The sequence below is a fragment of the Cinclus cinclus genome, chromosome 14 (assembly GCF_963662255.1).
Source record: "Cinclus cinclus chromosome 14, bCinCin1.1, whole genome shotgun sequence".
Classification (NCBI taxonomy): Eukaryota; Metazoa; Chordata; class Aves; order Passeriformes; family Cinclidae; genus Cinclus; species Cinclus cinclus.
The window spans coordinates 1,500,674-1,565,488 of record NC_085059.1 but is presented as its reverse complement, the minus strand read 5'-3'; the positions used below and the strand labels follow the sequence as shown (position 1 = coordinate 1,565,488).

Below are 64,815 nucleotides of genomic sequence, written 5' to 3'. Positions count from 1 at the left end.
GAGCCCCAGGAGAGGCTGAGGGAACTGGAAAGGGGCTCAGCCTGGAGAAGAGGAGGCTCAGGGGGGACCTTGTGGCTCTGCACATCTCCCTGACAGGAGGGGACAGCCAGGGGGGATTTGGGATCTGCTCCAGGGAACAGGGACAGGAGGAGAGGGAAGGGCCTCAGGCTGGGCCAGGGGAGCTCAGGGTGGACAGCAGCAGGAATTTCTCCATGGAAAGGGTGCTCAGGGATTGGAACTGCCCAGGGAGGTTTGGGGTGCCCATCCCTGGGGGTGTCCCAGGAACTCCTGGAGGTGGCACTGAGTGCTCTGGGCTGGGGACAGGGTGGGGATCAGGCACAGCTGGGACTCCATGGGCTGGGATGGCTTTTCCAACCTCAGTGATTCAATAATTCTGTGATTCTGTGTTTCTTCAGCACACTCGGTTTCTCTTTGAAGCTGGAGCTTCAAACTGTGACTTCAGAAGGGAGAAGTCCAAGAAAGAGTCCGAAGGCCAGAGGCAGGTGTGCTGAGGGTGTTACCTGGGGTATCTGAATCCGAGGCAGAGCACAGACAGCCTGCAGCAGCAGCACCCTGCCCTTAACATCCCTGTCCCAGAACCCCAGGGTGGTTTTTTAGGGAGTTTTTTAAGAAGTGTTTTTCAGCTCTGTCTCTTGGGGCCAGGCCAACCCAGACAGAAGTGTCCTCGCTCTGTGGGCCTGCCCTGATCTCTCTGGCTTCTCCTGTGGCAACCGAGGAGTGTCCATGGCTGGCCAGGGAGCACCTGCCTCCAACCCCAGCTGGGCAGGCAATTTGTGAAGGACATCATTAGTTACCAGGGTTTTTTAAAGGATGTTTTAAAACCCCTCAGCAGGTGTTGCTTGGCTGAGACTCTCTGAGCCTCCACCTTCCACTGGAACAGCAGGATCTGGGTGTGAGGCTCTTGGCCTCTTGCTGTCACACTTGGGCTTGTGGAGTTATTCCTGGCTGAGATTTCCACCTTTGTGGTCTGCCTCACACAATCTCTGATCTCAGCTGTGGCAGCCCCTCCATTCTCTGCATTCCCAAATTTTGGATATGGTGGGGGGGGGGGGTTTCTACTGGAGGAGGCATTAAAGTGATGCACAAATCTCACAGTCTGTGACCCAGGTACACAAAAGTGATATTGTTTAGCTCGTGGTGTAGGTAAAGGCATCAAGCTGAGCTCAGCACTAAATTAAAAATATCCAAATAATCTCTTCAGTCGGTGCAGTCAGGGGAGGCTGCTGCCTGCAGAGTACTGCTCCTGCAGTCTCCCCACTAGGTGCAGCCAGGCACGTGGGTGTGTATTGTTTAATAAAATCCCAAATATTTCTCAGCTGACCCTTTACTGGCATCACCAAGCCTGGTTTCTGTGCATTCCAAAAGGAAGCAGGAGCAGCGAGGCCTGGCTGCTGTCGGGGGATGCTCAGAGCTCTCCTCCACTGTCACAGCCCTGCCTGGGAGCTGCTCTTTCCTTTCTCTGCTCTTTCCTTCCTCATGGAGCTTGGCTGGTTCCTGGCCCTTCCCCTGCACGTGTCAGTGAGAATACAGCTGGTCTGGGTGGCTGCGTGTGCTGAGTGCCCCTGGCACCTGGAACTCTCCCAGCAGCATCCATGGAAGGATGAGGCCCCTGGAGAGGGATGTGGGGCAACTTTTCTTCCTTTCAGCTGCCAGGATCAGGTCCCTGGATCCCTTTCACCCTTCAGAAAGCAGCTCTGCTTTTGTTCCCAGTGCACTCAGGTTGCTCTGTATCCAAAAGTGCCTTTTTTCACACCAAATATTGCAGAGCATCAGGTGTGTTTTCCCTGCCCTCTAAAGGTGGGCATCACCTGGCAGGTTCCCATCCAGGAGCCTTCAGCACATGGGACTGCTGCTGGGATTGGGAAGGCAGTTCGATGGGCCCACAGTTGGGGACTTCCAGCAGGTTTGGGGTTGGAAGCTGGGCAGGATGGCTGCCTTTCTGCTGGGGAATAACTGTTTCCCCAGAAGGGATCCAATCTCGATGACCTGGAACTGAGAGAAAAGAGTCACTTCCAGGATGTCACACGGAGCTGTTCCTGTGTGTGCTGGAGAGGCTCAGAGTCCCCATCCCTGTGTGCACCCGGGTTTGGGTGTGGGGCTGGAGGCTCCTTGTGGTGGATCATCAGCTCCTTCTGGCTGCCTGGAGGGGCTTTTCCCTTGTGTCAAAGGCTTCAGCTCTTCTGAAAGCACCAGCTGTGCGTACCTCCCCCCTCAGGAATACCTGAAATTTGGGGTGAGGCCACCCCTCTCCCCCAGCATTCCCTGCTCGGTTTCCAGCTGGCACTGCGTGTTCAGATATTCTGATAATGCTCTTCTGAAACCTCCTTTTTGTCTGGCTGTAATTAAAGCCAGAATTTGCCCTTTCTGAGTTGTTATTTCTGGAGCTGGAGCTCGGCCTGTGCTGTTGTCACTCGTGGGTTACAAATGCCATTGTCCCGGGCAGCAGCGCTGGAGGCAGCTCTGGAATTTCACTGAGCTATTTTTAGTCCATGGTGAAAAATTGCACTTCCAACACTTTTGAGTCGCTGTCAGTGCTTAAATAAATCAAAGGGCAGATCCTGGCTGCTGCAAGGAGCAGGATGAGGAGGTGACCTGGAGCTGCTGCAGGGCTGAGCTGGGAATGGGTGAGGTGGGAGAGCCCTGGCCAGGCTGGGGAGGGGCTGTGGGTGTCAGATATTGCTGGTGTGCCACTGCCCTGTCACTGCCCTGTCACTGCCCTGCCACTACTGTGCCACTGCCCTGTCACTGTCCTGCCACTGCTGTGTCCTGTCACTGCCCTGCCACTGCCCTGTCACTGCCCTGCCACAGCCCCTGTCTGTCCCCTCTGTGCAGGTGTCCCATAATCACTGCTATGTGGGGTGGCTCTGGGCTCCTTGCTCATCTCACTGCCCCCTCTGGGGTCAGTTCTCCCCCATTCTCTCTGTGTCCCAGGTGTCCCCACTGGCTCTGCCATAGCTGCAGCCCCGTGGCCATGCCCTGTGTGCAGCCCCAGAGCCACCACAGGGCCCACTCTGGTGGGAGCTCTTGGACAGCTGGGATGGAGGCAGGAGCTGCTGAAGGACCTCTGTAAGTCCAGGTGAGTGAATGTCCCTTGTGTGGGGCTCTCCTGTTCCACCCCAGCCACCCCCAGAGCTGGGAGCCAAAAGCTGTTGCTCACCCACAGTTTCTCCTTTTCAATGTCAGGACAGCAATTGCCTGAGAAACTTCTTCACCTGTTTGGCCACCAGATTCCCACACTGGCACAAACCCCTCCTCCCTGGCGAAGGGATCCTAACAGCTGAGTTTCCCTGCCTGGCTGTTCTCTGCCACGAGAGGCCCAGGTGGCTGCTTTGCTGCTCTGCTGCTTTGCTTCCCTGTGCTCAGTCTTCAGGACTTGCTTGAGTGGGGAACCTTCAAACCTGCTTGGCTGAGGCTCCCATGATCTCCAGTTCCGCCTGACCTGCTCTGCTCCCACAGCCTGTGGAGCTACGAGGGGCAGTGGCTCTGGAAGGCCCCTGGTGACACTGGGCTTGTCTGGGCTGTGCTTGGGGAAACTTGGCCATCTCCAGGACAGCCCAGTGTGAGGGGATGTGAGGAGAAACAGTTCAGCTCATTATTCAGAAAAGATGCAGTAAGACAAAATCAAATGGTGCCACCCCCAAAATCCTGCCCCAGGTGTGCTGTGGTGGTACCAGGGCTATGTGGGATTAGAGGTGGGGAGGAACAGGGAACAAAACCTTCTCTGGGACAATGCATGGACAGAAAACATGGGCTGAAGTGATGAGTTCAGTGGTCAGCCCAGGGGGATGGGGTTTCCCAGGGATTTTCTAGGCACAGGATTACTTTTGCTTGGCTACAGAAAAGCTGAGGTGACCCTCAGGGAATCCCTGTCCTGGTGCACAGCACAGAGATATCTCCAGGTCGGTGGGACTTTCCCTTCCACTTCCCCCTCATCCTCTCAGGAAAACCGGCAGAGCAAGTTCCCTTGGACAGGAGCTGCCCCACCAGGGCCTTATTAGCACTAATTAGCAGCTGTGTCCCTTCCTGGCTGCTGTGCAGATGTGTGACACAGATCTGTCAAACAGCCGGGGAGGAGCCACAGGCACAGCCGTGTCTGAGCAGGGCACACCCAGAGACTGCTCCTCAAATTCCTGCAGCCAGGTAGGCTCGGGAATACTGTCCTTCAATCATGGAATCATTTAGGGGGGAAAGCCCTCCAAGATCCAGTCCCAGCTGTGTCCCATCCCCATCTTGTCCCCAGCCCAAAGCACTCAGTGCCACCTCCAGGAGTTCCTGGGACACCTCCAGGGATGGGCACCCCAAACCTCCCTGGGCAGTTCCAATCCCTGAGCACCCTTTCCATGGAGAAATTCCTGCTGCTGTCCACCCTGAGCTCCCCTGGCCCAGCCTGAGGCCCTTCCCTCTGCTCCTGTCCCTGTTCCCTGGAGCAGATCCCAAATCCCCCCTGGCTGTCCCCTCCTTTAGGTGGGTGTAGGAGGGGCTGTGCTCTGCCCTGATCCTCCTTTTCCCCAGGCTGAGTCCTTTTCCCAGCTCCCACAGCCTCTCTCCTAGGACTGACCCTTTCTCAGTGAGTTTCTGTCTCAGAATAAATTTACTAGAACCTGTTTTTTCATCTTTATATGCATTGGACATGTTGCTCAGTCCTCGTGAGGTCTTATGAGTTGGTCAGAAGCAATTTTCATTTACAGGTACAGGCACTGACATCCCCACTCTTGCTTTCCTTAATGTTCCACACTAAAGGCAAAACATTTGATGTTTTTATAATGCCTTCCTTAATTAATTTCTATGTTTCTCTTCCTCTCACATCATAGGAATTGCTTTTACCACACCATTAAGGGCAGATTACTGAACTCCAATTCCATCTCACTCCTGCCTGAGACCCATCCTGATGTGCAACATCCATGGCTGTGGTGCAGGAACCCCTGGAAGTACTGGGATGGCAACACTGATTTACCCTTTGCCCAAATTAATGGAAGATTTTTTCCCCTCTTTTTTCTCTTTTTATTTGTCTCCTCATTTCCTCTTCCAATGCTCAGTACACCAGGCTGTGCTGTGGAAAGCTCCAGGAGCATTGTGCTGTGATCAAATCCCTGCCCTGGCTATATTTAGACTGAGACATGCTGATTTTTTACTTTGGTGTCCCAAACAAATCTCTGCTGCCTTGGTTGATGTCCAGAGGCAAAGGCTGATCCCAGGGACAGCAGAACAGAGCTGGATTTTGTCCCACCCTCCTCAGTGACAGCTCTGTGAGGGGGTGTCACATAATGGGTACAGTTCTTCCTTCCTTAGGGGCTGTGATGGGGAGCTGGGGAGGATCCAGCTCAGCTTCCAGTTTTGGCAGGAAAAGGATGGATTTTCCATGGCAATGGGGTGTCAGGGTGAGGGGCAGTGCTGGTGCAGACACCCCTGTGTGGGTTTGGGTTTGTGGCCCCACTTGGAGGGATTTTAGGGCAGTGGCATCTTTGGGTTTGGCTTTGTCCCCACAGATGGAAATGGGGCAGCTTTTGGGGCACATCAAATTGTCACCCCCAGGCTGTGAGCAGCAGCAGGGGTTTGATGGGGAGGGACACTTCCAGCTCTCACTTTACCTTTTAAATGCTCTGAAAAGGGTCCAGACCTCATGGCAAGTACTGTTCCAAATGATTTTGAGTGGGTGAAGGACATTTCTGCTGCCACCAAGGTCCTGTGAGGCAAGTGAGCTGTCAGTAAGAAAGGAATTTGCACCATTTCCATTTGTTCATCCTCCATCTCTTCACCATTTGGGAGAGATTTGAATGGGTAACAGAAAAAAATGCTTAGCAGGAAACTCCAGGTCCATTTGCAGGGTGAGCCCAGTGCTGTGCTGTCACACCAGGCTGCCGCTCAGGGCAGTTTTGCTCCCAGTTCCCAGAGCCCACGGCTGCAGCTGGTCCCTCCTGCATGGTCAGAGGGCAGCCCAAGTGTCCTTGGTCCCCAAAGCAACCGAGCTCTGGATGGCACCTGGATGCTCTGTGGCTCCTGTTCCAGTGGCACAGTTTGCCAGCAGCATCCAGACCCTAAAGGCTGAAAAAGCTGCTCATGCCCAGGGGTTGAGGTCAGCTACATGGAAATGCCCAATGGTGCCAGCAAGACTAGGCCTATGGCACCGATTAGGACTTATTAAATAGAAGCATTTATTAAGTAAATATGTATCACAGAATCCCAGACTGGTTTGGGCTGGAAGGGACATTAAAAGCCCACCCAGTGCCATCCCTGCCACAGCAGGACCACCTTCCAACACCTTCCACTGTTCCAGGCTGCTCCAAGCCCCAATGGACACAGCCCCAGCTGCTCTGGGCACCCTGTGCCAGGCCACGGAGGGAGCGGATGGGGAACCCTCAAAGGCGTTTTCCAAACTTTCGATTCCCCGGTGTCCAGCACCAAACCCGCCCTCGGCCTGGGCCCTTCCCACACGGAGGCTCCGGGCGCTTCCGCTCCCCCTCCGAGGCCCTCCTGTCACACCGCATCCCGTTCCTAGCCTGGCTCCCGTTCCCGGTCCCATTTTCCATTCTCCACCCTCCATTCTCCATTCCCGTTCCCGGTCCCGATCCCATTCTTCATCTCCGTTCCCGGTCCCGGTCCCATTCTCCGTTCCCGTTCCCTCACGCCGCTCCCGGCACCCCCCGCGCGCCGCCCGCGCCCAATGGGCAGCGCGGGGCTCCCGTGGGGGCGGGGTCGGGCGCGCGGGAGTCCCCGCCCCTTTCCGCGCGCGCCGTGACGTCGCGGCGGGCGTAGCGCGCGTGCGTGTGCGCGTGCGCGTGGCGGGGGCGGGCGGGCCGCGGCGGGGCCTGGCGGGCGCGGGGCGGCGGCGGGGCCGAGCCTGAACCGGGCCGGGTCGGGCGGGCAGAGCGGAGCAGAGCGGCCGCCGCGATGGAGCCCGACTCGGTCATCGAGGACAAGACCATCGAGCTCATGGTGAGTCAGCCCCGGCCCCCGCGCACACCGACCCGCCCCTCTCGGCCCCCCCCCCCCCCCCCCCCCCGCCCCCCCGGCTCAGGCCCCGCCGGCGCGCCCGGCCCGCGGGATCCGGAGCTGCCGCCGCCGCGGAGGCCGAGCCGAGCCCGCGCTGCTCCCTGCCCGGCCGCGCTGCCCCCGCGGGGCCATCCGCTCGCTCCCGCCTCCGCCGCGGCCCGCCCGGGGCGCCACGAGCGCCTTCGTTTCATTTAAAATAAATAAATAACAACAATGAAGTCCCGCAGGAACTGAACCGAAAGCGAAGTGCCTCGGGCGGCGGGGTCCGGCTCTAGTCTCTCCCCGGCCCGGCCGGATCCCCCCGCGGCCCCGGAGGCAGATCGAGCCCCGCTCGGGGTTCCGGGCCGGGGCAGCAGCGGTGCTGCAGCTCCGCTCCCGCACACACGGAATTACCTAACGAGACCTTAATTGGTGTATTGGTTATACCCCTAATTAACGCTTACGCCGCTAAATTCACGTTAGTGCAGAGGCAGCCAGGTGGGAGCAGTAGAAAGAGGTGTTGCTGTTTCATTTTTTTTAATATAAGAAAATCAGATATCAGAGGCCCCTCGTTTTACTGCCTTTAGGCAAGAATAAAATTAAGTTCGGAGCTGAGAGAGATTAGTAATCGGTAAATATCTTCTAATTTATTTGTTATAAGCATAACTGCTTTTTCTCCTAAGACTAATTTGCTCTCACATAGAAAATTTCATTCAGTTCTCTAGAACTGAGGGGCAAAATGCAAATAATTTCCCTTTAAGGCACTCTGAAGGTGAGCTGGGTTCAGTGGAGACATAAATGGGTTTTTTAGGCAGTGGAATTGTTGTGAAACTACCTGATCCAGAAAATACGAACTTTCTTTAAATGTACCATCTGGTCTCAAAAAGCAGAAATGGAATGAAAAAGAAAAACGGGAAAGCTACGAAGCCTTTGTGTATCTTTCATTAATTTTACTCCTCACTGAGAGCAGGGGCTTAAAAGCCTCTCCTGGGGTTCCTCCTGCCCTGGGCTGTGACCTCGCACTTGCCCTGGGGGACGTCAGAGCCATCAGTGGCCTCAGCATGGGGACAAGGCTGGGCCAGCACCATGGGGATCCGGCTCAGCTACCCAGAGATGCCTCCTCAATTCCCGAGGTGTGAAGTGTGCTCTGGTGGGTTCTTCCCTCCATGGAACAGTCACCAGCACTCCTCAGCTTTAGGTTCTGTGAGCTGCTCAAATAGCGCTTAGAGCTGGAAGCTTTGGCTCGCTGAAGTTTCAAAAACCCCCAGTTTTTTGGGTTTTTGAAAGTGCTCTTCCATTTTAGTGTCTCCTCTTTGCAGCTAGGTTGTATCAGGAGGAAGCAAATGGGACTGCTGCTGGTGAGTGTTGTATCCTCCACTTGCTGGGGCTGGGAAATGTGCTAATCCATGCAAATATCAGTGGGGTTAGTAGGAGTTTTAGTATGTAGTAGGAGGTTTTAGAAATACACTGTTCTCTCTTTCACAAGAAATGGATAAATATAAAAATTGAATAAGATGAGCAATTAATTCTGTTAAGTTCCAAGAGAAAATGGTGCTCTGTACAATGTAGTTGAATTTAATGTTAACCTTAGTGGAGGCTTGCACAGGATCACTTGTTTGAGTGGAGCTGTTTCCCTGAAATCATTTAAAATCATTCCTGAATGCAGACATGGAGGTTTTGCCTTCTGGTGTGATGCAGAAGGGAAGATTCCAGGAGATTTGTTCAAATCCACAGAGCAGAAGCTGTTTGGGCTGAGCTCCCTACTGGGGATTTCTGTGTCACCTGGGAACGTGGGAGTCAGTGCTGTGGGAAAGATCCCAACCCCAGGATCATCCCTGCCTGGCACTCTTAGGGGATGCTGCTCTGTGCAAGAGTGTTCCACATTCCTAGAAGCAGACGTTTTATCTTGGATCAGGGAGATGGAGTTTGGTGCACTTTTGCTCAGTCACTTCGCTCCAGTGCCAGGGATGAATTTGTAGTAAATCCAAGAGCAGATGTGTGATGTGAAAGTTCTGAGGAGCAAATACACCGTAATTGTGAGGGGCTGATAAATAAGAGGAAACCTGTTAACATATTCATTACATGTAGGTTTCAGATCTGTGCCTTCCATTGATAGATGCATTTATTTAAAGGAAAATCACTCATGGAAATAATACTGCTCTATTTTTAAGGCTGGAATCTCAGAGAAACACTTTAAGGTTTCAGAGTGACAAACTTTGGTTTGCTGTGTGACGTTTCAGTGAGTGTTCCCAAGCTGCTGTGTTCCTCAGGACAGCTGAAGGCTTCCTATGCCCTGTGCTGCTCTGTGGATGCTGCACTGGTCATTCCCAGGGGATGAGCCTTGGATGGTGCCCAGCTGCAGGGGTGAGATACTCTGGGACTCGCTGGGATGCCCAGGCTGAGGCTCCTGGCTCAGGGAAAGTCTGGCTGTGAGCATGGGGACTGGAGAGGTATTCCAGAACAGATGGAGGGCCAGCCTCAGTCACTGAAAGGGCTCTTTCTGCCCCTGGTTTTGGTTTTCTCCATGAAATTAGATAACTGTGACCTTTTTCCTCTTTTAAAGAACCAACAGCAATGCTTTGTGATAGAAGTTTTGTTACCTGCAAATCTCAGTTGTGTATAAAATATGTGTTCATTTGCATCAGCCCTGTGATTTGTTTTTACCTTCAACACCTGCTAAAAGCGTCGTGTTCTTCATTTCCCCAGGAAGTTTCCCATAATTGTTATTTAGTGTTGCCAGCAGCTTTCACAGTTGGGGGGGGGGGGTTAGCTGCTCAGGTTGTACTGGGGTGGTTGTTATAGAATACATGAGTGTGGTAAGTAGTTTAGGGGGCTTTTGTACATTTATGGGGTGACCTGTGTGCAGCATGAGATGTGGATGGCATAACAAAATAAATCTGCTGCTCCCAGGCTCCTGTAGCCACCAGCCACCCATGGGAGATGTCTCCTGAGCAGGAATCCAGCTGTGTGGGAATTCTCCCCCTCACTGAGCTTTATGACCCTCATGTTTCACTGTGGCCTTGCTGCCCAAATTGCTCTGTGGTAGGAGCATGAAAAGGTTTGGGAGAGGCAATGCCTGGGAATAAAATGGGCAAACACTTGTTCACACTGCTATCATTTGTATCTTGAGGTTACGTATATGGGAATAATCTTCCTAACACATGGCCTTCAGTGTCTAGAATGCCTCTCTCTGGCTCTCATAAAAGTGTTCAGTGTTTAAGTACCTCCATAAGTAATAAATGAAGAATTATAATTTAATATCTTGCCAAAAGTCTATCTGTTTCTCCTGGCAGGGTTTTGATGTAAGGTGGAGGTGTTCAATTCAGAGATGCCAGTGTGAGAAGGAGGTGTTTCACACAGGCCTCCCTGAGCAGCAGCAGCTCCTGCTGTGAATCACTCCAGGGCTACCTGAAGTTGCTTGGGCTACTGCAGCTGGACATGGTTGTGCCCCCAAACTGTTTAAAGCTTAAAGTGCAAAATAAATCCCAACATTCTGCTTGGAAGCTAAAATAGAGCTGCTGTGCTTGCGTGCGTGTGTGTGTGTGTGTGTGTGTGTGTATATATATATGTCTCAGTAGAGCTATAGTGCTCTGGCTTTTTTCTTCCCTTAGTCATTGCAAGCCAAGCAGGCAGTTGGATTTGTGGGTTCTTTTTCCCCCACGTATTCTTAGAGGAATCCTTCAAAGAGTTGACTTTTGTAGCGACATAGAAGCAGGCAATTATCATCTTTGCAGCTGAAACAAAGGAGGTACTGTTCTGGCTGAAATGTTACTGCTTCTTAATTGAAGCTTGGGAGTAGATGGAGTGTTAGTAAGGCATTTGTAAACCTAAGTGTAACCTAGATGTGCTTTCTTCAGCAGGATAACGATCTGTTTGCTTTGCTGATGTCGTTTTGTAATCCTCAGTAGCTAAATGAGCAGAGTTGAGAGCTGCAGGTTGGACAGTAAAGTGTGCAGGGTTTCACACACGGGGAGAAGGCAGTGGCTGGAGCAGACAGCTGAAGAGGTGGTGGTGGGATGGATGTGAGGAAGGCACAGCCTTGGGGTGAATCTTGGGGCAGGGGATGTGAGGTGTGTGCTGAATGACAGTCCCAGTTCAGAGAGTGCCTCGCAGGGAAAGGATGCACATCTGAAGAGATTGCTGTGACTTTGGCAGTGGTGCAGAAAATGGGAAGGAAGAGCTGAAGAACATGAATTAGAGCAAGGCAACTGCACTCAGAGCCAGAGGAGTAGTGGAAGGAGGGAAGTGGACAAGGAGTGTGGAAAGCTTTACCTTTTGGGAAGGGCTAGCTGAAGCAATGGCCTGATGGGGGAAATGAGACGACAGAGGGAAGGAGGCTATAAAGATACAGAAGTGTGTAAAGGAAAGTTATCTGAGATTTGGAGTGATGGTGGCAGCAGCCATCAGTGTATTCAGGTGAAGGAAAGCTGCACATGTGCCAGTTGTGGGGGAACTTCTGAAACTAAATTGCTTTTGGTTCTTAATAAAAGGAAGTTGCCAATTCTTGGGGAGACTTAGCCCTGGTTTTTTGTACCAGAGACTTTTTAAGTCTCATTTAAGGCTCAGAGATTTCTCACCTCACGATGCAGTTACATTTTCTAACACGACAAAATTCTCCAAGCTCTGCCCTGTGCTGAGTTGGTGAGGTGCAGCAGAGGGAGTTCCTGCAGCCTGGAACACGTGCAGGGCTCCTGGGTGAGTGTGACCAGGCAGCTTTGGGCTCCACGGGCTCTGCCTTGGAGTAAATCCCTGTGCAGGTGTCCTGTGGAACGAGGCTCTGTCTCTGCAGGCAGCTCTGGGTGCCGCTGCCCTCTCTGAGTGCTCTGGGGTTGCTGCTTTGAAGAGCCCGTGTGCCTTTGCTGCGTGTCCCTCAGGATCGAGCTGTGAGCACTGCAAAGATGTGGGTCATTCAGGAGGGTTGTGAGCAGCATGGCAACAAAACAACCTGCCTCGTTACAAGCTGTACCCTCAGACAAACATGGGAGTGCTCTTTGAAGGATGGATGTACCTTTTCATTTCACATCATGTTTTGTGAGACACCTCTGCTGTTGTTAGATCATCTTGCCATGTGTCTCTGTGTGTGCTGGTTTCATTGCTGTGCAGTTTGGAGGTTGCTGGTGCTTTGGCATTTCCCATTGCCTGTCCCTGGGCAGCCCAGGGTGCCTGTGCAGCAGCATGCTCTGCTCAGGGGGATTGCTGATGGCTTTCAGATGAAATGGATGTTGCAGCAAATGTGCCAATGCGAGAGGAATGATGTGTGGGAGACAACAAGACACTGTGTTTCTGTGAGGGCTGCTCCGTGACAAGGAATTTTTTTTTGTTGCAGGGCAGAAAATGAATTGAAGGGAAATGAGAATATTGACTGAGTTTAAATTAATGCTGATGGGTAACAATCCTTTCTTTCCAGTGTTTTCCTTGGGCGACGTCTTCTTCATCCGAATGCCACTGTTTATGTTGTTACATAATGTGATTTCGTGGTTTGATTTTTATGGCATCATCATTCACAGAAAATCCACTTTTTCTTTCTCTGGAAAATCCCTTCCTTCCCCAGTTTATTGATGTATTTATGAGCTCAGTGGTGTGACATCTGACAGCCTACTCCATTCTCCTGTACCACTTCCACACATTTCCCAATGTGAGCAATGCATGACCCAGAGCAGATAATGCAAAAATAACACAATGCCATAGGTGTTTTAACAACGAAAAGCACTGATTCTTTCTGAAAACTTAATTTGCTTCTCATGCAGGCTAAATTAACAATGGGAACGTTTGAAGGCATGTGTTTCTTTGGTGCTTTGTTAATCCACATCCCCGCAGGACTTGCATCCTTGTACTTCCACCCCAGGAAATGAACAGTTTTGTTTGGGATCAAAGAGTAGTTCCCAGCTTCCTGGGCCCATTTGTAGGATGAATACAGATGGAAGTTTGTAAGGTGTAGGTAGGGACCTACTTGCTAGGAACAGGGAGTGATGTGTTTTCTGGGTAAAATGGCAGAAAGCTTTTTGGGTCAACTTCAATCTGTTGGCAACACTACAGAATTCTGGTTTGCTCATTGACTTAAAGGAGAAGAGGACAATCACTATATATATATATATACACACACATAAATATATATATATTTCATTGTTGAAAGTTTGCTCTGAGTTTCATTCCACTGAGGAGTTCTTGAATGTGGAGTTTTGGTACAAAAGCTGTGCCAGTGTGCACTGTTGGCCTTTTTGAGAGGTGTGAGGTTGTATTTCAGCATGGTTTGCATGATGAGGCTGTTTTCAAGTCTTCCAACTTTTGCAGTAAAGCCAGTTTTTTGTTTTCAGACAAAAATGCCTAAACTCTTTGAAAATCTATACTCAGAATTTGCGAAACTTAGTAAGTTGCGGCTTGGACTTTATAGAGAATCTCGTTGGCAGTTCTCTTAGGGCAGGGGAGGACTAGGCAGGGAAACTTGTTACTCAGGCAGTCTCCAGCACACCAGTCCTTCCGGAGACAAAAATCAGACCTGTGCTGTTACACTTGCAAATGATGTTAAGGTTTGGCTTGGTGGAGAACCATTCTCCTTCCAGCACCCTGCTGGCTCTGCAGTGACTTAGCAAATCGTTACATTTATATAATTTGATAGCTGGCTTCTTGCTGAGCTGTATTGTACTCTGAAAATTCTGAGTCATATGTCTTGACGTCCTAGCACTTTCCTTGGCAGCCTTGAAAATCATGGATTGGACATGGTACTGGGCCTGGGGCACAGCTTTGTCCTTGAGACGCTGCCCTGGGGCTGACTGCCTGTGCCAGTGGCTGGCAAACAGGAAAACCCCCACCACGAAGATGCTCCTTTTTTTGGGTGGAGCTGTGGGCAGTCAGGGACAGTCCTGCCCTCTTGGCACGCCTGGGACAGTTTCTCCCCCCTTGTGTGAGCTGCTGGAGCTTGAGACGTGGGGACAGACATGGAGGCTGAGGTTCAGCTCTCTGGAGGGGCTGCAGAGCAGAGAGGGTGAGAGATAGTGGTGATGTTCCTCTGTGGATGTTCTGTTCTCACTGCTGCTAGGGGAAGCTCTGGAAGCCACGGCCCAAAGTTTTTTGAAGCTCTTGCTGGAAGTTACACAGTTTGGTCTCTGTAAGCTGAGCTCTGTTGCACGTGGGGTGTGAGTTTTCTGCAGAAGACCTCATCTTCTCTGAGGTGTCACTGTTCCAGCTGCTTTAAAGTAGTCCCTGTGCTCCTGGCAGGACTGGCTGAGGCCGTTTATTTCCCTGCTTAGCAAGAAGTGACTGCTCCTTGTCCCAGGAGTAGTGTACATTGCCTTACTCTCTTCTGGTTCGAGATTATTTTCCAGAGGCTCAGCAGTACTGTAAATGTACTGAATCCAGTGCTGTTGTTCAGATCAGGAGTGTCTTGACAATTCCATCTTTGTGCTGCAGACATGTAAGGCAAATGAGGTCATTTTGAGCCTGGAAACGGGGAAATAATAGTTGCAGTGAAGTGCTTTAGAGGATGTTTATGGCAGACCAGGAGAACTGCATTGAGCTGTTGTGCAGACCTGTGTTCCTGGAGCAGGCCTGCCAGGTGTGAGCTGGTGGTTGAAGCTTTAGGCCTTGCTTTGTTATTTGCTTTGTAGCTTCTTCTCATCTTCCTTAATCTTAGCAAAGTGAGCTGTACCCCAAAACACTTGTTTGGATGACCCAGGGTAAGGGAAGGAGCAAGTTCTTGTCTGTGAATGCGTTTCTCTGTCTTAGATCCACCAATCCGACGACCCCACTAACGTAGTCGGTCCGGGCTGGGCAGGTGCCTGGGCTGCCTTGTCTCTAACAGCATTAGCAGTAATTGGGATTTCGTTCAAGAAAGAAGTAGATACACCAAGCTGAAGATGATTGGCTGCTCTCTTTTAACAGACAAGTCTGAGAAGGAAAACCCATTCGAATCCCCTTTCATTCTGGATTGGTGGATCTGAAGCCCAGAAACAAAGTTTCAGGTAAGAAGTCACCCTGTACTATATCTTGCTGCTTCTGCTTAGATGAGTTTGTCCGCACATTGAGTCTCTTGCTTGAACTGCTTCCTGTCCCCCCAAGTGTCAGGGCACAGGGAATCAGCTGCTGAGCTCCCAGTCAGACAGGGCATGGCCAGGAAATGCAGCAGCAGTTCTGGAGGGAATTGCCAGTCTGCTGTGGAACACAGGCCTGGGAACATGAGGTGAACTTGTGTGTGTGCAGAACGGGCACGGAGCCATTGGCTGCCACTCCTGCTGCTGGAAGGGGAGAGCAGCCTTGCCAGTGACTGCCTTGGGGTCCCCCTGGAGTTCAGGGAGGTCCCAGCTCTGGGTTCTGTCCTCTGCTGGGCCCATCAGAACTGGAGAGAACTTCTCTGGTTATTCCTAGAACAGTTTCCCGTAGCTTTTCCTGCTAAAATACCATTTGAGATTCTGTTGTGGGCAGCACTTGGATGGGTGTCCCAAACACTTCCTGAGCTGTCAGTGTGAAGCTCTGGCTCCAGCTGCTTTGGGACAAGTGTAGGGCAGGGGTGGCAGGAGTGACAGTGGCTGTAGGGTTTATTTCAGAGTAAGGGAGAGTGATTGTACCTGGAGTCACATTCGTCTGAGATTTGGGATGCCTGCAAAAGGATACAGCAGGTTTCTTTGGGGATGGTGCCTCAGGAAGGCAAGCTGGGTTCCTGGCTGGCAGGAAAGTAAAGCTCTGTAAGTTCACTATCATACTGGTGTGAGTGGGAGAGCTGCAGGTCCCAGTGCCCAGCTTTACTGTAAGTTGGTGCTTTGATGGACTTGGCAGCTTATTTCTGAAGTCACTGTGGAACAGTGTACCTGGATTGCTGTAACAGCAGTGATGCTCAGCCTCTGTGTGTTCTCCTTTGTGGGCAGTTACTGCACTCAGTGGTGAGGCCTCAGTATTTCAGCTCCTGTAGCAGAAACTCCTGTAGGTGCTGTTGATCTCATGCACGGTTTTTGTTCTGCGTTTGTTTTGCTGGTGTGGTATTTTGTGCCAAAGTTATATTTGAATTTAATTGATGAGTACATTTACAATTAATTACTTGTGCAAAAGGTTCTGTTGTTTCCTGGTTTGATTTTTCGAGTAGTTAAGTTTTATTTGGTTAGGGTGGAGAAGTCTTAGTGTGACTCTTTAAAATAAACCAGAGGGAGAATCTAAGGGAAATACTTACTAACCTTAGACTGACACATCTCTTGCATTCTCATCTAGTATCAAATTGAATTTGTTCCACACAGCCATCAGACTGACTTTGGAGTTAAAACTGTAAAATAACATCTTTCTGTGGAATATTTGCTGTTCAGGGTGTGCCTTTTCTAAAATGAGAGAACAGAGAGGCAGAAGTGAACTTGGCATCTTTAGTGATGAAAACTGAAAAGAGGAAATAATTTAAAATACACTGAGCAGGGGAAAAAAAGAGGAAGCATAAATGAGTGGTGCTGCTGATCAAGATCCTCAATGTTGTTTAATATTGCTTAACTTTTGGAAACATCAGCCAGCCCTAGGAAGGCAGCAGTAGAGCTGAGCAGGTTGGAGGCTTTGCTCTTGCCAGTGTTTTGAATTACATTTCAGAAAGTGCAGTGTGAGGCAGCTCTGAGAGCTGTGTCAGTGTTCCTGTGCAGCCCTGCCTGGGAATCCTGGGCTTGTTCCTGGCAGCCCTGGCTCCACAGGCATCAGAACTTGGGAGTGCTCTACCCTGCCTTGGCTGTTGTAGGATTTATTGGTAGCTCTGTGAGGCCTCAGCCTTGAAAACCTCATACTGAAGGGTCTGAGACAGCTTTTAACATGTTAGACAAGTTTCAGCCACGTTTTTCTCTGTGTTTGACTCCCTGCAAGTTTCTCCTGTGTGATTGGCAGTGTTGGGTCTGTGTTCCTCACTCAGGAATTGCCCTGAGCTGCTGGCTGGGGATGAGATAAATCCCTGTTCTGCTGGAAGAGAGCAGGAGAAAGTGTTTTGCTTTAGAAAAGGCCTTTTAGTGTAACACAGGGGATGTTAGTGCAGAAAGGAGCATCACACAGCTGTGGGGGTTGGGGTGTTTGTACACAAAGGAAGCAAGGGCTAATCTAAATGCTGTGGGTTTTGGAAAAATTGAGATTATTTCCGTTAATGTTCAGAGTGACTTACACAAACATTTTAGGATTTTCTTCCCAGTCCTTTGTATCTTCTTGAAAATGAGCTGCTGCATCTCATGAATGTTATCCTGATGAATAAATTATAACGGAGTAAGATGGTTATTCTATTCAAAGAAAGCATTTAATCTTCTCTCCACTGAACCCATATTCCTTTTGTAGCATTGACTGTGTGTAGCAAACACACCTTTGATCTTCAGGAGCAGAGTGGGACAGCGTTATCCATCAGCCTCCTGGGAATTCAGTGTCCTATCTAGAGCATCGCTGTGGTAATGAGGAGAATTTCTCTGATCAATTCTTTTCCCGTGTCTTGCTTTAAATTTCCTGATCCTTCACTTAGTGCTCTCCCCCAAATGCAGGAGCTTTTGTGCGGATCTCGAATGGCTGTTGGAGGCTTGTTCCACTGAGCAGTTTTTATTGTGAATGGCAGTTATTTGCCTAAATTGATTTTCTGAATGTTGCTGTGACTCAGCTGTTGGTTACCTGTTTTTTTTTTAGAATGATGTGATAGCAGTAAAAGAATTTCAAAAATTTTCACAAGTTAAAATAAGTTTCCCACTCTGTGGGTATTTCTTTTTGAAAAATTCACTTTTGCATTTGTAACTCATGGAAGGACAGAAATAAATGCAAAAGTGAACTAGAGCTAAAACAACTTTGTTGACCTGGGAGTCCAGTTCTGCTGAAATTGAGGTAGATGGGCTGAAATGTGCATGTAAACCTCCCTGGAGTGTGGAATTGTGGTGTGGGGATGGTACTCCACCAGCCATCCGAGTCCCAGCGAGATCACACCTGGCCCTGGGAAAGGCAGTGGTGTGGTGGCACCAATTGCAGCATGGGGACATCTCCCTGGGCACAGCCTGGCTGTGCAGGGGCAGCAGGGGTGTCCAGGGTGCTGCTGTTGGTCAGGCAGCCGTGTCTGTGCCCCCAGAGATGAGCAGTGCTGTACAAGGTGCAGGGACTGTCCCCTGCCAGCCTGGCTGTCCCTGCAGCCGTGTCACTGCTCCCTGCATGTTCCACAGTGTTCACACAGACCCTTGGATGTTCTGTCCCACCTGTGCACACTCATTCCCAGCCCAGGGCTGCAGCACTGCTCTGCCTGGCTCTGTTTGGGAAAAGCACCAGGTAAGATCTGGAGGAAATCCCAGCCTGCAGACTGGGCGGGTGTTGGAGTTGGCTGCTGTCCCTGCCAGAGTAAAACAGTACTGAAAGCCTTGGAACAGTGTTACTGCTCGTATTTTTTATGTCTTCGTGTGGTTAATGCTGATTTTTGAGGAGATCTGAGCTTGCCATGAAGTTGCAGGTGGGAGCATAAGGCTTTGCCAGACTGTCAGACTGCCCTCACATCTGAGCTGGCTTTTCAGAGCACCCCTTGGGCTGCATTAAACAGAGCCCCCAGCCATGGACAGGGGTTTAGGTAGCACCACTTACCAATCAAATTATCAATATTAAGTGTTGATGGAAATAAAGAAATACCAATTGTGTTGGTCCAGGCCTAAATTGGGAAATCACAAGTACTGAGTAGCATGCTAGTTTCTTATAGCTAAAAATCTGAAAAAAAATCACAGCGAAGGTTGACATTATTTGGTTGTATCTTTTTTGCATTATTTTTGCCTTAAGACCAGAATTTCCCAAGCTGTAAATACACCAATGAATTTGGATTCCCTAAAGTATCTAGTATAAATAAAGTGAATGCAGTGAAAAATTCCGAGGTTATAGTTTTAATATTTTATAAAAACTTGCAGCTTAAGTCTGGGTTATGTAAATGCTGTCATTCTTGATTATGACACCGCAATATTGCCATGCCTGGGTTGCAAAGGTGTTCTAATTCTATCAGGAATACAGGCTATAGGCATTTCTTGAGCAATTTACAGGCCTTAGAGGATAAACGAGTGAGGTTTTTTTAAGGGATGCAAAAGTATGAGAATTTCAGTATCAGATGCAGTGAGAGAAATGATTTCTGGGCATTTTGCACTGTTTTAACCAGGCTGTGCTGTAACCTGGGAGAATTCCAGAGTGAAGGAAATCTTTGGATAGTTCAGGGCCTGAGAGGGTGTTTTTTATACCTCCATCCCAAAAACGCCTGGCAACAAAATTGGTTCATTGGATGCACACTACTGTGTGCTTTGCTGTTAATATGAGACGTTCTTTAACATTTGAATCTTAAAGACATTGAAGCATCTTCCCTTTTTACTGAGGATTTACAGGTTTCACTGGGAATGCAGCATTTTGTATAGGCTGCTTAAATTTCAGATTTAAGCTCGAAACATAAAGCTTGAAATGTAATTCCTGGGGCTAGACCACCAAAGCAGTTCTTTGTGTATGGAATTAACATCAGTCATCTAATAATAAAATCAGAGTGGGAATCTTTGCAAGCACAGAGCCCTGAAGAGATGAGAATGAGGGTTTGTGTCTGTTCCCTCTTGCCCTGGAGCTCAAAGCCCCTCTGAGCTCTGCAGACAGGACCTGCAGCTGGTGCACAGCCTCACTAGGAGAGGCACTTAAAGCTCTGCCTTGCTAATTACCTTATTCCTTAAAATCTCAGTTTCAGTTGGCCTTACCTCAACCTGTGCACTTCTGTTCTCTGTGTTCTCATTTAATTCTGTGCCCGTTGGCCACTGGTGCTTTTCCCTGGCCAGACTTTATTAAATTGTGCTGCACCTCCCTGGGCTCCTGGCAAAAGAAAGGCCAGTGCAAAGTGGAGCCTTTGGAGCATTGTTAAGCTTTTCTTCATGACAGGGTCAAGCATTAACATGTCAGGGAAGCACACAAATATTTGCACGTTCCTGTTTGGGTGTGAAGTAGGACACAATATTGAATTTGTGGCATTGTGCAACAGCAGTGCTGTAGCTGAGTGTCCAGGGAGCTTTTGTGAAACCTTTCAAGCAGGGTTTCATAATGCTATGAAAAGGTTTTTGTTTGCCTTTACCTTGGCATGGAATTGGCCTCGTGTCTAATGTGTTTTGAATTAAATTTTTAAAAATGTTCTCAAGTTATCATTTTTTCTCTTAAGCACTTCAAATTTAGTTTATTTAGCTAGCGTAGTTCCTAAAACCCCCACATAATAACCTCGAAACCAGTGTTTTTTAGCTTATAATTTGTGGACACATACAGGTGAAGGTTCATTGTTATAGTCAGCTTTGTAGACCTGATCTGAACCTCTCAGGAGAGGAGTTTGCTGTTCAGTTTGCTGGTTTTTTTTTGGTTGTGTTTTTTTTTTTTTTTTTTTTTTTTTTTTTTTTTTTTTTTTTTTTTACCAGGCCTGTATGTTTAAAAGTGCTTTTGGGCACTAATCAACTCCTGCAGCAATTTTGCTGGTTCAATGTTGCAGGACCACCATGAAGATACTGTCTTAAATAGGAGCAAAGAACGAAACAGATTGGAAAGGGAGTTTCTTTAATTATACACCCTCTCATTTTGAAAAAACAAACCTATAAAAAGTGTGTACCTTCAATAAGTGGGTTTTAACACTACATCCCATCATTTCTGAAAATATGAAAACCTCTTTCTTTTTTTGTTGGGTGTCTCATTGAAGTTAAGGTAGTTTTCCTGTTGTCACTGTTTGACTGTCTTAGAAGTGTCCTGGGAATTAAATTTCCAGTGTTAGTGTGAGGACATGTCAAAGCTAAGTACTGCAAAGTAATTACAGGTATACTGGAGTAATTATTTTATAGCTAATTCCTCTTTTTCTAAACATGAAATAAACTTTTAAAACTAAGTAATTGAAAGCTGTGGGTTTGTTTTGCTGTTAGCAAGAGAATAATAGAATAAAACATAAATATGACTATTTTTACCCCTATCCATAGGAGATATGCTCCCTCTTGCCATGCCAAGTGCCCAGCACAGGACATCCCTGTGGAATCAGCACCTTCCTGCTGGATAAGAGGGGCAGTTCCAATGTGTTTTGGTGCTGCTAGGGACATTCTTGTGCTGGCTTTGCTGTAATTTCTCTCCTTAGCAGGGAGATAAAAAGATTAATCTTTTGTTTTATTCATAAGATATGAAACCAAAAAAAAAAAAAAAAGAGGTTTTAACCCTTCAGGTGCTCTGGGCTCTCTCCCCCTCTTTGATCCTGGGGCAAGCTGCTTTCCATGAGGCTTCACCTCCAGTTATTCCACTTCCAGCTTTGACCTGTGTGGGACTTTTCTTTTAAAGTTTTGGTGTTTGTTGTAACCAAATGGGAAGCCTGTGTGGAAAATAGTGAAAGCTCAGTCTGTGCCAGATATTGGAGCTGGGTTTGTGCCCTGCTTGATGCTGAGGAATGAAATCCTTTTCCCTGACTTTATCAGGTGTATGTAATGCTCTGTCCTTAAAAGGAACTGAGAAGTAATGTTGGGGGGGCTACAAAAGTTTTGGGGAGTTCACATTAAATTTATTCAGCTTCAGAAAAGAAACAAAAGGGATATCCAAACTTTTCCCAGCTTTTTGGGTCAGCAGTGGGGAATTTGGTATTTAAGCTCAGTGGCAGGATGAGCCGTAAATGTAGGGGATAATTTGTCTTTAAGATATCTTCAACTATAATCCCAGCATTTTCCCCCAGTTCTTTAGGATTGCTTGACTAAGCAGAACTTGGTCATGCAAACTGAACTTAGCTAAGTGTGGTTCCTCTCTAAAATGTGCTCCCGTTGTCAGGTTGTGTGTCCCAGTGCAGAATAAAGAGCCACAGTTTGTTTGAGACACTGAGGAGTACCAAACCTTAATTCCCAAAGCTCCTCCAGCTGGCTTCTAAAGCCTTGCCACCCCAATGGCACCTCCTGTCCCCAGGGGGACTGTGCAGGGCACAGCTGGGCAGGGATTTGGGTGAGGCCTCTGCCCCAGAAGCTCTGCTGTGAATTAAAACTCTCCTGCTGCTGGCAGTCAGCTAAAACCTTCAGCTGGGCACTAAAGCCGCGAGGTTACAGAGGGGGAAAAGGAGCTCAGGCCAGAGGGATGGCTTGTCCTGGGTATTCCAGGGGGATGGCTCGTCCTGGGCAGGGCAAAAAGGGATGGCTTGTCTTTGATTTCTGCCCTAGTCTCCAGTGGTTGTTTTGCCCTTGGCCCTAACTGTGATCAATGTAGAAATAACACAGATAAGTACCCACGTTAACATACTAATGAGTTGCCTGCCTTGAGTGATTTGTTGTGGCATCTAACTGCTTCTTCTCTTCCTTCCTTTTTGTCACCCTGCAGTGTTCTGTGCCAAGGTCTTTGTGGCTAGGCTGCTCCAACCTGGTAGAGAGCATGTGCGCACTGAGATGCCTGCAGAGCATGCCCAGTGTCAGATGTCTCCAGGTGCCTTTCTTCTTTCTTGTTGTAAATGTTATGCTGTTGAACTTGTGTTAAACTCTCAGGACTCTGTTTAATCAAATTGTTAAGTCTGCTAAATGTTTTTTTGTGCATCCTTTTCTGAAATCTTCTACTTAACTGCATTGTAGGAGTGACTCTTTAAGGGCTGTGTGTGCAGCAGGGCTGGGGAGATGAGCTGTTGTGTTTTATTGCCTGTTTTACTCCACTTGTGATATCAGTAGCATAGTTCTGCATGTTGCCTGCTACCTTTTGCTTTCTCGTTTTACTTAAAAGTAACATAATGAGCTTTGCCATTTCTCTTAAATTGCAATGAACTGACCAGCCCTGTGATATTTGTGTGATTTAACTTAGCAAGGATAAGCTTTTTGTTTACTCCTAAGCGTGGTCCTGGGTGTAGCCTTAGCTTAGCCTTTGCACGTGTTTGAATGCAGAATAGTGAGCATGGAGTCCTGGGATCTTTGGGTTGCCCTGTTAATTCAGTTTTTTAACTTTTAAGAAGTGAAGAACAAGGGATGGGAGGGGTGGGGGTTGGTCTGCATAGAAAACCACTAAATCCTAAGTTCTCTGTTGTTTTTCTTCTAGTAAGCTGCATAATTTATAGGTGGGAAATTGCTGCTTCATTGGTTTGGGAGGGATTGAAAATGATAAAAAGGGACCAGTTAACAATTTTGAACTCCCAGGGTATTTACTTTGGAAGGAAATTGCTGAACACATGTAGTAACTGTGTGGCACTTCTCAGAGTGTTTCTGAATGTGACATTTTTTAGCAGAACACCAGGATTATTTAACATTATTCTGTTTGGTGATACAAGAGCATTATTCGGTGGTTCAGTCTTTCATGTGTATAAAATGAGTACTTGAAAAAATTGCTTTTTGTGAGTGAAAATGAACAGTTGAGTTTTGTGTGTCACTCCATTTGAGGTCAGCCACTGAAGGACATCAGTGTCTTACCTTAGAGAGTAACCAGTTATTTCAAAACCTCTCACCTGCAAAATGTGGCCACTTGAAATTCAGCAAATCTGAATTTCAGAACCAGAAATTCCTTCAAAATTTTTGTTAAAATACAAATTTTTTTTCCATTTGAATGGTTTATGTTTCCAATTTTGAAATATTATTCAAAGTAAGGACAAAAATTCATGTCCGAGACAAACTAAGAGGTAGATAATTCAGTTTTAAGTAATAAACAGTGTCATGGCCAAATAATGCTTATAGACGAGTGCCTACAGTCATGCCAGGGCAGAGTCCCAGAGGTTTGATGTCTTTCTTGGCAATATTTGCAAGCTACTTCTAATTCTGACAGGGTGGGATTGCTGGGGTGTCTGCAGGGCCAGGGGTTGGACTTTGATGATCCTTGTGGTCCCTTCCAGCTCAGGATGTTCCATGGTTCAATGAAATACCATGCCAAAATAAAGGCTTTTTGCTTTTTATTAAGGTTTGATTGTTTTTGTAGAGCTGCAACCAGTGGAGGCTTTGAGACCTTTGGAAGTGTCTGTGAAGGATTATTTAAAAAAAAAAAAGTTCTCCTTTTGGGTGTGTGACTCAGTAATGCCTGAAGGGGAACTTGGAAGCAAAAGTGGCGCCAGCTGCTTTCCCCATTTATTATTTTTGGCACTGTGACTTGCCCTTGGTTGTTTCCTGAGCTCTAAGTCCACATAGAAATCAGGTGGGGCACAGGTAGCAGGAGCTCCTGGTTCTGTAGCACACATTCATTTAGGGTGAAATGATTAATAGGAGGTGCTGGAAGGGAGATACAGCAGCTCTTGATTCACAGAAGTGTCCTGGGACTGTGTCTGTTGTGTGTGGTATGTGTAACCAGTGAGCAGGACAGAGAAGGGCAGGAACATCTTCACTCTTAGAGAATAGAATCTCTTCAGGAACAGATGACTCAGTCCTGGGGCTTTTTCAAACCTTTATGCTCCAGAAGTCACCTGCCATCCACCTAAAGGAAGAAAGCAGGGGTTGGGCTTGCTCTGCTTTCCTGTGGTGTTGTTCACCATCATCAAACCTAACAAGGCTGTTACAAATCAAGCTGTAGCATTTCAGCAAATCCCTTCTGCCCATGAACTGGGAGAGGTGTTCCAGTTCTCAGTCTGGGTGTGTATTCTGGGCTTTTCCTCGTGCAGTAAAATACCTTCAGTGTGCCTGCAGTTTGCTGGAGAAATACTTGCTTTCTGCATTTTGTGATCTGTTAGTGAATGCAGAAGAGAAACAGGTAATTTATTAAAGTATTTATTCCTATTTGTGGTACTTGAGGTTTGCTCTCATCTACTCTGGCTTTTGGTTTAATTGATACTATTAGGAAATAAAGTCCCTGACTTTTAACACTTGTTTCTGTTGCATGGTGAAGTACATATTAAGTTCCAGTTCATAATACTTGAAACTGCTACAAGGCCTTAGTTTTAACTGCTTCATTACCTTTAATGATGTTTGTTTACAGGAACAGACTGGTGTCCAATAGCTCCTGTTTTCATTTGCTTTGATATGGATTTCTCTGCAAGATTAAAACCACAACCCTTGTTTAGGTCTTTAGAGAAACTGGTTCTGTTAGCAGGTGTGTGATGCAACCCTGCCCCTTCCATGGCTCCATCCTGGGAGCACAGCAGGGTTCTGAGTGTGTTTTGTGGTGCTGATTTGGGAAGTGGCTCCAGCAGGGCTGCCAGGCAGGGCTCTGGGCTCTGAGTAAACATCTCTAGTGTGAAGGCAGAGCAGTGATAATGTGCACTGCTCATTAGGCAGTGCAAGATAAGAGCCCAGGCATCACTTTGAATTATTGTGTAATGTAGGAGGTGATGAAATAAGTCTTGGGAAATGAATTATTAGAGAGATATAATGAAATTAACCCAGTAACCAAATAATGCCCCACCAGGTTTCTTCACTGTCTGCAGTTCCACTTTTCTTCCACTTCTATTTTTTAAAAAATGAACTTAGCTCTCTTCTAAAACTCTGCTTAGGTTTTGCAGTGCTTATTTACAGCCTCCCAAAGGTCTTTGGAGTTCTTAGAAAAGGTTCTTTTCTATACCTTTCCATGTATTCTTGAAGTTTTCAGCTTTATTGCAGGTAGTGCCCTGCTCCTCTTTCCCCCTGTGTTCACACATGGGCTGTGTGGCCTGGAAGCTTTCACAGACTCATTCCCTTCAGGAACAAGAAATGTCTCACTTGCCCAGCTGCCATGGGAGCGGAGATGTCAGCTCCTTCCTCCACAGGTCTTAACATTCCTGCAGTGGCTTTTGCAGACATGAGTCCCCTTGGTTCTGCCTAGGGATGTCCAGCTCCATAGGCATTCCCGGATCTGCATTTTCCTTTTCATGGAGTCCTCATCCCGGAGGTGGCACTCAGTGCTCTGGGCTGGGTGTCTTAACATAGATTTCCCTTCTTTTAGTTTAAACACAGAAGCTTCCAGAAGGAAGTTTATCTTTCTATTTATTGATGTTGCAATTTAGCATTAACTTGCTTAATCTTTTGTTTGTTTTTTTTAACTAATTTTGAGCTTCTGTTGATAATTTCTATTCTGATACCAGAGTCAAGCACAACAACAGAAAGTGTAGTTGGAAAAACTTATAGTTGAAAGCAAAAAATTGAACATGGAAACTTCTTCATCCTCTTTTCCCAGTGTGAATTCAGGCACAGATATGATGCAGTTTTCTTAAAATGACAGTGAGTGCCAGAGATGGGCTCTGCTCAGACCTTCTCCTCCAGAGCATGAAATCACAAATGGGAAATGATGAGTGGCCTGTCTCTCTGGAGCCTGCATCCCTTTGGAAATGTTATTCTCTGCAGCTGTTGAAATGAGTTGTCATAACCAGAAAACTGCTTTGCTGCTTCTGTTAGGTCTGAAGTCATTTACAAATACCTCTTTGACATATTTTCTGGTATTTTGCCTCAAAACAGTGGAACTGTTACCATTTCTTTTTGGAAACAATCCAGCAGATCCATTTAAAAGAAATACATACTTGATTCCTTTTGTTTAAAGGAACAGAATGTTCTCTCCAAAATGTGAAATATTTGTGCTTGTCCCTGTGTTCAAGCAGACTTTTCAGTGGCACAGAGCTTTCAAGCCAAGGCCAGCAGGGTAGAAACAATTAAAGCTACCCGTGGTGGGTCTGGGGGCAGGGCATGGCCTGGATTCCCCAGTCCCTAATTTTGAGGTAAAAATGCCCAGTTTTCTCTCTGGTAATCAGCACTGGTGCTTTCCAGTGTTGTTCCTTCTGGCTGGAGTCTCCTCTCAGTGTAAAGTAACACCACTTTGGGGTTTGTTTTCAGCAGTTTCTTGTAATAACTTTTTTTTTTTTTTTTTTAGTTCTCAGTGTGGGTGTTACAGATTTTGAGGACTGATCTGACAGCTCAGTTTGGTGGCAGTTGCACAGACTGCAGGTATTTTGCAAAGGGTAACATTTTATTCCCCCTGTGCTTCAGTGCTTGGCCATCCTGGTTGTCTCCACCGTATCCCAGCCTCTTTCCTTTGGAGTACCTGAAATGGGATGAGCACTCTAGAATCACTCTGGGCATCTCTTCCAGTCCCAGCAACTTCTTGTGTGCTTCTGGTGGTGTGGCCAGCCATGGCTTGGAGCTGGATCCAGACACCTCTCCCAGGAGGGTGGGGAAATGGGAAATGCAGGGATTACTTTTTCCAGGCATGATTTATTATCCAAAGGGAAGGGTTCTGATAAGCACTTCCGTGTTCTTTGTGTTTCTGAGTGCTTTGGACTTTATGACTTCAGTTTTTAACTGAGCCTGTTCATTCTTAGGGGCAGGAAGGGTCCACCTCTGTCTTTGGGTCAGTTCCTAGTCTTTTTTGGAAGTGGAAGTGAGTGGTTACTCACTGGAGTAAATCCCAGAACTGAGCGCTGAGCCAGAGCTCTCTGGTCTTTGCTTTCCTCATCTGAGGAGTAAAAATGTGTGAGAACCAGCAAAATGGAATGAATATCTGTGAGTTGTGGTTCCTGATTTGCCTGGGACATGACATATACCTGTCACTTGGAGCTGGCTGTGGCTCCTGCTGAGGATTCCAGCTGTATTCCAGCTGTGGTGAGGATTCCAGCTGTATTCCAGCTGTGGTGAGGATTCCAGCTGTATTCCAGCTGTGGTGAGGATTCCAGCTGTATTCCAGCTGTGGTGAGGATTCCAGCTGTATTCCAGCTGTATTCCCTGTGGTGAGAAGGGGGTGAGGATTCCACCTGTATTCTCTGTAGGAAGCAGAAGGAGGTGAGGATTCCAGCTGTATTCCCTGTGGTCAGCAGAAGGGGGTGAGGATTCCAGCTGTATTCCCTGTGGTCAGCAGAAGGGGGTGAGGATTCCAGCTGTATTCCCTGTGGTCAGCAGAAGGGGGTGAGGATTCCAGCGGTATTCCCTGTGGTCAGCAGAAGGGGGTGAGGATTCCAGCGGTATTCCCTGTGGTCAGCAGAAGGGGGTGAGGATTCTAGCTGTATTCCCTGTGGTCAGCAGAAGGGGGTGAGGATTCCAGCTGTATTCCCTGTGGTCAGCAGAAGGGGGTGAGGATTCCAGCTGTATTCCCTGTGGTCAGCAGAAGGGGGTGAGGATTCCAGCTGTATTCCCTGTGGTCAGCAGAAGGGGGTGAGGATTCCAGCTGTATTCCCTGTGGTCAGTAGAAGGGGGTGAGGATTCCAGCTGTATTCCCTGTGGTCAGTAGAAGGGGGTGAGGATTCCAGCTGTATTCCCTGTGGGGAGCAGCCAGTGAAACCACGTGGCAAGTTGGGGTCACCTGTGGTGGCCTCCCCTGGCTGGCACCACTTGGGTGTGCCAAGCACTGACCTTTCTGCTTGTGGGGAAAATATAACAACCTGATACACACGAGTGCTTTTTTGGGACTTTGTTGTTTTCAGTGGTTTTTGGAGAGCACTAAAGGTCGCACCCTTCATCCCCAGGCTGCCAAGTGTCCTTGAACAGAAGAGTGACCCCTTTCAGGGGTGTTCTGTACTCCTCTTGGTGTATAGTTCTCTCATCGTGGTCTTCTCTCCAGAAGTTGGCAATATTCAGAAATCAGTAATTAACTTAAGCACTGATCTTTATGAGCCAGATGAGGCAGAAGTGGTGACATGAATCGCACTGAGATGTGTCACTAAGCTGCTGCTGCTGCAGGAGGGACTTCTGAGCACAGCAAAAAGTTGTGACAGTTTAGAGATCCAGTCCTTGCTTCTTTGACTGACTTGCTGGCTGCCTGCTGTTCCATTCAGAGATCCCAGCCTGTACTCTCCACTCCACTCTGGCAGGATATGTCCCAGTGCAGCAGGTTCTCCATGGAGAATTCATGGATCACAAGGCATTGGACCTTGCCTGGACTAATCCAGTGCCTGTTGCTCAGAGCTGCAGGAGTGGGTGCAATGTCACACATGAACTGGGTCCCTCAGAAAGAGCAGCACAGTCCCACTAAGCCTCAGAGATTTCACACGTGGTGGGCAGGAGCTGTTGTTGCTGATGGCTCTGCAGAAGGGATGCTGTTAGCCACAGCCTCGTGGTGATGCTTTGTCAGCCTCCTGTTGAAGAGAGGATTTTTTTCTCTCTCTGATCCTGTTACGGTGGAAAGAAATGTGTTAGGAAACGTGCCTTGCTCCCTGGCTGCCTTCTGGCAGTGCCATGCTTGTGCTGGGTGGGATGGGGGAGGGAAATCTGCCCGAGGAGAGGAGGAGATGCAAGGCAATCTGTTCTGGGTGTGTGACAGTCCTCTTCCTTGCAGGTGTTGTCTCTTTCCCACAGAGGAATTTTCTAGGAAACAGAAATATATAATCAGATATTTCCCACCGGGGTTGAAACTACATTTGTGCAGTGTCTTTGCACTGCAGACTGCTCATCAGACCCCCTGGCAGGAGGGTGGGATCCTTGCTCAGGGGAATTCAGCAGCTCTGTGGGTGCCAGTGTGGATGGTTTTGTTGATACTGGTGGTGCCACTCTGAGTCACCATCAGAAGGATACTTACCCTTCCCATGTGACAGACTCCTGGTGCTTAGCAGGCTGCCCATTCCCAGCTTTCCCTAAACCCCTGTGATTTGCATCTCATGGGTTGCCTTGTGGGCCTTCAAGACTGACATTTAAGTCTTCCCCTAGGTGGAGACACAACCAGGTGCTGATTGGTTTCTTGTGATCCTTTGAAATGCTGGGAGAATCCAAGTGCACCAAGGGAGGCATCACAGTCAAGGGTAGCATAGCTGGCTACAGACACAGCAGGGATTGAGCAAATTGTGCCAGTCCCCATCTGGCAGGGCTGGAGGAAGTGCTACAGCACAGAAAGAACGAACTATAAATGGAACTTTTTACTCCTCTGGGTAATACTTCTGTGGCAAAATAGTCCCGTTGGCAAAGCCTCACTGTGGAAAGGCTTGGCTTTGTGTGCAGGAGGTCTCCCACTGCTCCCAAGTGGGTTTGGGATTCCTGGGAAGTTTGAGGTGACTGATACCTGTGTTGTGCTGCTATATGTATGAAACTCTATTTCAGCCTTGCTGACTCCAGAGTTACCCTTCCCAAAGCCCCTTCAGGCTGTGGGGTCAGGCCCCAGGAAGCAGGGCTGGGACTCTGGGGCTGTCCCTGTGTTCAGAAGGGAGGGCCAGCAGGGCTCCCTCCCTCAGTGCCATCCTGCCCTGGGATGGAGGCTGCTGCTGGCACTGCCACAGGCACAGCACCAGGGTGGGGTGCACAGGGTGGCAGCTGGTCCTGGCTTTGGTCTGCCCTGTGCCACAGCTCTGCCACCTTCCTCTCACACGGGAAGCTGTGCTGTGACATCAGGCACTGGTGTGCTGTGGATTGAAAATAATCTTCCAAAGCCAGGAAGCTGAGATGTGGGGCAGCTGTTCCTGCTGTTCTCAAATCCTGTTCTCTAGAGTCTTACAGTGAGGTGCTTTTGTATTCATCAACTGCATCTTGAAGTTGTCGAGGGAGAAGTGGTGCTGACCTTCCAGGTCAGGAACATTTACCATCCATTATATAAATCATGTGAAATCTAAATTATGCAATTGCACATGGCTTTGAATAGCCAGATAAAATCAGCACTCGAGTACTGAGTGTCTGCCTAACCCCAGGCAAAGCTGGGTGGATATTAAAAAAAATTACGTGAGTATTTTTTTACATCTTGTATTACTGAAGGCTTTTTCCTCTAGCTGCAGCCTTTGTGGAGATAAGATTTTCTCCAGGTTCTGGATTGCTTGGATATCAGCAGTTCCAAAGCCACACTGAACTTGTGCATAAACAAAAGCTTGTGTTTCTGACAATTAGTGAGTGATTAGAATTTCCTGAGGAGTTGTGAAGATTGATACACTTTCATGAGCTGCCAAGTCTGGAATGCACTGCCATGCATCTCCGGAGGAAACAACTGAACTTCAAACAGGACAGGATTCCTCCCTGGAGTAGCTCACGGGTTCTAGGCTGCAGTTTTACTGAATTTTCAATGGGGGCTGCTTTTTCTGTATTACTTTTGCATGCAAATGCCTTGTTTTGCAAAAGATGAATAATTGAGGGTAGCTGCAGGTTTAGTATTTCAGACTGTTCAGTAGCTTTGAGTAACCTTTGTATAGTTTTTACTGTACAAATTTGTATAGAAGCCTGTTCAAAACCTGCTTTAAAACCTGCAGTGTCTAAGGCCCCTGAATGTCCCCTCCCTGTCCCAGCTTTTCAGACTCGTTGTGCTGAGGGTTGTGCTTTGGGCTGGCAATTTGAGGTAACTCCCTTTGGTTTGATGTGGAAGCAGCAGGAGAGATCTGAACCTAAATTCCCTCTGGGAAAGCAGAAATAACCTTTGAAGTATTTTAACTTTGCACCAGGCAGCCAAGTTGCAAAAGTGTAGTTAATCTTAACAGAGGCTAATTTATTTTTTATGAATTTGAGCTGATCTAATTACTAGCTTAGCCTGAAGTTTGCTTCCCAGATGTTACTTATCCTACCTTTAATCTGGAATGCTGTTAACATTTATTAATTATGTGGGGCGGAGTGCTGTCTTCTGCCTTGTTTCCCCATGAATGTGGTGCAGAGAAAAAACCTTCAACTTTTGGAGCTTTGGGAATTTGATTTTGCCTTGCCTGGGTCTGGGGGTGCCCCCACAGCCCCTGGGGTTTTGGGAAGGATGCTCCATGGGAATGGCAGAACCTGTAGGAGGGGATGGGGCAGGTTCTGGGCTGTGGAGCAGGGATGCATCATCTGCCTCTGGAGTGCCTTGGCTGCTCCTGGAGCCCTGGAATTCAGCTGCTGTTCTGTGCTAATCTGAGCAGTCAGCACTGAAATGCAACTTTAAATAGTTTGTTTTCCTTTTACAAGTCCTATAAAGGATGAGATGAGTGGATCTGAAGAGGTCTCTGCATCTGCTCTAAGAGGAAGAAAAGCGATCAGAATCTCGAGCCACTATTTTCCCTTCAGGTTTTCTTTTTTGGATGCTTTTTTAATACAGGAATTAAGAGCTAAAGGGGCTCTTTACTAGACGTTGAGACAGTTTCTTAGGTACTAAATATGACTTTTCTTTATAACAAAAAAAAAAAAAATCCCAAAATCTTGACATACCTAATCCTCCTAACAAAATCCAGTTATTGAGAGTAAATTTTGATAGTTAGAGGTGCAGATGTTCTGAACAAGTGTGTAACTTGGTGTAGTCAAAGCTTTAAAAACTTCTGCTCTGCTTTGCCTTCAGAACTTTCAGTGAGTTCACTGTGTAAGTAACATGGTTTGAAGTTTGCCCTGAGTCTTAAAAGTACAGAGGAAAAACTGTTCTGCTTTGGGATGGATTAAGATTAAAAGTGCAGATAATCTCTGCCTAAATGAGTTTATGTGGAAAACAGATGAACCATTAGTGCAAAGCTACTGCTAATAATTGTAGCTAAGAATTTGTGCTGACTTATCTTAATTAAAAAAAAATAAATTGAAAAAGCAAACCACTACCTTGCTCTGACATCTGTGCACCTACAACCAGTTTATCAGGGCCATGTTTCTGGTTTAAATAATTTACTGTATTGAGGTCCTGCTGCTCTGCCAGGAGTGTGGGTTGGGATTCTCTCCTGGTTTGAAAGACAGGTGTTTGCCAAGGAAAGCAGAAGCTTCCCCTTGGACTGGAAAAAAAAAATGTGATTCTTCCGATTATTATAATTTTGGAATTAAGAGAGCTCTCAGGCAAAGATATGGGGGTAGGAATAACAGTTCTTTACTAGTAGTATATCTAACAAGACAAACAAGAACAACAGCTATGAAATTACCCACAAACAGAACAGTAACTCAGTCCCAGTGTTTTTTGGCTGCAGGCACCTTTTCCCTGAGCTGCAGTTCCCGGTGCTGGGGGCGGGCAGGTCCCGCAGAGCTGCAGGAGGGCTGGGGGTGATGGCAGAGCTGTCCCAGGGGGAGAGAGAGAGAGATGGAGAGAGAGCCCTCCGCTCACGGTGTGGGTCCTGGTGCTCAGCAGAGTGCTGGATGGTGGCAGGTTACAGTGAGAAGGCAGCAGGGCAGGGTCCGATGATGGTTTCCCGACGCTGGGATGGCAGAGATGGAGGAGAGGCAGCGATCGTCCTTCTCGTCCGAACTCCGCGGGGGAAATGGGCTGAGCCAGAGCCTTCCGCTTCCTCTTCTGGATGTTTGAATCTCGCGGGGTTCCCTCTTCCCTCCCCTCCCGTCCCCTCCCCCTTGTCACCAGGGCCCAGTCAACAGGTATCTTAGCATGGCAATGGGGAAAATTCCACAGAGGGAAAAAAAAAGGAGAGAACTAACCCTCAACAGATTCCTGCACACATCTGTCAGGGAAGGCTGAGTGACTGGACAGTGAGAGGCATGAGCTGAGACACCTGGAAAGCTGAAAGTGGAATTAAAGCTCCTGTTGTGGTGGGAAAATGAATCCAGTTTTCATCTGGGTGAGGCTTTGCAGGGAGCTTTGCTGGCTGCTCTTGCACAAGCTGGGAGATTATTGTTGTTGTTATTAATTATTATTATTACTATTTTGAGTGAAAATGTCCCCGTGGCAGCACAAGCTGGGCCTGTGGGCACCTCGAGACAGCCCCCAGTCCTGGCCTGGCTGCAGTGCCAGCTGCTTTTGCCATTCCTGCTGCTCCTGCATCCCTGGGGCTCTGGCTGGACATCCCTGGGACAGGCAGAGGCTGCTCTGTGTGTTTGGGCTCTGGGTTTCCATTCAGCTTTGCACAATGTGCCAGTTTTGCTTTTGGTGCTGGAGTGGTGCAGGGATGAGTCATCAAATTGCTACAATTACACAATTCCCTGCTCGTTGTCCTTGTAAATACAGTGTTTTTATAGGGTGGATACTGGCAGGTTTGGGCTACTGACTCTTTGCTCCAGACACTAAATGAGAATTTGAGGTGTCTCTGACAGTTGTGTTGTTAATGTGATCCTACAGTACCTGTTGAGGTAAGGCTGCCCTTAAGAACTAACCAGTTACTGCATATTTAAAACCCAACAAAATCAAACCAAGCCCCCACTCCATGTCTCTTGGGATTGCAGTAATTACATTGTTTTTCTGGTGACATCAGCTTGCTGTGTGGAAATGGAGGCATGGTGCAAACAGCTCTGAACTTGGAAAGAAGTGCAATTGTTTTGTTTTTTATGACAACCTAAATTGAACTAACAGTCAGTCAGTGAATATTTTTGATGCAAATCTTTCTGAGAAGGTGCAGTACATTATTTCAGAAGTTTCAAAGCCCCAGAGTGATGTTGCTGTGAGGGTTCTCCATCAGTTGTGGTCCTTCACAGGCTGGGGTAAGGATGAAATTGCTGCCCTGGCTGCACTTGGGGCACACAGCTGCCTGGTAAAAGGATATGCCATCACCAAAGGCTCACTGGTACAGCTGGAGTCCTGGCTTAGGACTGGAACTGAATCAGAAAAGCAGTCCTGAGCTACTGAGCATTTTCATGTGTAATTTCAGTTTGAAAACAAGTAACGTGGTGTGGCTCTGGGCACTGCCCACACTGAGCTGACTTCTGAGGGCCACCAGGGTGATCAGAGGGATGGAGCACTTATCCCATGAGCAAAGGAGAAGGGAAGGCTCCAGCGAGATCTACTTCTGCCCTTCCAGGAGCTGAAGGGAGAACTGGCAAAAAATATGGAGAGGGATTAATTATGGGATTTTATTACTTCCATGTGAAGTCAGACATAGTGAATACTCAGAGATACACAGTTTTATGTGTATATATACACACAAGATCAGTTAATTTGTAATGACTTTAAGGTGAGGATTGGTATTCTCAAAACAAAGTTAAAATAGTGGTTAGTAATAATTGCCAGTCATCAAAGCATGGTGATTAAGCAGAGTGATCTGCTTAGTGACTGCTTGTAGTCTTTGGAACCTGCAGATACAATTCCTCTGGAACATTTAGGTGAGGAATGGCTTGGGATTTTCCTTCTCTGAGCAGAGACAAGAGCAAGCAATTCTAGTTTTGGGCAATTCTCCTGCAAAACAAACCCTTGCAAGGTGTCAAACTGGGGTATGGAAGAGCATCAGGTATCTTTTGAAAACTTGCCATCTGTAACTTGTGATCAAACTTTAGAATTTTTAGCAGCTTGAAACACAAACTGGGGATCTGTGGTGCTGAATTCAGCACGTCTTCCTTTAAACTTTTTGGTGGTTAGTCAGAAGCCAAATAAAAATCGATGCCCTATTTTCAGTTATGAGGGTTTTTTTTCTAATTTTGCCTTCAGCTGTTGGCTCTTGGTAGACTCTTTAAGTATTTTAAGTATATTTTTGTTTGAACTTCCAGCAATAGCTGCACTAAAATAAAACCTGGCAACTGGGAGAGCAGCGAGCTAGGTAAGAATTGAAGCATGTTCAGCCTAATTCATGCAGATCCCCAGTGCTTACATAAATAGTTCAGTTTAAGCTGAAACAAGCAGTTACTAATGCATACATCAAATATAGCCATGGCCATGGTCAGCAGAGTGAACCTTTATGCTTGGTGGACAAGCAGCTGTCCCTGGGGGCCAAGGAGGAAACTGGGGACATCAGGATTTTTGCATTTCTTCACAGACAGATCTTGAGGAGGGTGAGAAGGAAGGGATTTGGTCCTTCCTGTGTGAGGGGTTGGTTCCCATCTTGTGCAGTCTAGGTTAGGGGCTCTCCAAATTAATTTCATATTTGTGCTCCAGGACATTTTTACTAAGACCCTCTCCATAGTTAAAAGAGGAGGATCCCCTTTTATCCCTGATCAAGTATCAAAATGCTGTTAATAAGCATTGTTTAGCAGGCTCCTGGGTTAGCAGATGCTGCCCATTTCTCCCCAAGGAGAGGCTCATACTCATTTGGGAATGCAGTTTCTGGCTCTATTAAAAGCTGGAAGCCATGAGGGGCATGTGCTCATCACTTCTAGCTGAGATGGCTGCCCAGCTTCCTCCCTTGCTGCTGGCTCCAGCTGTCCCAGAGGATGGCACATTCCTCAGTGTCCCTGGGAAATGTGTGCTGGGACCTCCAGCAGTGCCTGTGTGCCTGAGCTGGGCTCAGGAGGGGATTGCAGCTCCACCTGCACAGGGTGACCCCAAGGTATCCAAGTATGTGTGAGTTGTTTTGTGTTGTTTCTTCAGCTGTGGTTCGTTAAAGGGCATCAGAGCCTGTTTAGCTGAATTGTTTTAATTGGTTTTGCTTATTTTGTAACTTGAACTGAAATTTCCTGGTGTTTTTTTCCAGAGAGTGGGAATCTTGTGAAAAGTTAGACTGCTGAAGACTTAGCTTTAACCAAGATGGGAATTACTGGTGTAGTTTCAGGGGCAGTGGGACATAGAGGTTCTTGCTTCCTTTCCCTTTTCCATTCAGTAAAGCTCAAATATAAGACTCTCTTCTTTTTTTCCCAAGGCAACACAGCTGTTGTCTTGTTTTGTCCACCCATCCTCTGTATCCTGTGAATTCTTTCTTTGTCAGGGAAAGCTTTATGATCAGAGAAATCTAGCAGTGCTGTGAGCCTTGCTCAGTGCTCAAAGTCGTGTGTGCTGCCCCAGTTCCCAGGATTTGCTGCTATCACTTCCATAATTGCTCTCCTGATACTGGAGCTCCAAGTGGGTTAAGAACAAAGCTCTTCCCCTGCCCAGGCAATTAAGTGACTCAAGGCACTCTCAGCTTCTGGAGCTCAGTACAAACCCAGCCTGAGAGCAGCCTGCTGGAAATCTGGAGCAGCCTGTGAGGTTTGTTGCATTCCTGCTGGAAAAGGTGCAGCTTTTCCTGCACTTGCTGAGGGAGGGGAGCCTTGCAGTGCTACTCACCTGCAGGAAAACACAGGATGTTTTCATCCCTCACAACCTCACAGCCATGGACCTGCTGTGCTCCAGACACCAGTTGCTACCTGGTATCCAAGGATCTGCATTGAAACTGTGATTTATGGAGTTTTAGAATACCTGCGGTATCTTTGCCTTTGGGGATCCTTCATAGTTGTTTCTATTTTGGAAGCTTTTCATAATCTCCAAAGGGAATTAGCTGGATGTAATTAGGCTTGTCAGAACCTCTTTCTCTCCAGGTAACTTGTGAACCTGTTTTTGCCATGGTTTTCTGCACCCCATAGAAATCCCAGAAATTTGTGGTGTCGTGGAGCAGAAAGACTAAAGGAAACCTGAAGTTTCTGTGGGACTAAGCAGGGAATGTGGCATGCAAATCTCCAGGAAATGAGCTTTTAAACTTGCCCAGCTTGTGGAGCAGTGTGTGAATTTTACTGTCGTTTCTGGTTCCAGTCAGTGGAAAGAGAGGCTGGGGCTTTGCTCAGTGTAACTCAATTCAGTTGGGTTTTAACAGCTGTGAGGCAGCAACAAAACATCCCAGCTTGGACCCATTGTTATCTCTTGGCTGTTGCTGCTGTTCCCAGTAGGGATGGAGAACACTTACTCCAGGCTGACTAATTAAGGAATGACAGCTGGTTGGAAATAATCATTCTACTTTTGCAAGAGCTGTGAGCAGCTTCACGTGAATCTCTGGAAAAAAATGAACGTATAAACAAGATGAATTGACAATATTTAGGAGCTGTGCTTGCACTGTGAGAAGCTGCAAGGCTCTTGTGGTGGTAAGAATCAAGCCTGGGGAGGGTCTGAAGGGCAGCTGGGATCTTTGGGATCTTTGGGATGAGGTGTCCGTGCTTCCATCAGCTCTTGGAGCTGTTCAGCAGCAGAGCTGCAGGGAACTGGGCTGAATTCTGTGCTGATGCCACTTCAAAGGCACTTGGGAAACCGGCTGGATGTGGAGGTGGAGGTGGGTGGAGTAAACAAGAGGTGCTGCTGAGGGAAGGGAAGAGTTGCACTTGGAGATGCTATCGGTGTTCTTGCACAAGGACTGGAGCCCAGAGCCAGGGCTGGTGACTCCAGCCATCAGGAATTCTGAAATCCTTCTTCTGCCACGTGCTAGGAATGGACAGGACGATCAGCGCTGTCTGATTGCTTCTTCCAGACAACAGGGCAGGATCCACCCATCTTCTCCTGGCCTCCAATTAGTAGGTTTGAGTGCTGGAGAGAGAGACTGCAGTCTGAATTGGGATGTGTGTGATGGGGAGAATGACCCCAAATGAAGTATTCTAAGAGAGAAGCAGAGCAAGTTTATTAGGAAGAAAAGATATAATAGGGAAAACAAAATATGTATTTGGGAGCAGAAAGGGAAATGATGAAGGATTTTGAAAGCCCTAAAATGCAGTAAGAAAGTGTGAAATGAGTCAGGATGGAAAAGGTGAGAACACAAGAAGCTGTAGTAGTAGATCCCATGAATTAATGCAGCTGACACCACCTTCCTGGTGAAATATCTGGATACAGTGTTCATTTCCAGCCTAAAAATCAGTGTGTGTTACCTGTCCCCAGAGGCATGGCTCAGGTGTGGCAGGACATGGCAGTGTCCTGGGTAGCAGTGCACTTTGGAGTGCCAGCCCTGGAGGTGGCTCTGGGCTGGGGACAAGGAGGCCCAGCTGGGACTCCATGGTCCTTCAGGCCTTTTCCAGCCTTCCTGTTTCTCTGATCCTGTGACCTTCTGAGGCTGTAGCCTCTCCCCAAAGCCTGCTGCCAGTTCTTTCCCTGGCCACAGTGGGATTGAGTAGGGCCACAGCACAGAGGGAAATTCACTCTTCAGTCTGCTGGTGTGGAAGTCTGCTGGTTTTGGTGACATTTGTGTCCCTGCAGTCTGTGTCACATTCCTCCTGTGCTGTAGTTTTACTGGCTGTTCCCAGAATGCCATTATGGTTAGGAGGCAGTTCTTAGTCTCCATCCCTGGGAAAGCTGGCAGAAATCCCTGAGATATTTTCTGATAAAGGGAGAAATGCAATGGCAGAGTCCCCCCATAGCCTGCTGAAGGAAAGTCAGGGGGATAAATGGATAAAATGTTGGATTTCTGCTGAATTTGCTGACCCAAGCCACCTGTTTGATATTCTCAGTGTTCCTTGCTCAGAGCTCCCAGGATCCATGGGTTTATTTAGCCTTCAGCTGCCTAAGGAGATGAGATGTTCCTTACTAATTTAAGGACACACTAATTGGGTGCACCGTTAACAACATATAATCTCTCTAATGAGTATTTTTACATATTCATATCGAAATAAAATAAAATCCAAAAACCCATGCATAGTTCCCTCGTGGCATGTGTGCTTTTCCAGAATGGTGTTGCTGGTGTGGGCTGGTCCCAGTCAGGGAGGGGCTGTGGTGTACTGGGGCAGAGCACCCCTGGCACTGGTTTTCACCCCAGTGAGAGGGGCTGGGTGTGGATAACTGGGATGGCCCTGCAGAGACTGTGGCTTCAGAAACCACGGGAGGTGTGGCTGTTTTTCCTGTGTATGCCCAGGAACACTAAAATCCATGTTTTTGTGGAGTCACACCAAACATCTCCTGCCTTTATCCCTTTCTGGATTCCCCTGCAGCCACCTCCTGGGCTTGTGCATGTCATTGTGTGTCATAACCAGGGAGTTGAGTCTTTCCATCACCTGTGGCCACAGTTCTTATCCTGTCATCCAAAGTCCATGTGCCACATGTTTTTCCACGCCTTCAGGGAGGGCTCAGGGTGAGTTTGAGCCAAGGCAGTTGGGCAGGGGAGGAAGGGTTGTTATAGGCAGGATATTTATTGTTCATTTTCCAGCTTCTCTGGGCTCGTGCAGCACGTCCTTGTGGAAGAAAGAGGAGGAGATGAATGTCTGTGAGATGGAATTGTGTTTTGAGTGGAGTGGGTGTTGTTTCTAAGGAGTTTTCCATAATCCAGGGTGTCAGGAGTAAGTGAATTGTGTGACTTTCTCCACTGTGTGTTTTACCTGAGCCCCTCATTCCTGTTTCTGTTGAGACAGAAGGGAAGAAGGCTGAAATGAATACGGAGGTGTTTGAGGACACTCAGTTTGTCCTGCTGACCCTCTGCCAGCCTCCTGAGCATGGGGATGGACAGGGCAGGGCTGGGAGAAGCTGGATCTGCCTGGGAAGGGGCGATTTGGGAGCAGGGAGGGATGGTGGGTGTGCCCCTAGGCAGCTCATCAACAGCAGGGGCAGAAAGGAGGGAAGGTTTCTGGGGGACACAGGTGAGCTCAGAGAGACATTTGCAGCTGCAGCTTTATAGAAATCCTTCCATGTTTTGTTGGTGAAGGAAAGGGAGGGAAGCAGAAGGAAGGAGCAATTCTGAGGTGGGGAGAGCACTGCACTAAAGGCAGGGGTGACTGCCAAGAGTTGTAGAAACAGCCTGGGCAGTGAATGGCAGAGATGTTCTGCAGAGAATGATCCCTGTTCCTAGAGCTGAGAAAAAAGCATATTCTGTTGCATCTAAGTAGCGTATAGGGATTTTTTTTTTTTGCCTAGCTGTATGCAATTTAACTTTGGCAGAAAGTGCTGGTTGAATACATTGACAGGTTTAATTGCTTTGGCTTGAGTAGGATGAAAGTGAATTTATTTCCCAGTGAGAAAAGCGTTGAAAGGCTGCATGAAAACCTGTCAAAGGAAATTGAAGCGGGGTTGGGGAGTTATCTTTACAGTAAATGGAATTGATAAACATGTCAGTTAAAAGGGGAATTTATTTATAATACTCAGGTTTTGTGGCCAGAAGTCTTTGAGAATTCTGTTCACTGGGAAAATGAATTTTATCTGTTCAATTGATTTGCTTTTTCGTAATGCTTGTAGAGCAGGAAATTGTCACAGAGTAAAAAGCTGAAGTAATATTTGTCCTTTTCTTCCAGAACACGTCAGTAATGGAGGATCAGAATGAAGATGAGTCTCCAAAGAAAAATACCCTGTGGCAGGTAGGACTAACATTGATGTAGAAGGAGAGCTGCCAGGATTTTGTACATTCCTGCTTTTGAGAAATGTCCAAATCTCGGGTCTGCATAATCATCCTTGGATGTCGTTGGCTGTATCCTCCTAAAATTAGCCCAGCCTTCGAGTGAAAGATGATGCCAGTGGATAATCCTCGAGAAATCACCACTTCTGCTCAGATTTTGTGGTTTGTGCTGACCTTGGAAGGACAATGCTGCATCAGAGCATCCTTGGGAATGAGGTTCATTTATATTTCTGAGCATGTGACTGTTGTTTAAAAAGACAAGTTCAACGTGGCAAGGACTCATAACCCATTTGCTCTGAAGAAGTTTGGGAATATTTTGGAGCTGCCAGTCGCTCCCCAGCAGCCCCTGGGCTCCTGAGGGGCTCGGAGGAGCTGGCATCACTCTGAGGCTGTGCTCACTAATTAGCAGTGACTCCTGCCAGGGTGTTCTGGAGCATCCTGATGTGGAGCTGAAGCTCTCAGGATTTTAATGAGGTGTTCATGGGGATTGTCCCAAACATTGACAGGAGCTGGTTTGCAAAAACAAACCAACAAAGCCCTTGATTCTGCATTTTTGTTTATGGACACCCAGTGCAGCACTGACATGAGGGTCTGAGCAAAACATTTGTGGAGACAAACTGCAATGTGCCCAGAAACCACTGCTTTGAGCTGGGAAAGGTAGTTCTGAAAACAATTACACCCCTTGCAGTTTAAGTGGTAAGAAGTGTAAGGAGAGAATTCATAAGTAATTTAGGAGCCAAGTCTATGAAAGTCTTTGAAATTCATCTGATCTAACTCATTTCTTGAAGAATGTGTTTTAAAACTTAGTTTTGATTATGTCTTTGCATCTTCTTGCACGTTCCTCCTTGAGAGAGTTTTTCTTAACCTGTTCCTACAGTTTATATTTAAATACCAATAGTTAAATATATGCTAACATACAAACAATAATGTTCCTTCTCCAACCCCAGATAAGTAATGGAACTTCATCTGTGATTGTCTCAAGAAAAAGACCATCGGAAGGAAACTACGAAAAGGAAAAAGACTTGTGTATAAAATACTTTGACCAGTGGTCTGAATCAGATCAAGTGGAATTTGTGGAACACCTCATTTCCCGAATGTGTCACTACCAGCATGGACATATTAACTCTTACCTGAAGCCCATGTTACAGCGGGACTTCATCACTGCACTGCCAGGTAAAGCCAAGGCACGAGCAGGGCCTTGCCCTGGGGTGTGCAGCTCTGGGGAGCATCCTCCACACTCCAGTGGCCCTGGAGATCCAGTGCTGCTCCCTTGTGCACTGCGGAGGCTGAATCCCTTCTGTGATTAATTGAATTGGCCACTGGATGCCAGTGTTGTTCCACGTTAAAGTAGTTGGGACTGGTGTGTCCCAAAGCATTTGTGCTGGAATTGGAACTGAAATGTCGCTGAAGTTGTGTATCTGCAAGCTGTGGTCTGAACTCCTTTTTCATACATAGAAATATAGAAACTCCTTTTCATACATAGAAAATACTACTGCAGAGGTGTTTTAGTTTAGGAACTCTTAGATTTTAATGTTATTCTGAGTTTCTGCTTAGGTGAGTGCATCTAGTTTGTCTACTCTTGTTGCTGACCTGAGAGCAAAAGCACTTGTGGGTTTTTATTGGTTTGTCCAGCCCTGATTCCTCCTTTCAGTTACTCACAACCTCTCCTGACACCCACAAGTGTCGGCCTGTGTGGATATATTCAGGTATGAAATCTGTTTTTACACTTGCTCTTTGAATTTTTTCACAAAAATGCAGAGCAGCAAGAAGTGGGTATATAGAATCTCTAGGTTGTAATCTGCTGGTAAAGTTGAGTTTATTTTCCCATTAATTTCTGGAAGAAATTGTATCTCTGGATTCTAGCTGCTGGGGACAGTGATTGATTTGATTCTTGGAAAGGGAAATGTGTGGACATTGTTTGCAGAGTGGGAAGTCAGCCTGGGTAAATGCTGAGTGTGTTCTGTGTGCCCTGGCAGCCCACTGGCACAGCTTCACCCTGCAGGGTGTGAGCAGCCTGTGGGATTATCCTAGCAGTGCCAGGGCAAGGCTGGACACTGAGGGTGGAAGAGGAGGTCATGCAAAGTATAAAAGCTAAATCCTAAAAATCCAAATCAGCTGCTCCTCCTAGGACTGACTCTCCAGACCCTTCATGTGCGAGTCTAACATTCAATTAAAATTTTATTTTGTTTGCTTTTCTACCTCAGGGCTGACAAAAAGTTATACAGATCTTTTATACAGATCTTTCTGTATTTATGCTTAAGAAAATGTTGGGAGCTTTATAAGATGACACTCATTTACACCACATTTGTATATATATAAATACATCTTTACAACTTCTGTTGCTTTTTTCCCCAATGTAAATACTGGGAATTGCTCCCATATTCAGCTTTCCTTGAAGGTGCTGTGGCGTGTGAAGAACATCTGCCCAAATTTACCCAGAACTTAATCCCAGCTGAGTGCAATCAATCCAGTGTTGTGCTGCAGTCACATCAAAGGATAACTGGAGTACCACTCTGGTGCATGGAGGGATTTTTGAGGTCGTCCTGTGCAGGGCCAGGAGCTTGAGTTGATGATCCTTGTGGGTCCCTTCCAACTCCAGGAAGGGAGTTTCAGGATATCCAGGATATTCCATGATGTCTTTTTAAAAAATGGCTTCACTTGTCTTGAAACAGTCAAATTCTTTTGTTTTAAACAGGAGTAGATTTTGCTCACTGCTGTCCTGACCAGTTTTACACCTGTGAGAATGTAGGAAAAATGGAAGAAGAGTTGATGGAATCTGACTTGCCTTGTTTTCAGTGACTGAGTGGTAACTGTGGGCTGTTTCCTGATCCAAGTAACTGTTTTGTATCTAATGTTGATCCCATTTAGGCAGTTGACATCCCACATTTGGGTTTCATTTTCATACAAGGTGATATTTATGCACAGCCCTTGAAATCCCTGTGGATTTTAATTGTTTGAATTTGTTACTGAAATTCAACCAAACCTTCAGCTGTTCCCTCTAATCAACAACAGCTCTTTTCCACCATTTTCTGTAAAACTGCAAAGATTCTGTAGAGGCAGAAGGGATGGTTGTCATGTTTTCCTTTGAAAAGTCTACCAATGGATGTCAAATTCGTTTTACTTCAGAAAATGAAAAGGCTTTAGTACCTATTTCAGAAATTCACTGAAACGAATTCCTGCCTTTCAGTGTAAAATAGGGATATGCAGCTATTTCAGGCCTTAATGTGTCTTAAACTTAGTCCTGTGTGTTCTCTGACATCAAATCTATTCTTGAGATTTTTACTGCTAGCAGAAAAATGAAACAGATTTAAATTGCTACATTCAAAAGAGATGTCAACTGAAATATTTACCCTAATTAACATAATAGGAACAGCTCCAAAGCACAGACACAAAGGACAGGCCCACTAGACTTATGTTATAGTTCTTTAAATTATGTAGAAAAAATCAATAAATGAGTAAGACTTACATGTATTAGTTTCTGCTTTCTCCTGTTCATTTTTATGAAGGCCATGTGAAATTCAGTGTGCACTGGAGGACAGTATGAACACGCTTTCTTTATGCTTTAAAAAAATAACAGTAATTCCTTTGATTTGTCAGGATTATTTGAAGCCTAAAGTGGGCTGTCATGAGATAAAGTGGAAAATTAAAAAGGTCATCATCTCCTGGTTTGAAAGACTTTTTTCATGCTTGTCCAAGGGGTGTATGTTACTCATGAGAATGAAGTTATTCAGCATCTCAGGTTCAGCGCAGTTTTGTGGAAAGCAAAATTGCAGGTCCTTTGAAATAAGGAACAGACTCAGCAGTGACTTTTTTCCCAGGGCAGAGTTTCTCTGCCATATCCCATCTAACCTCTGGCAGTGAAGCCGTTCCCCTTGTCCTGGCACTCCAGTTCCTGGTGCAGAGGAATTTTCTTGTAGCCCTTTCAGACACCGGCAGGGGCTCTGACATCTCCACAGAACCTTCCCTTCTCCAGGTGAAAATTCCCAGCTCTCCCAGCCTGGCTCCATAGGGGAGCTGCTCTGGTCCCTGTAGCAGCTCCATGGCTACCTCTGGGCTTGCTCCAGCAATTCCATGTCCTTGTGTTTGGGACAGCAGAGCTGTGAGCCCTGCTCCAGCTGGGGTGTCAGGAGAGCGGAGTGCAGGGGAGAATCCCCTCCCTGGGCCTCCCCACGCTGCTTTTGCTGCTCTGTTGTGCTGATTGTCCCTCCAGGGCCAGAAGGCCAGTCAGACAGGCAGGAGAGACACAAAACCTTGGAGATATTTTGGTGTCTCTATGTGCACTCACCTGTAACTGGTGCCTCTACAAATGGTAATGTTCTCATGTTCTGGGTTCTCAGTGTCTTGCAAAACTGCTTTGGTTGTTCCTGTGCACTCACTCACTGCTCTTCATTTCTTTGTAGAGCAAGGCTTAGATCACATAGCAGAAAACATCCTTTCCTATCTCGATGCCAGATCGCTGTGTGCAGCAGAACTGGTGTGTAAAGAGTGGCAGAGGGTGATCTCAGAGGGGATGCTGTGGAAGAAGCTCATTGAGAGGATGGTACGCACAGACCCGCTCTGGAAGGGGCTCTCAGAGAGGAGGGGCTGGTAAGTACCTGAGCTGGGATCCTGCACACATCCCTCAGAGCCAGCTGGGATCCCTGCTGCACATCCTGCACACATCCCTCAGAGCCAGCTGGGATCCCTGCTGCACATCCTGCACACATCCCTCAGAGCCAGCTGGGATCCTGCTGCACATCCTGCACACATCCCTCAGAGCCAGCTGGGATCCCTGCTGCACATCCTGCACACATCCCTCAGAGCCAGCTGGGATCCTGCTGTACATCCTGCATATCCTGCACACATCCCTCTGCCCTAAAGCCACTTTGGAGTGGGTATTTCTGGGCTCCTGATCTCCTTTCTGCTCTGGCTTTGTCCCTGTCCTTTCATGCTTCCGTGTATGTCACCATTTCTTCACTCTTGTGTCTGTGTTCATTTGGAATTTCTGTATTTCAGGAAAAACTGCCAATTCCATCAGCTCACAAAAAGCAGTGGCAGCATATTTGCAGGGCTCTTTCTCAAGTGAAGTGTTTCCAATTTGACTTTTTTATTTGTTTTGGTTTGGTTTTGGTTTTTTGTTTTTGTTTTTTGTGCCTAAAGTGCAAAATAGCAGCTTGTGCTGCAGAGGCCTCTCAGAGAGAAACCTTTGCTGTTTGTAGCAGTGGAGTTTTCCTGTCCTTCACAAGTTTCTGGAGAGCTGTTCTGCCTCAGAAACCTGTTTCCCTGTGCTCTCTAGTGGTGTGCCTGAGCAAAGGCAAGTACAGAGCAAGGGGATGGCACCCTGCTGCCTGCAGACCTGCTGGAGCAGGGAATCAGAACTGGAAAAGACTTCTTCTTAACCTTGGAAGTTTAAAATGTTTGTCAAATGGTAAAGTCGCAAGGGTTGTAATGGTGATACTAAAAATTCAAGTATTTCTGTGAATATGCACTGAGGGTTTGTTCTGAGCAGGCTTTGCATTCGTGTGATGTGTGGATTCTTGGTGGTACACTGAAAACTGCATTTCTCCTTCTTTCTAGGGATCAGTACCTGTTTAAAAACAGACCAACAGATGGGCCCCCCAATTCGTTTTACAGGTCCTTATACCCAAAGATAATCCAGGATATAGAGGTAGGTGTTCTGATCCATGTTGTCTGCAGGACAGATAAGGGGGCTGATTTTGGGCTTTTTGAGGTGGTGAATGTTGGAGCAATGTCACTGCTGCTCTTGGGATGGTGTAAAAAACACCCTCAGCCACTCCCTGCCATAGCAGGTGCATTGATTTAGGTGTTAACAGCATCCTTTTTGCATTTAAAGAGTTCTGGAACTCTTCTTAGACTGTGGATTTTAATAAAAGAGCAGGTTTAGGACACACTTCTCCAGGATAATTCCCTGTATTGCTGAATGTTCAGTGTACTGGTCACACTCACTTAAAAGGTGATCTGAGGTTGATGCCTTAAACACCAATTATTTAAAATGTAACTTATCACTTCTAAAGCAGTGACTGACTGTTGCAAATACAGCTTTGGTCCCCATGGGGGATTATTTCTCTGTCCAGTGGTTTGATGGGAGCAATCATCAGTCCTGTGATGATGAACCCACAGGGGCATCAGTGGTAAAGAAGGTTCAGGTATAAAATTTTGCTTTTCTTTGAGATTTACAGAGCTGGGCTTGCTTGGTGGTTTTGAAATACTTCTGATAAATCAGGATCATCCCAGTGTTCTGCCAGCAGGAGAAAAATGTGTCTTTGTTTGTTGTACCCACCACAAAGCTCTGAAGTTTCACCACAGACTGTCATAGATTTATTTCAGGATGGGAAATTATTGGTCTGAAATTCATTAGTGGGGAAATGTGTTTTGATGTTGAAGACAGATGTGAACTAATGGAATCACTCTGTGGAATGGCAAATGGCAATTTGTGCTGCTTGGCACTCAGGAAGCAAAATTATCCTCAGCTCTGAACCCTGCTGTAAAATGGTTCTGCTGGAAGCCATAATGTATTTTCCAAATACCTTTTTATAAACCTTGCTACATCATTTGCAGACATTTAAAGATAAAGAACGGAGCATGGAATACACCCTAAGCAAAATATGACCAAACTTGATATTTAGCTGTGAGCTGAATGATCCACTTTGCTATTGCAGGGGAGATGTATTTTCCCTGTAGGGAATGACAGTGATAACTGCAATGATAAGAAGCCTGTGGGATTAAGAGCTTTTATTGTGATATTTTCTTGCTTTCTGCACAATTCTGGTCTAGTTCTGTAAAGAAAATGGGCAAAAAGCAGCACGAAAATGTTTGCATAGAACACTAAAACAACTTGGTATTACTGTAGCTCATACTTTTAACGTTACTCTTCTGAAACTCATTTGTGTAAGTGGAATGTTTGTGTAGGCACTGTTGTTGTTAGAGGTGGGAAGGACGCCTTGAAGGTGTTCTGAGGGCTTTTGAATTATCCCAATCTGCTCTTTAATGCTTTGGTTCTTTAATTGCTAGGATGAAGCAAGTAGGAAAAACCCAGATCCCTCATGCTTCTCTCATCTCAATATCAATAATAAAAAAAAATTGTCAGTCTTTGAATAGCTGAGAGTGGGAAGAGAGTAGGATTAAAAATGTATTGTAGCAATGAGTGCGTTTCTGCCACAGCAGATTTTCCCCTGCTTACCTGTCCCCTCTGAAATACTCCTGTCTGCCAGGTCTCTGATCTGGAGTGGAGTTGGTGTTTGTGCTAGTAGTCAAGGGCTGAATAATTCTTCCACTTCCAAAAGTCTGTTAGAATTTTTCTAATAATTCACCCTTTAAAGTACTTTTCACAAATTGCTTCCCAAAAGAGCTGTCAAAAGAAGCTTTTAACACTGTTTAAAATGTAGAGAGTGAGCACCAATAACAACCAAACTTAGCTTTAAGATGAACTTTTTCTCCTCTTCCTGTTTTTGTTGCTCTTCCACAGTTTTGTTTTCTTCCATGTTTCACAGCAATGTGCAGAAGCTCTTAAATAATACTTTCATCTTAGATGTGATGAAGAATTTTTTGTCTCTGAATACCAAAATGTTTTTTCTTCAAATATTTGCCTGGATCTTTAATAAGATCTTCCTGTTTCTGTCGGAGGGTCAAAGTTCAGGGAGCCATATTATCATTTATAGAATTATATACCTGTTGTTAAAGGGTGTGATATTTTTAATGCAGTCACATATATTTGAAGTAGCACAAAAATCTTGTCACTTGGTATTTTGCCACAAAGATTGACCAAATCCTGCTAGATTGTTTCCAAGGGTGAAAGTTTGGACTTGACTGCAGCTGGTGCTAAATTGGGTTGTGGGCAGAGATAAGCTCAAAGCAGAATGTGCTCTCTGACTGTCAGAATTTGAAAAATAATCCCAAACCTGAATTAATAATTGGAAGAAAAAAATGAGGAATTATAAACAGCAAACTTGAATGATTTCCCTTGGGCTCTAGTTGCATGGTGGGTCAAAAGTTCATGGAGCCACAAAGTAGTGGGAGCTGAAGGAAACACAGGCAGGGCTTTGGCACAGGGAACCAGAGCCTCTCCAGAAATGTGGTGCTGCCAGGGCCTGGTTGCTTCATGCCAAACACATTTGAGGAACATAATGTCACTTCTGAATCATTTGATTTGAAAATAAGAGGATATTTCGAGATCAGAAACCAAATTCTTGGAAAGAGATGGTTACTCCCCACTTCCACTGTGAAGCCAAATATTTAATTAGGTTTCATTTCACAAGAGGTGGTCCAGTCCCTCCAGACATCTCCAAGTCACATGCTGAACTGCCAGGGTTCGTTAGGAGCTTTTTCTTTAAAGGGAAAAACCTTTTTGGGTTTGGATTTGGGGTTTATCCTAGAAAACTGGACTTGGTGTGGTACTTTAGTGGAAAGCCCCGTGGCTGGAGTGGGGTGTCCTGTGCAGGGTCAGCTGTTCCCGTGGGGCCCTGGCCTCAGGCACAGTGCCAGTCTGGGAAGTTTCATCCTGCTGCTTCCAGAACCCCAAGTCCCTGGAATTTTTCCTTAGTATTTGTGAAGCTTGGGCCAACTGTTGTGCTGTCCCCTCAGGACTAGCACAAGGATCTATTTCTGGTGGTGAGTTGAGAAGACTTTATTTCATAAATGTTCTTCTTATTTTGAGGCACATGGTGAGTGCCCTCAGTTAATTTCCATGGGTCCACCTCATGAAGATGAGAATAAAAATGTGGTTTCTCTGAAGACTTTAGGAAAATGTGGTGTCAGGCCATCAGATAAACACTCTATGTTCTTCTGATTTCTGAAAAAGCTCAGGTTTTAGGAGTGGAACTGAAATTTTAAAGCCTTGGGACAGTTTGAAAAGGGAGGAAAGTCAGTTCTTGCCCCGAGTCCCTGCCAGCACTGGGAAATGGCTGTTTATGCAGGTTGCAGGGTATAATTTCTGAGGGAAATTGGTTTGTTTAGTACTGCTCTAATTATGATGCTGGAGAAATTCCATGTGCATGTGTGGGGAGAACCTGGTCAGCATTATATACCTAGAAACTTTTTCAGCCAGCCTTTGAAATCTCTATTCCATAGGCACTTTCCAAAAAGCATTTCTTAAAAATGAAGCTGGCCAAGGAATAGGGCAGGCTTTGGAGCAGGAGGGGCCAAGTTGTGGTGGTGCATGGCACAGATTGCAGCTGTCTCTGTGAGCAGGGCAGAGCTCCCCTGGCAGCTGCCAGGGGCTCCTTGGCTCCTTTGGCTCCTCTGCCCCAAGCCACTGCAGCTCTTAACACAAGGGACCTGGGGGTCTGCTTGTCACACCCTCCTAACTTCATCATGAAATAATTATTAAACCCTCCCTACCCTCTGGTGACACAGATTCATTTAGTTGTGCCTTCCCTCTGCCATGGTCAGGAGGGATTTTCCTTTTTTCCCTTTGAAGAAAGCATGAGAAGAACAAAGGGTTGGATTTTCGTGGCCTAATGCGTGAGGAGAAATCCCTACATACGTAACAAATGTGATGTTCCTTGTGCTTGTTCCTGCCCCGCTTGTCCTGCAGCAGAATTGTGTATTCAGAGGGAACACAAACTCCTTGGTTTATGGGATTAAGATAAACCCACTTACTCTCCAATAACATTCACAAGGATAAAAATGCAGTTGTTAGCCAAGGAGCTGAACACAGTGTACATTATCAAGTGGTAAAAAACCCTCTGTTCCTAGTAGATTATCCTTAACACTTTCAGTGTATAGTTGAAATTCCAGCTGTTAATGCAGATGAATTGCATTTTTTTCACTGTGCATTTTTACACCAGTGAATATATTCTGGCATGGTCCAGGCTTGGCTATATCTCTACAGGATGGACAACTTTCTGTTTGTACTTTCCTCACTAAATGTCTTTTTTAATTTCAATCCATTTTTGCACCACTTCAGCTGCCAAATGGCTCTCCTGCTGTGGCAAATACCTGGTCTTTATGCCTTGTATGTCCAGATTTTGTTGGTTGTGCAGTATTGTGAGCCCCTCGCTGCTGTTGCTCTGGTGAGCTTTTAGGAGAGTGTGAGAAACTTGTGGGTGTGAAAACTCAGAAGACTGTTCTGCCTTTTACTGGGAAACCAGAGGCACAGGAGACTGTGCATCTGTAGAAAATACAGCAGTGGGTGTTGGATATCTTGGTGTTGGTTTGGAACCACAGATAAACAGTGGGGTTCTGCAGCCCTGACTCCCTGGTGCTCATAAGAGGCCACAGACACAGATCTCCTTACCCCTCACACCTGCTGTCCTCCCTGCTCACTGTGTCCAGTTTGCATATCTTCTTCCAGGAGGGTGCAGAGCAAGAGTTTCACTCCCTGCACCATGGAGCAGTGACCAGAAATTCCCCGCAGCAGAAGCTTTCATGTGGTTGCCATTAGCCATGTTCCTCTCGGAGGGTCCTGCAGTTGCCCACCCACTCAGTCTGTTCAGGCATCCCGAATGTTATTTCTCTGGATGTTCACATCTGTTTTCACTCTGCTGCCCAGGGAAGTGCTGCTGTACATTCTGTGTGTCATGGCTGCTTTCCCAGCATCCCAAGAATTAAGGCAGCATTGAGAGGATTTTACAAGTTCTCCAAAATCAGGCACAGTTTTCCCACAGTAGCCATACCACATAATGGCTACATGGAATGACATCTCCTCACAGAACTGAAATGTGCACCTGTATGTGCCTTACTGCCCTCACAGAGATACACCAGACTTTAATTCCCTTTATCTGAAGCCAGCATTTTCTTATGGGGAGCAGCTGGAGTAGCTTCCTGCAGTGAACCTGTGAGAGTGGAGCCAGCTCAGGTCCCCAGTGCCTGGTGAGCAAACTCCCACTGTGTGCTGCGGTGTTTGGGAAACTGTGACCAGCAGCATTGCTGGTTTGGGGGTTCCCATGGGAAGCTGTGACCAGCAGCATTTCTGGTTTGGGGGTTCCCAGTGTATTCTGGAGCTGCTGGGAGTGGCTGTCACAGGAAGCTGAAGTGTGGAAGGGCTCACAGAGCTCTGACAGCTCCTCTGGCACATGCTGCAAGCTCAAAGCAGACCTTTTCAAGAACAGGGCTTTGGGGAAGCTCTCCCTTAGGACTATTCAGAACAGAGTATACGAACATAAATAGTTTCTAAACTATTTAAGTTGGCTGACTGGGGTCTCTGATGCCTGTGTCTCCAGTGTAACTATTGCATATTTAACTCTGCTGCCTTCTGATCCAGAATTGTGTTGGTTCCCGCTGTTAATGCCTGCAATCCTCTCCTGGTTCTGAGGGTCAGAGGAGTTGATGAGTTGCACTTGTGCCCTCCTAGCCCAATGAGATAAATCTTGGGAATTCCGTGTCATTGCCTCCCTTCAGCCCTGCACTCCATGCTGAGCAAGGAGATGAGCTGGGCTGATCTCTCCTGGGCAGTGTTCCCAGGAGACCTGATCCTAAACTGATTCCTCACTGTTCTGATTTCATTGGCTTCACCACCAAACTGGAGGGGGATGAGGGATCTGTCAGCTGCTCCTCTAGAAGTATCTCTTCATATTTGTGATGTAGACCAATTCCTGGGGCACATCAGGTTTGTGTTAGGACTGGGTGTAATTCTCTCCAAATTGCATAATGGGAGATGATTGAAGGAGCAAACACATGGAAAACAAAGTGGAAAGTCAGTTTTCCCTTGAAGCAGACGTGTTTTCCTGGAATTGGGATGTCACAGTTACACTCCACTTCTGTCTTTACTGAGGGTTCAGTCAGTTTTAATCTTGGAGGAGCTGCAGAGGTGCCTGCTACTGCTTTGGAAGTAAGGATTGCTTAATAAATAACTCTTTTCCAAACAAACTGCCAGTCTGTCAGCTTCTACCCAGCTTTCCATGCATTATTTGGGGAGAATCCCAGGGAAAAAGCTGAACAGATGGCCTGTTCTGATGAGACATCCCAGCCTGCCCAGGTGCTGCAGGTGTTAGCCTGGACTTCTGGGCACACATTCTCTTACAGTTGTGTTAGGATCCTCCTGTCCAAAACCCCACATTTTTTTGAATCTAGCATCTGTTTTCCAACAAGGAATAAAGCTGATTAAGACCTGAAAATCATGCTGGTTCTGCTGTGAAATAGTTTGCAGCTTTTTAAGGCGTGTCAGGTCTCTCTCCTTAAAAATACCTCTCAGAATGAAACTGTTGAGAATGATTCTTCCACAGATTTCAAGTGGGGGGAGGAAAGAAAATTTTGGTTATTTGAAACCTTATAGTTCCTGCCGAGCTTTATTTTGATCAGGATTTTAGGTACTTTCAGGAAGGTTTTATATCTCAAAACCTCTTTACAAGGTGTGTGAGTACAACTAATGGGTGATATGGCTCGGTAGGGGAAGGGGAATTCCTTCACCCACGTGCTGGACTCAGCAGTTCTGTAGTGTTAGTCACCCAGGTGAGGCTGGACAAGGCACCAAGTGAGCTCCTGGTCTCATCTTTGCAGCTTTTGTTGGTTGGTCACATAAATATGGGAGGAAAGGGTTCTGGAGTGTATCTCTGTAATGTCTCCTTGGGAAATCCTCGTTAAGGCTGGTGACCATGATTTTCTCCATAAACACAAACATAAATCTTTGTCATGACAGATGACAGAAGTGCTAATGGTAATTCATTGTGGTTTGTGTGTATTTATTGGGAGCAGGAGAAGAGATTGGTTTTCTGTCCTTCAGATTCAAGGATGGTGTGTGTGAATGTGGGAAGCTGGGGGTGTGGGACAGTCCTGCTGCAACCTGAGGTCCAACTCCTGTTTTTGCCCTCTGGTCAGACTATAGAATCCAACTGGAGGTGCGGGAGGCACAACTTGCAAAGGATCCAGTGCCGCTCTGAGAACAGCAAAGGGGTTTACTGTTTACAGTATGATGATGAGAAGATCATCAGTGGCCTGCGAGATAACTCCATTAAGGTGAGACTCCCTTGGTCCTTGCCCTGCTCTGAGTGGGGCTCTACCCTGGCAGCTGCCTGTGTTTCCCTGGTCTCTCTTCATGGGACAGTGGCTGCATGTGCTTGCTGAGCCTGGCAGAGTCCTCTCCTGCACTCTGCTCTGGAAGCGGGGGGCACTGCCAGGGGTCACATCCATTAACTCCCTGAAATCAGAGTTCCTCAGGAGGGGGGAGGTCTCTGTATGCCACTGGCCTTGCCTGTGGCTGTTTCACTGCCAGGGCTTTGCTGCCATGCTCATCCTCCCTGGCACTTCCTTTGGCCAGACAGGATTTGATCTCCTTGTGGTGCTTGGTTATTTCACTGTTCTCTCAAAAACTTTCATCAAGACTTCCTAAAGCTGAAGGGGAGGACAAGTCCCACTGATGGCACAGACTCACCCCTCATGGAGTCTTCTTTTCCTCCTTCACAGCTGTGACCATGTTCAAGTCTTGGATCCATGTTCTTGATGTTGATAAGCTATTTGCCCTTCTTGTTTCTAACAGATTTGGGACAAAACAAGCTTGGAATGTTTGAAAGTATTAACGGGGCATACTGGCTCAGTTCTTTGTCTGCAGTATGATGAAAGAGTTATTGTAACTGGATCTTCAGATTCTACAGTAAGGTGAGTGTTAGGTTCTTGCACAAAAATGATTTGAGTATCAGGGCTGGGAATGTTTTCAATAATATCTAAATATCAGAAAACATCCCTAAGATGAATGTGATATTTGTATTCCAGAAGCAAGATACTCATACTTGGCAAAGCATCATATTAAATAGATTTTTTTCCAAAACTGTTTTGTTCTTTTAGCATTAGGAATTTTGAAGGAATACAACCTAGAGATTGAAGGCATATCCTGATATTTCAGAGTGGCTGATGGCCAACTGTACATTAATTTCTTCAGTTAGGGTTTCTTTGAGTGCCCTCTGACACGTTGTGGTTGTGACTGTTATTGAGAGGGTATTGAGTACATGTGGAGCACTGCCAGGGGAGATACAGGTTGGATATTAGGAAAAAGTTTTTCACAGAGAGAGTGATAAAGTACTGGAATGGTCTGCCTTGGGGAGGTGGTGGAGTCACCATCCCTGGATGTGTTAAAAAGACTGGATGTGGCACTTGGTGCCATGGTTTAGTTGAGGTGTTAGGGCACGGGTTGGACTTGGTGATCTTGAAGGTCTCTTCCAACCCAGTCATTCTGTGATTCTGTGAATTCTGTGACTGCAGCTGTGCTGGCAGGGAGGGCCCTTCCAGCACCCAGCCCTGCCAGGGCTTAGCCAGCAGAGCGCTCCCTGGAGGCTGGGGCAGGCTCGTGTGTGTTCCCAGCCGCAGAGCCGTCCCTCCCGTGGGATTTCCCTGGGGACGCTGCCGAGGGCTAACAGCGCTGTGTCCCGCAGGGTGTGGGACGTGAACACGGGCGAGGTTCTGAACACGCTGATCCACCACAACGAGGCCGTGCTGCACCTGAGGTTCAGCAATGGGCTGATGGTGACGTGCTCCAAGGACAGGTCCATCGCTGTGTGGGACATGGCCTCCCCCACGGACATCACCCTGCGCCGCGTGCTCGTGGGGCACCGCGCCGCCGTCAACGTGGTGGACTTCGACGACAAGTACATCGTGTCAGCCTCGGGGGACAGGACCATCAAGGTGGGTGGCACAGCTCTGCCCCGGGCATCCCTGCTGTCTCTGGTGGTGACTTCGGGCACGCAGCTGCGCTGGAGTGTTCTCGTGGCTTCTGCTGGATGACTGCAGAAGAGCAAAGCCCGTTGCCAGTTGAGCTCTCTGTCTCGAGATCAGTTGCTTTGTTAAATGTTGCACATCCTGTACCTTTTTCCAGTGGTATTTTTAATTTCACTTGGCAGTTGTGTCCAGACATGAAATTCCTCAGCGGTGCCTTTCCTCACCACCCCTGCCCAGCAGCTCAGCCAGGCTGTGCCATGTTTGAGGGGTTCAGAGGCTGGATTTGAAGGCTGTTACATACCAGAAGATTTGAGTTCCCCAGAGTGCACTAATATAACAAAGGCATTTCTACCCTGCCCTCTCTGAACCAGAGCTGCCTTAGCCTGGGCCAAGAAGTTTTTAGCAGTTCTGTGTCCAAACCTCTGCCAGAGATCCTGCTTCACTCTGTGTTGGAAAATGAATCACTTGATACTCTTCATTACAACTTCAATTACAGTTCATTAAAAATGGGCAAAATTGATTGAATCCTTTAATGGTGAGGCCAAGCTTAAAGCCCATTTAGACCTTCTGTTTGTGAGAGCTTCCTTGTAATTTCTTCGGTTAAAAAAAAAGACTTTTGTGTTTGATAACTCTAGTTTTAAAAATTATTTTTAACTTACGAAGTGTAATCAAATTTTTGAAATCATTTGGGGCAGTCTCTGCCACCTGAAAATACTTTAGATACAACCCCCAGCTCTTGTCGTGCCACAGCAGTGCCAGCGGCTCTGTCCCTGCTGGCCCCGGACCCTGCTCTTTGCCTCTGAAGATGCTCTGTGGGTTCCCACTCCTCTGCCGTGGTCAGGCCTGTCTGTGTGTGAGTTGCTGTGCAGCGCAGGAGCCCGGTTTGGTGCAGCTCTCAGGGGTGTGTCCCGTGTCCCCAGGTGTGGAGCACCAGCACGTGCGAGTTCGTGCGGACGCTGAACGGGCACAAGCGCGGCATCGCCTGCCTGCAGTACCGGGACCGCCTGGTGGTCAGCGGCTCCTCGGACAACACCATCAGGTGGGTGCCACAGCTGCCGCAGGGATTTCTGTCCTGGAAACACCGTTTCCCTCAACTCTGCTGCTGCAAAACCTCCTTGGCTTGGCTGGCCGTTGGAGCAGATGGTTTATGAATGGGGCTTAGCTCAGTGTGGGAGGAAACATTTCACAGCCGAGTGAAAGAGGGGGACACTGAGGTTTCAGAGTGAGCAAAACTTCTTACCTACTGCTCTGTCACATTGTCATCTGCTTGGAGAGGTGGGGGAGACATTGCTCCCTGGTTTTCTTATTTTCGGAACTTCTAATCAATGGTTTGCAGAGAATAGAGAACACTTAGTTAGAATTTCCCAGAACAACACATATCTGAGCTTTGCTTGCACGTGATTTTGAATGATGACATTAATTTGGATATGTGTACTGCAGCGGCTCTGAGTGACACCTTTTTAAGCAAATTACACACCTGCCACAGCAAAGCAAGCAGTAACCCTGGTGTGGGAATCAGCCTTTCTCCTGTGCTCTCCCCAGGCTCTGGGACATTGAATGTGGTGCCTGTTTAAGAGTCTTGGAAGGCCATGAAGAGCTGGTTCGGTGCATCAGGTTCGACAACAAGAGGATTGTTAGTGGAGCCTACGATGGGTACGTCTGAAAGCACTTCCTAAAATTTAGCCTTTCTCTTGTGGGGCTTTCAAGAGTTTGCAGAGCATTTCTGTGGGGCTGGGGGCAGGACTCCTCTCCAGAGCAGCCCTGGCTTGCTCAGTGTCTGCAGTGCATTGTGGATTCATGGCAGTTACACCAATCTCCAAATTCTCCATTTCTGTCTCTGCTTGAAGAGCTACTGAAAGCAATTCTGGATCTGGGTTTGGCTATTGCCTTTTATTTGGGCTCAGTGTCTGCCTGGGCTTGGTGGGCCTAGCTTCATTCCCACATGGCAGAGGGGTCTGTGTGTGCATTGTTGTCTTGGTTTGAAAGACAGGTGTTTGCCAAGGAAAGCAGAAGCTTCCCCTTGGACTGAAAAAAAATTGTGATTCTTCCGATTATTATAATTTTGGAATTAAGAGAGCTCTCAGGCAAAGATATGGGGGTAGGAATAACAGTTCTTTACTAGTGTATCTAACACGACAAACAAGAACAACAGCTATGAAATTACCCACAAACAGAACAGTAACTCAGTCCCAGTGTTTTTTGGCTGCAGGCACCTTTTCCCTGAGCTGCAGTTCCCGGTGCTGGGGGCGGGCAGGTCCCGCAGAGCTGCAGGAGGGCTGGGGGTGATGGCAGCGCTGTCCCAGGGGGAGAGAGAGATGGAGAGAGAGCCCTCCGCTCACGGTGTGGGTCCTGGTGCTCAGCAGAGTGCTGGATGGTGGCAGGTTACAGTGAGAAGGCAGCAGGGCAGGGTCCGATGATGGTTTCCCGACGCTGGGATGGCAGAGATGGAGGAGAGGCAGCGATCGTCCTTCTCGTCCGAACTCCGCGGGGGAAATGGGCTGAGCCAGAGCCTTCCGCTTCCTCTTCTGGATGTTTGAATCTCGCGGGGTTCCCTCTTCCCTCCCCTCCCGTCCCCTCCCCCTTGTCATCAGGGCCCAGTCAACAGGTATCTTAGCATGGCAATGGGGAAAATTCCACAGAGGGAAAAAGGGAAAGAAACCAACCCCCAACAATTGTCAGTTTGTCTGTCACAGCCCTCACAGTGCCATCACTGCAGTGGCTGCTGCAAAGGAACACAAAACTACCTGGCTTTCACAAGATTGAGCATTAGTATTTCTCACAATGTGCTTGATCCTGAGGAAGTAGCTGTAGGGAAAAGCTGGCAAGCTTTCCAGGACTTTGGGTGTTATTTTCCATGTTTTTATAATGATGTACTTCTCTTACTTTCAGGAAAATTAAAGTTTGGGACTTGCAAGCTGCTCTTGACCCTCGTGCCCCAGCAAGTACATTATGCTTGCGTACGTTAGTGGTAAGTAAAAATTGATTAATTAATTAGAGGTGGTCTGGGGTGTTTTAGTGCATTACTGTGGGAGAGGTGGGAATGCCAGGATGGTTTATGAAGTCTAGAGTGCTTAAGAGTGAAGAAAAAATTGTCATACCCTGAATGATTTGAATCTTAATTGAAAGATCAGGTTTTTCTGGTTTGAGATTCTCAGACACTCTTAAAAGAGAAAAAAATCATCATGATATTGTATCAAATCACTCTGGTTATTGGTGTGTTTCCCTAATATCACTGTAGGGCTGGTTTTAAATTTCCTCTTATTAAAAAAGGGGCAAGAATCTTGTGAGCCTTTCCCAGGCTTTTCTCCTAACCCTTCCCTTTGGAAGGAAGAGCTGGGAAGGAGGAAGGGAGGCTGAGTCCAACAGATTACCACAGGAACTCTGAGCCCTTCAGAGGACTGTCACATTTAAAGCTTAAGTTGCTTAAGTTATATTTTTCTTTGCAATGAGGAGTTTGGCTTATGACAGCAGACTTAATTAAAAATAGATGGGGGAATGAATTCCTTGTTCTTTTCACCCAAATGTGTGTGGAACTTGACTTCAGGAGTCAGCCCTTAGCAGCTCAAGAGTCCTTGACTGTAGGTGATGCATGTGCTAGGCCTTTCCAACACCTGGAGAAGTGCTTGTGTGGCTGCAAATGCTTCTCCTTTTCCTTTCTCTTCAGCAGTCCTGGTGTACAGATGAGATTTAACTATTCTTGTATTTAGTTTTAGTGAAAAAGTTGCTTGTTTCTGTGTTCTGTGGGTATCCTGTATCTCAGGCTGGAGCTTGGGTTCACTCTGCCAGCTCGGGTTGGTTCTCCAATAAAGGCAGAGTCCTCACTTTACATTTAATGAAAATGGGTAAGCAGGACTAAGGGGGGGGGGGGGAGAGCCTTTTCTGGGCTCCTTGTGCCCCTTGGAGATTTGTTGGAAGAGCTGCTGGAGCATGTGCTGTCCTTACAGCAATGTTTGAATTCCTGGCTGGCACGTGAGCCCTGAGGATCTTCTCAGCAGGCTGGAGCTGTGATGTGCTCTTTGGGGCTGCACAAAAACACAATCAGCAGAGAATTCTGCAGGAGAAGGAGCCCTGGCAGAGCATCAGTGGCAGCCAGGGGCCAAAATTGCTTCTCCTTGGTGGACAGACAGCTTCCATCTGGAATAACGTCAGTCTGTGGCTGGGCTGGGCCCTTGAGGGAGGCTCAGGGTGCAGCTCTGGGTTTGGGAGCCGTGTGTTTTCTGTAAAGTGTGTACATACAAAAGCAGCTTTTCTTCAGTCTGTGTGGAATGATGAAGGTTTTTTAGTCAGCACAGCAGAGTTTGAACACACCTTGTGTGTCCAGATCCCTGTGTGATACCAGTGCACTGCAGTGTTTCCCTCTTGCCTTGCTGACTGCTTGCCTCTTGCCCACAGGAACATTCAGGACGTGTCTTTAGGCTCCAGTTTGATGAATTTCAGATCATTAGTAGTTCCCATGACGATACAATTCTGATTTGGGATTTCTTAAATGTGCCACCGAGTGCCCAGAACGAGACCCGCTCTCCATCTAGAACATACACCTACATCTCCAGATAACAGTCTGCACTTTACTGCCCTCACAAGGTAAGGCTCCCTCCCTGGCTGGAGCTGGGCAATGTCTGAAACCTCCCCTCTGCCTGCAGCTTGTCTTACTCAAACAAGCTGAGGTTTTCCTTGAGAAAATAAAACCTTTTAATGCCCCTTATTCCCCTATCTGGTGTTTATGTGGTCATGCTCCAGCATGTCCTGATGGTTTCCCCCTGCTGGAATCCCTCGTGGTTGTAACTGGGTGTTCAGTCATGATAGAGAGAGCTGTTGTGTATTCACATCATTGCTGGGAATTGAGGAGCCTTTGAGTATGGCACAGGCATTCCAGCTGGGCCAGGATGGGATGCTGGGAGCTCTCCATGTACCTGTGCAGGGATCTGAGCCTGGGACAGAAGCAGCAGCTCTGTGAGGAGCACAAGTGTCAGGGAGAGCTCTCATAGCTGTCTGAAACAGAGCCCAGAACTTGCTGGAGTTTGGGTCCCTTTCCCAGTCACTGCAGGCAGTGCTCAAAGCCCTTTGCTGGGAGTGTGGATTCTTCTCTCTATTGCTGCCAATAACTGCAGGTCAAACTACACCTCCCTGTGAGTGCTGGGGCTTGGGAACACAGGCAGTGCCTTCCAGAGCACAGCAGGCTGTGCCAGTGCTTCCCAGGAGCTGGAGACACCCCGGCAGGAGGGACTAGGAGTGACATTGCCCCAGCGGGCAGGATTCACTTCATTTGAAGTAGGTAATGAATGCTTTGTTTAAAACATGGTGTGGAAAGCCTTCCTGTAAGAAGGGATATTCCTTATCTCTCTGGATGCATTTGTCCCTGCTGTGGCAATATGTTCCTCAGATTGTTGGGCTCCTGCAGGGTCTGCCTGGGAAGCCCCTTCCCTTGTGGAGACACACTTTTGAGATGCTCCTGCTGAGAGATGATTTTCTTCCATCTCAGGAAGGGTTGGCTGCCTTCCCTGCTGCTGAACTCCTTTCCAAACAGCCAGGGCAGTGTCCTCTCTGGATCTGACACTGGCATCTGTTGGCACCTTGCTTTGCAGGGAGGGTCTGAGCCAGCAGTGTGCCATTGGCAGGCTGAGCTGCCCCTCAGTATTCCTGGCAGCAGGGCCTGGAATAAGGAACAGCTCTAATGCTGTGGACACGAGCCATGTGTAGAATCCCCCAGCCCAGCCTTCCCTTCACAGCAGGTTTAGGAACCCTGCTGCAGGGGGAGCTTAGTGAAACTCATGGACTGGCTCATCCTGCTGGGGTGGGACAGGGACACCTGGAAAGGCTGCATTTTATAAACAGGCTCCATGCACCTTCCAGTCCCGCATCAGTGCTCACTCCTGTTAACTAAAATGATCGTTTGAGATTGACACAATCTGGTTTTAAATTGCAGATTGGGCAGGGTTCTTTAAAAGTCACATAAAGTGTATCTTAAGCACAAAAGAAACACAATCACAGCCTGAGTTGGAAGGGACCCAGCAGGATCTGGCCCTGCCCAGACACCCCCAAATCCCCCCAGGCATCCCTGGAGCAGTGTCCAAACACTCCTGGAGCTCTGGCAGTGCCCATTCCCTGGGGGAGCCTGGACAGTGTCCTGCACCCTCTGGGGGAAGGAACTTCTTCCAAAATCCAGCCTGAGCCTATCTTGGCCCAGCTCCAGCCACTGCTCATGTCAGGAAATGAGGAGTGGTACAAAATTCCTGTCAGCTCCTTGGGCAGCACCATGCTGGTGTCACTTGGCCACGTGGCACACCCTGCTCTGTCTTTGGGTTTTGCCAGGGCAGTGGGAGACGCCTTTGGCAGGGGGTTCTGCTGCTCGTATCCTGCACTCCTGGCACTTGTGCACAGCTCAGGAGGCACAGCTGGGACCACGCAGCCCCCAGGTGCTGCTCTTGGGAATGACAGTCCCTTAACAGCTATTTCCTCTACTGCAGAGAAGCTGTGATGTCACTTTTTGACAGGTTTGTCTGACTTCAGAATCCAAAAACCCTAAATCTACATAAAATTCTGGCCAAACAGCTAATATTTCATCATGACATTTAATGAAACAGTTTTATAAGCTTTCAAGCATCACAGTCTTGTGAGTTTTGAAGCAGCCCTGCACACGTTTTTACAGGCTTTGCAATGTGAGGCTCTTCAAAGTGGATCAATTTTGACAGTCCTGGCAGTTGGCTGTGAGAGTTTTATTGCTTTCTCTTGAATTCCTGTTGTTTATTGTAACATGATAAAAATTGTTACCATATGATAGTCTAATATTCTGGTACTAAGCATTGGGCTGAGGGAAGGGAAGTCAAGGGGAAGTGCCTAAGGATGTTTTAACCTTTCATGGGAATGTCATATCAGAAGAGGGAGGTTCTCCTTAGTGTACAAGAGATGGTTTTGGGAAGTGGCAGGTAAAATCAAAGCTCAGATTTAATTACACTCAAACCGTACACTTCCTGCAAGCTGATAACAGAGCTATCAGGCTGGAAATGGGAATATTAAAGGATTTGAGGTTTTAGTCTGCTTTCCTAAAAGCTCCTTGTGTATTAAAGCAGCTGAACTTGCCTCCTGTGCAGAGTTCTGCAGGGAAGGAAGGATTCCAGGAAGGGAGGAAGGAGAGGAAGAAGGAAGGAAAATCCCCTGGAATTTGGGGTTGTGTCTGGGGCTTGGGGCTCTGTGTAAGGGAAGTGCCAAGGAGCAGAGGTATGCAGAACCTGGCTCCTGGTGCAGTGGGGCCAGAGCAGAGCCCAGAGCCCCTGGGGCAGCTGCCCTGGCTGTCCTGCCCCAGTGTCAGCTCCTGCAGTGCTCTGTGCCTCCTCTCACTTCACTTGTCTTTTGTCTTTTTCAGGGTTCCACAGTCTTGAACTACTGGATTTTTGGCTACTACATGCCTGAAGGTGATCGACAGCTAAAGTCAGAATTGGTTCTAGATGCTGTGTAGATGCAAAGCAGCACAATTCTGTATCTAAATTTCTTAATCTTTCCTGCTCTCAGTGGTCGTCTTTGAATTTGCTACAAATTCACTGACTTGGAGTAGATGAATTTCAGAAGCCTATCCTTCCCTGCTGTGAGAAATCCAAAGCTTCACATGTAAATTGTTGGTAGAAACTGAACTCTGATGGCTTGTTTTTCAGATATAAATCGGAAGTCAAGAAAGGACTTGGCCTAATTTATATTGCTTTGCACTTTTGTCTGACTTTAAAGGAAAAAAACGAAAAAACAAACATTCTCCAGTAAGATTTGGGTGCCAAACACATGCCCAGAATGTACAGAGCTTTGCTTTCCAGTCACCACTGTCCTTTAGGCCTTCCCCATGGCAAGTTCAGAGCCCCTTCTGTTCCATAGGTGTACGTTGGACTCTTAGAAATATTTCTGAGTTGCTCAGTAATATTTTTGGATTACAGTTTACTTGTTTCTGCACCAGTAATTTCTTTTAAATTAAAGATTCCCTGTAATTCAGGCTAGGTTATCTGAACTAGTTGTATAGCACTGTCTTTTCCTTTTGCCCTGTGCTCTGTACTCGCTGTCCTGCGCTCCCTGATGTTTGCTGTAGTCCTTCCTCCTCCTCCCTGTGTGCTTCCCTCATCTCAGATACTGTGTAAGCATGTAGATACCTTGTACATACAGCAGAGCCTTTGGTGCCAGCCTCGGGGTGTCCTGACACTACACACTAACACTCAGCATGGTGGCACTTGGCAGCAGGATGTCCTGACCCCTGGCACTGGTGGTGACACGATTGCCTAGACATTGTCTCTGCAAAAGGAGGTTTTCAGTATTCATTAGTTGGGTTTTTGTTTTGTTTCTTTTGGTTTCGTTTTTTTTGTTTGTTTGTTTGTTTTTTTAAGGGGAACTACGTATTTTAAAATGTAATTTCTAAACTTTTTAAAAATTAAAAACTGTTTAATTTATGTTCTGTATGTTATATTTTTGTGCCGCGGGATTTGCAGCTGTGTGTCTCTAACACCAGTGGGACCTCTCAGCCCCCACTGATGTCCTTGGTAGCATTAGCTTGGCTGCTCAGTGGAGAAGATACCATGGGCCAAAGTTCCATTATTTATGTTTGTGACACTTGCTGGTGGGGAGAGGAGCCCGTTCCAGTCCCTGCTCTGCTCCCTGTGCCCGTCCCAGGAGGATCAGCTGCAGTGTCCTGGCTCCTCAGGGCTGCTCCCTCAGTTCTCACGGTGTCTCCTGTGTGCTCACACAAAGTCCCCGTGGTCCTCGGGGCAGGAGGAGACCTGGAACAATGCAGAGGGAATTTCCAGCCCCGTGGCTGCTCAGTGGAGCCCTGGCTGTGCTGGGAGGGCAAGGCCGTGCTGCCATTCCCCTCCTCTGTCTGTCTGCCCTGCTCTGTGCTGGAGCAGCTCCTGCCTCTCTTGGCTCCTTGCCTTTCCCTGTGCAGTCCTGGGGAGCTCAAGGTGTGCCCAACCCAGTCCCTGGCAGGACTCAGTGCAGGGGCTGCCCTCCCCACCCACCCTCCCCGAGTTCCTCCAGCTATTTATTCATCCAGATGAGCGAATGTGATGAAGTCCAGAAGAGCAAACTGAGCATCCATGAGATCACTATTTGGTAAGCTTGACAGTAGTTCGTGCAAGTGTCTTACTTTACCCTTCTCATCTGATAGCTTTAATATTAAACTGTTTTAAAAAGAGAGATCTGTCGCAGCCCTGAAAAAAAAGGTTCTTTGTTTCTGAAGAGCAAAGTCATTTTTTTTAAATGCATGTGTAGGATTTAAATTCCTGTTTTTCCTTGGGAGATAATGGTATTTGAACATGCAGTCTAAACTTCTTTGTGCTTTGCGTAACATAGCAGTGGACTTTTGTGATTGGCACCCAAGGAACTCGACTCCTGGGATTCATGGTAGTGATCCTGGCTGCACTCTGGACTTTGTTTTGCTAACCATAATTGAGCAACTGTACATTACTGCGATATTAATGTTTCAAAGCACTGGGATAGTCTAATTCTAACTTGTAATTATGTTTGCCAATTATCTGTTTGGAAAGTTGGTGTATGAACAGCTTCTTGAAACTGTTAAATTGTACAGATATCGTTCATGATCTAAAGCTTTGTACTGTGGAATGTGCTTAATAAAAAAAAGTTTGAACTTAATTTGTCCCATGAATGGATGAGTGACATCACATCAGAGTTTGGGTGGGAGTTAAGGA

General features: G+C 47.1%; 1 protein-coding gene across 2 annotated transcripts; it reads left to right on the top strand.

Moving 5' to 3' along the window:
- The first annotated feature begins 6,846 nt into the window (after positions 1–6,846).
- Positions 6,847–63,561, top strand: FBXW11 (F-box and WD repeat domain containing 11). 2 transcript variants are annotated; one of them, XM_062502047.1, is made up of 14 exons: positions 6,916–6,954; positions 14,869–14,948; positions 40,458–40,520; positions 41,506–41,731; positions 44,959–45,145; positions 46,115–46,205; positions 53,312–53,449; positions 53,970–54,088; positions 54,859–55,108; positions 56,062–56,180; positions 56,684–56,794; positions 58,031–58,109; positions 59,534–59,722; positions 62,502–63,561. In XM_062502047.1, the coding sequence occupies exons 3-13, from the start codon at positions 40,470–40,472 to the stop codon at positions 59,693–59,695; spliced, it is 1,533 nt and encodes a 510-aa protein (XP_062358031.1). In that variant the 5' UTR covers positions 6,916–6,954; positions 14,869–14,948; positions 40,458–40,469; the 3' UTR covers positions 59,696–59,722; positions 62,502–63,561. The 2 variants fall into 2 exon arrangements, with proteins under 2 accessions (XP_062358030.1, XP_062358031.1); XM_062502046.1 differs by lacking the exon at positions 14,869–14,948 and having other exon boundaries at positions 6,847–6,954.
- Positions 63,562–64,815: the final 1,254 nt, after the last annotated feature.

Coding starts and splice junctions, on each gene's coding strand:
- FBXW11 (XM_062502046.1), top strand. CDS start 6,910: ATGGAGCCCGACTCGGTCATCGAGGACAAGACCATCGAGCTCATG. Junction 40,521..41,505: donor AGAAAAATACCCTGTGGCAG/GTAGGACTAACA, acceptor CTCCAACCCCAG/ATAAGTAATGGAACTTCATC. Junction 55,109..56,061: donor CGGGGGACAGGACCATCAAG/GTGGGTGGCACA, acceptor CCGTGTCCCCAG/GTGTGGAGCACCAGCACGTG.